Source organism: Sorex fumeus, unplaced genomic scaffold (assembly GCF_029834395.1).
Source record: "Sorex fumeus unplaced genomic scaffold, SorFum_2.1 ptg000029l, whole genome shotgun sequence".
NCBI classification, from domain to species: Eukaryota; Metazoa; Chordata; class Mammalia; order Eulipotyphla; family Soricidae; genus Sorex; species Sorex fumeus.
Window position 1 is genome coordinate 4,622,445 of NW_026606086.1, and position 68,916 is coordinate 4,691,360.

The following is a 68,916-nucleotide window of genomic DNA, read 5'->3' on the forward strand; positions in this document are numbered from 1 at the left end:
AGACCAAAGGAATTAGCCGTGAGGACTGGTCAGCAGGAGCAGCTGCCGGGGTCTGTTTGGCCGTGTCCATGTAGGGGTCGCCACATGTGCCCACTCGAGGAAAGGCTGCCAGGTGATTGTGCAATGTTCCAGGCTTGTGTCAGGAACACGCCAAGGAAGCTTCCCTCCCCTCCTGCCTCAGAGCTGATGGCTCAGGCTAGTTGGATAGTCCTGACCAAAGAATGGGAGTCTGGGACTGGAGCGATATTCCAGCGTGGAGAGCGTTTGTCTTGCACCCGGCCAACTTGGGTTCGATCCTTGGCATCCCATATGGTCCCCCAAGCACTGCCAGGAGTAATTCCTGAGTGCAGAACCAGGAGGATCCCGTGAGATCTCTCCTTATGACCCCCTCCCCCCCAAAAAATCGGAATCTGCTCACGATCACGATCACAACCATCTTGTTGTTCGTCGATTGCCTCGAACAGGCCCCGGTAATGTCTCCTTTGTCCTAGACCTGAGAATTTTTTAAAAAGTGCCATATTCAAGGCTCTTTCAGGGTTAGTAGAATGAGACCCATCATTGTTACTGGTATTTGGCATATTGGGTAAGCCACGGGGAGTTTGCCAGACTCTGCCGTGTGGGCAGGTTACATTCGGTAGCCTGCCAGTTTGTCCAAAGAAAGAATGAGATAATAAGATGCTTCCGGGAGCTGGGTTTTATAGTCTCTGCGTCTTGGCCGTTGATGGGATTACAGGGCACAAGGGGGGCAGTTGGTGGGTGTAACCCCTGCCTACTGGAATATGGAGGATCTGAGTGGAGGATGCTCAGCCCCAATCTGAGCAGGCTTGAAGATCTCAGCCCCAGGACACGCATGCCTTTTTTCCTCTGCCAGTACCTTCATGCCTGTGGAGAGTGGTCTCAGCATGGTGGTGGCTGGTTGTGGAGGTCTTCGGCTGCCGGAGCCCTGGTCGGGGTGGGGAGGGAAACTCAACCTGCTCCCCTCCAAGGGGTCCCGGAGAGGACAGCCAGGCGCGGGGGCAGGAGACTCTGCTCATCCTCCTTAAACCCCTTCACTTTGAATAAACATTTAAAACCAGATTTTCTAAGTATGTGTTAGATTTAGAGCAAGGAACTCTTAAAATCATCTTATGGTGGGATCAGTTACCAAATAAGTTTGTTTTGTTTTGTTTTGGGGACACAGTGCTCTTCAGTCATTCCTGCCTCCAGAGACCATGCAGTGCTGGGGACCAACCCAGCTCTCCTGTCTGTGAAGCGTAGACCCCAGCCCAGCCCCAAACACATGCCATAGGAAAGTCAAGATTCCTGACCCACAGGTTCGCATCAGAGATTTCCTTTCCACTAAAACGCTCTTATTTCCACCTAAACAAGATCCTATTCCCTAGCGAGGTGTTGCTCATGTAATAGCTTAACTGCACAGAAGTCCACCCTTTCCGGTGTATTTCCAGCCCTTGGGTGTTGAATTCAGGAGATCTCTATTAGTCTCAGATTCTTTGCTTTCTATTTAATGATCTGGAGTGTAAGTGTGAGCCAGGCGCTGAGAGAAATACACACTTCTCTTTTCATCTCTGTGAGAATTCCCGTTTGCCATAAACCCATGAGAATTCTGTAATGTGTGTGCGGATATCTTGGGTCTCACTAACCAGACATACATTCTGCCATTTCTAACGTGGGCCTCAGTCTCCGAATCCTCCTGTCAGTTTTGGGAGGCATCTGACACTCGGAACATGCTCTTCGTTCACCCACTCACCCGGGGACCAGAGAGACTCGGCTTGTTGCTGTAAGTTATGCCTCATTCAATGTGTCACCTGCCCGCATCACTGGTGCTATGGCCCAGAGCATGTGATCTAAACATGCATGACCCAGTGCCGCAAGGTGGGTTGGAGGGAATACCCAGTGGCCCTCCCGGCTTCTCCCAGGGGTGCACATTCCCTCCATCCCCAAGGCACACAGATTCGAAACACTGAGTAGGACACGAACATCCACTGCTGTCCTGGACCCCAGACTTTAATGAGATCCCCCACTTCACACGCACCTCTGTCTCTCTCCCAATATGCATCCCAGGAGCCACACTTCTGTCCCCTCTCATGTCCTTTCCAGGCTGTGGCATTGCCCAGTCTTGACTGAACGTCCGTCCCCACCCTGTGCTCCCCCACACACGTCCTTTTGTGTGTGTTTTAATTGTTGTCATTGCTTGGAATAATTTATTCAAGAAATAGCACTTCAACCTGGGATTAGGTGTTTCAAAGAATTCTTTTTTGGGGGGGTGTGGTGGGGATGCAACAAGTCCTTTTTTATTCTTTCTGTTCTCCATCTCCCAAAGTTATTAACTTGTTTCTTTAAATTCAAATGGACACAATGCTGCGGGTTCTGTCATGCACACATAGGCAAACTTTTTCTCCCTCACAGTTAGTAAAATTTCACTAAACTTCTTCAAGCATCAGAGCCTGGGCCCCTCCCCCCGCAATAGTCCTGGGAGCCTTTGAGCATCAGTTCTAGGGCAGTTGTGCACTGGCCTCTCTCAGGGTTGATTTCGGGCACAGGAAGGGAAGTTGAGGTCCCAGGGGCCTTGAGAACCCGCAGGGCCTGCGACCAGCAGTCCATGGCCGGCGGGTCCAAGGAGACTCAGTGGGCTAGGGGTTCCCGGGGATTCTCGCTCAGCCGCAGCAGCAGCAGGGCGCGGTTGGGAGAGGACGGTGCCCCCACCCCCCAGACAAGCCCCCGCGACGTGCAGAGGTCGGCCGCTCTGCCCGGAGAAGGGGATGCAGGAGAGACCCCCGACCACGGGGTCAGAAGAAGCCGAGCCCGTCCACGCCTCACTGGGTACCTTTGAGCCTCAGTTTCCCCACCTGGAGTGGAGGGCGCCCCTGAGCAGGCGTGAGGGTGCGTGGTGAGTCTCGGGCGGGGCGTTGCAGCGGGGACAGCCGGCTGCCGGCTCCTGTGGGCCGCTGCTGACCCCCAGTCTCCTAGACCGCGCTGAGCTGGGCGCCCCTGAAGAGGGAGATGCTGAGCCTGAAGCCTGAGCCCGACGCCGCGCCTGCCTGACCGGACCCTGCTCTGCTCGCCAGGGGCCCCCGCCCACCCTGCCCCACCTGAGGGGCCAGACGCCGAGGCCGCCGTCCAGTCCTGCCGCCGCCGCCGCCCGGTCCCCCGGACAGACGCCTCTGGACTGAGACCCCCACGGGGGGGGGGAGGAGGGGGGGGCCGCGCCCGCGCCCCAGGACTCGCGCGCTATGCGCTCCCCCGGCCCGCCTGCCACTGCCCCCAGGAAAGACGGTCAGTGGCCTCGGGGTGAGCCTCGCTGGGCGCCGGGGGCAGGGGTCCGCCCCGTGTCGGGGACACGGGCGCCGGGGGTCGCCCGCCGGGAGTCGCGGACCCTGCTCCGGCCCCCGCCAACCAACCTGGCGCTACGGATCTCGGGCATCCGGCCGGAGGCCCCCCAGGGACCGCTGCGCGGGCAGCGCCCCCTCCTGCGGCTCCGCAGCCACCGGCCAGCCCCCGAGGGGCGGGCAGGGAACCCCCGGGACGCGGGGACGCGGGCCTGAGCGAGGCGCTGCTCTGTGCGGGTGGGCGGGACCCCCGCGCCAGGCAGGGCCCGGCACCCGTGCAGTTCGCACGGCGGCCAGCAGAGGGCGACGCGAGCCGCTCACCGGCCTGCTGGGGCTGCTGGTTGGTCCCTCACTGGGCAGGACCCAGCGATGGCCAGGGGAACCCGAGGACCCCCTGAGACCGCTCCCAGGAGCCGGGATGGGGCGGGGAGGTGTGGGGAACATGCCCTCGCAAGGCCAGCTGGCAGTGCAGGGGGCATGACGCCAGGGCGCCCTCGTCCCCCGCCCCCAGCTTCCCGGCAGGGTCCCTCGGAGGGAGCAGAGGCAGCGCTGTGCCCCAGCTCTGCTGGGGGTCTGGGGGGGTCTGTACAGCCCCCGGGGAGCGCTGAGTCTCGGCGGCCTGTGCCCTGGCTCGGTGGGGCACCCTTGGCGCCCCTAGCGGGATGGTGAGAGATGAGGGGAATGGGGCCCTGGGGTCAGAGCTGGGGGCTCTTCTGCTTCCGCATGGGGGTCACAGAGACCTTGGTGACCTGGGCCCTCTGGGCTGGGGCCCGCCTGCAGCCCCTGCTGTAGCCTGGGCGGGGGAGTCGCTGGGGCCATCCCAGCTGCAGCAGTGCTTGGGGACCATGTGGCGCAGACCCCTGTGCTGCCTCTCTGCCCCCAAGTTCTTGATTCTTTAAAAGAAGCGTCTGGGAGCCAGAGACACTACAGCAGACAGGGCACTTGCTTGGCGTGCAGAAGACTCGTGGTCGAATTCCGGCACCCCATAAGGTCCCCCTGTATTGTAAACCAAAAGGCGTGTGTCAGAGAGAGGGGGAGAGAGAAAAGAGGGAGAGAGGGAGTGGAGAGAGAGCACTGCAGAAAGGAGGAGGGAGAGAGAGGTGCCTTGCCTGCCTGGGGGCGTAGGGAGACTGGGAACATTGGTGGTGAGCAATGTACACTGGCGAAGGGACAGGTGTTGGAACATGATATGACTGAAATCCAACCATGATCAACTCTGTATTTCATTAGGATTTAAAATTTTCACTAAGAAAATAACATTTTTAAAAAGAAAAAACAAATTTAAGTCAATCTTGAAATTTTGAGCGAGCAGCAGTGCAGTGGGCTGGTGAGCGATGCTAGCAGAGCCTCACCGGGCAGCTGTGGTGGGAGTCAGCTCCCACGCTCCAGAAGCTTCCGAAGCTTGGCGCCTCTCCCTGGTCCAAACGGAGCCTTAATCATCAGCGTTCTTTGGGGGGCTGCAGGGGCTGAAGCGTATGAAGCATATCCCTCCTGCAGGAAAATGCCTTAATCCCTGTACTATCTCCAGCCCCTGAAGGTGAGACTGTTAAGCGGACGAAGACCAATTTTATCTTTAGTCATTTTGTTTCTTTTATTTATTTATTTTGCTTTTTGGGTCACATCGAGAAATGCTCAGGGCTTACTCCTGGCTCTGCACTCAGGAATTAAGCCTGGCGTTGCTTGGGGGACCCTATGGCATGCTGGGGATCAAACCCGGGTGGGCCGTGTGCAAGGCAAACGTCCTAACCGCTGTGCGGTCGCTCTGGTCCCTTCTCTTTATTTTATTTCAACCAAAGAAACAAAACCAATGTTCTGCGCCCCACCGGCGGTGTCCAGGGGCTGCCCGGGCAGGGGTCGCCCCGACATCTTAGCACCAGCGCTGCTGTCTCTGACGCCAGTTCTCGGCTCCCGGGGGCTCGCGGGCCGCGGCGAGGACCTTGCGGGAGCCTCGGGCCCAGGGTGGGATGGTCCCGGGCAGGGTGGAACCAAGAGGTGGAGGGCAAGACCAGAAAGAGGCCCGGGGACTCCAGTGGCTTCTAGCTTCAGACGGCGGTGTGATGTCACTCTTTTCACGTGACCGCGGCGTCACGTGGGGGCGGGGCTGGACGGTGCCAAGGCCATGCACCTGACCTTAGAGCAGGTGACCTGAACTTGCTGTGCAAGTTCCTGGACAAGTGCGGGGGCAGCAAGCTGAGGGCCCGGGTGGGCAGCGGCCTCTGGGGCCGGGGGCACCCACAGTGCCAGATGCCCAGAGAGAGGGGGCGTTGTGCTCCCCGCCCCTGCGGCTCGGCTCTGGGAAGGAAAACGGTGCCGACTCGAGTCGCTCTCCACAGGAAGAGCGCAACAACACGTCCAGGCACACCCCGCTGTCCCCGTGTGCGGGGTGTCGCGGCATGCTACCCTGGGAACCACTTTTCCAGATGCCTGTTCCTCCACAGTTTCCTTGGCAGTTCACCCATGGGGTTCATGACCCCAGTCTGACCCCAGGACACTGCATACACACTCTTTGTGGATGACAGTGAATGTGCTTCCGTGGCCAGTAGCACCCCTTGCCCTGACGCTGTTTTTCTTCAGGCCACGGAATATGAGTGTGGCCAGCTATTGCTAACTACAAGTTTTGTTTGTCCAGAGTTTGCAAATGACTGTTGTTTGCTGTTGGCCGTTACTGAAATTGCTTTTACTAGAAGAACGGGATGCTTCTCCCTCCCGCAGGCAATAGTTTGGGATGAGTATCTCACAGGACTGTTTGGGTTGATTGCACAGTACTCACTTCTAAAGGTAAAAAGGTTTTGGTTATTATTACTTTTTTTGAAACTGTCATTCTGGACTCTAGCAAGAGTAATATGATGTTCCACTTCTGGAGTAACTGGTGTGCAGAGCTGTCTGGTTTTTAGAATCACTGATGCTGTTATGAGTGGTAAATGTTTTATCTTCTGTGGACCTTTGGTTTATTTATTTGAAGTAAAAAACAAAAACATTTTATTTGGTGACCTTTAGGAAGAGGATGAGCGTAGAGAGAGTAACATTTCAGGAGAGACAGTGGGCTTCTCCAAAGACAGAGAGAGCCCCTACACACATCCCAACATTAGAAAGGAAAGCACAAAAGTCCCCATCTGAAGGAGAGCTGCGGGCACCGCATTTGTTCAGCTACATGGGCACAAGCAACTCAGGGGCTCGGGCAGCATAGGAGCCTTCAGTGGACCTTTCAAGGGTGGGTGTGCACCCCCCTCTTCTCCTTGACGGAGCGGCATGTCTTCTGATTGTTACTTCATGTGGCTCCAAGTTTTTCAGACACAGGATTGGTTACTTCAGCCTGAATTTATACACCTGGCTTTGGGGAATCTAAATTTTTATCCTAAAGTGGTTTTGAATTTTATTTGGGGGCTCGTGCCAGGCAGTGCTCAGGACTTACTCCTGGCTTTGCACTCAGGATGACTCCTGGCAGTGCTCAGTGGACAGTATGGGGTGCTGGGGATAGAACCTCGGGTCAGCTGAATGCAAAGCAAGCACCTTAACCACTCTACTTTCTCCCTAGCCCCAGATCTCCTGAGCACTGCCCCAGGGCACCTCCTGGTGGTGATTCTTAGCACTTCGATGAGGCTTGGCGCTGTGGTGGCAGGGATATCCCAGGCCACTCCAGTGGCCTCTCTTGGGATGCACATGGCAATGCTTGAGACCCTTGTGGTGCCAGGGGGCGAAGTTGGCAGTCATGTGTCAGGCATGTACCATAACCCCTGCATTCTCTGACTCAACACTAAAGTCTACTGTGCTTTGGAGTGGGAGTGTTGGAACACCTGAGTTTTTGTTGTTGGTCTGTTTTGTTTGGGCCACCCCAGGCAGTGCTCAGACTTACCCCTAGCTCTGCACTCAGGAATGACTCTTGGTGGTGTTTGGGGACGGAGTGGGAGGCCGGCAATCCAACCCGGGTTGGCTGCCTGCAGTGATGTCCAAGTTTGGGTCGGCTGCTAAGCTTTAGGGGTTCTGTTCACCATTTGTATGTGTGCTTTCCTAGGAACATGAGGTGGAGAAAATGTTCACACTCAAAGGAAGCCTGTGCAAGCAGCGGATGTCAAGAATATCATTTTTTTGTCAGACGCCCACTAGAACTGATGGATATAATTGCTGAAAATGTACTTAGGTATCTCAGAGCTGATGCTTGATCCATACGGAATCATTCCTCTGGTGGTTTTAGTGCTCATCAGGACACCTTTGCTTGCCAGCGCTTTAGGAAGTGGATCTTTGGACAGATGTGAGAGTGTGTCAGAGGAGAATGGGGGGTCAGGAGTAGGATACTCTGCAGTCAGCCAAGGATAGATCCTCGGAACCCAGTGTGGTCCCCAAGTCTTCCGGGAGTGACTTCTGTGTGCATAGCCAGGAGTTATCCCTGAGCACCTGCAGGTGTGGCCCCAAAACTATAAATAGAGAATGGGAAACTTTGTAGATTTGGGCTTGGGGAGGCAGGGCAAACCACAGAAACCCACTCTCTCAGGACAGTAGAAAGCTCCAGCCTGTCGCAGTAGAAGGACCCAAATTTCTTTATAAAAAGAAAAGCAGCTAATGGTTCTTCTTCAAGTACTGAATACCATATGCCAAAATTTCATAAGCAAAGTCAGGAGAAGCTGATTAAAATTTAATGCTGCAACATCTATGGAGGAAGTGCACCAGCCCAGTCTGCATTACGTTTGATCGACATGGCCCCTAAGGACTTAAAAGCATGCGGGGTATTTGCGCAAGATCGGGCACGGTGTGGAGCAACCTTTTATTTTCCTAGCGACACCGCTTGATTAAATAGAAACTTTTTTTTTTTCTGCAAGAAACAGATGTCCATTGCAATAACCCTGAGAGGTTTTTGGGTTTTTTTCCCTCTTTTTGGGTGACACCCGGCAATGCACAGGGATTACTCCTGGCTCTGTACTCAGGAATTACCCCCGGTGGTGCTCAGGGGACCATACAGGATGCTGGGAACTGGGAATCGAATCCGAGTCGGCCGCGTGCAAGGCAAACGCCCTACCCGCTGCGCTGTTGCTCCAGCCCCAACCCTGAGAGTTTTCATGTCCCATCAATGGCCCAAGAGAAAGCAGCACTTCCCCTTGGCAGAGCACAGGTCAGCGGTTTCCAGAAAAAGCATCACATCAAGAGAGCAGGAAAACTTGAAACTGGGGCCGAGTCGGTAGTGGGGGGTTAGCTCATAAGCGTCTCTTTAGAGCCCACTGTGTGTCAGGCACAGGTGGGGCCCTGGGGAGCAGTCCTCGCATCGGGGCCTCGGGCCAAGGCACGGTCCTTCTCTTGCAGTGAAGACAGACGTGGCCCCACAAGAGATTTCCACATTTTGTTTGTGCCCCGGCGTAGCCTGCTGTGTGACCAGCGGCTGAAGGACCTGGGCGTCCTGGGCTCCTTCATCCGTAGGGAGGAGTACAGCCTGGACCTCATTCCCTTCGACGGGGACCTTCTCTCCATGGAGTCGGAGGGCGCCTTCAGAGTAAGTTCAGTGTTTGCCCTTTGAACTTGACACTCGTTTCTGCCTCTTTTGTGATGGTGACACTCACGCTGGCATTTTAGTGATTCCTGGAAGCGTCCAGTTTCTTCCTTTTGGGGAGAGATGGGAGTTGGGCCACACCCAGCAGTGCTCAAGGTTTACTCCTGGTTCTGTGCTCAAGGATCACTCCTGCGCATGCTCGGGGACCATATGTGGTACTGGGGCTAAAACCCAGATTGGCTGCGTGCAAGACCAGCGCCTTCCCCTGTGCTGTCTCTCCGGCCGCTGCTCCTCTTGCTTATGGAGAACCTCCTGTTCCAACAAATTGGCTTAAAATTGTTGTTGCCCTTACTGAATTCTCAAAAATCAATTGGCCTTAAATGTGTTGATTTCTGGTGTTTCTCTGCTGCTGTTCGATATTTGTCCTTGTGCCCGTCACACCCTGAATTCACCGTGGCTGTGGAGGAAGCTTTGAGAGTGGAAGGCAGGGCTGCTCCAGCCAGAAAGAGTCAAGTCTGTCACTGCGTTTTTCCAGTTAGCCCTTTGTGAGTGATTTTGTTTCCATGACTCGCCTTTCCCCTTGATTGAGTCTTCGCAGGATCTGAAGACTTTTATCTTACATTTTCATTTTCTAGAAATAAAATTGCTTACATTTTTCATTCAAACTCGAGGTTCTGCAGTGTGACCTCAGGGCTGGGTGCAGGGTGTGCGGGAAATTCTGTTTCTCCCACATGCCCGTCCCAGCCCGTTTCCTACTGGTTATTTTCAGCACATATTTATTTGTTTGCTTTGCTTTGGTTTTTCCTTGGGGCCTCACCTGGTGATGCTCAGGGGTTACTCTTGGGGGTCCTCAGGGGTCCATATTTGACTCTTTGATGCCAGGGAAGCACCTTCCCACTATACTATCTATTTGGGCCCCCGGAGTTTTTCTTTTTTAAATATTGTCTTTTTCTGAAATCTGGATTTTTGTTTGCAAATATGATTTTATATGTTTTGTTTACTATCTTTATGACAGGGAGCACTTCTGAAAAATTTCTCTTTCAAAGTGTCAGCTTGGCTCTTAGGGGCACCTGGGCCAGAACTCTGGCTCTTTCTTCTGTGGGGTGAGGTTTCTCCACGCTTAGGCCCTTAATGGAATCTGTAGACCCTAAGCATTGATTTATGTGAGTTTTCAACCACATGTTTTTCCTATAGCATATTCTTCACTGGAAATAGGGAACATTGGGCATGGCTGGAGTTCTGGCAGGCCGAGTGGGACCCCCCACCCCCCAAGTGGGTAACCACCATCTAGAGTGTACGACCCTCAGCCTCAGCGAGAAAGGGAGGGAAAGGGAAAATAAATACCAGAATGAAGGGGAAGATGCAAGGGGGAAACACATCAGCTTGAAAATGTCTTCTAAAAACGGCGTACCAGGGCCAGAGAGATAGTAATGTTGGTAGGGCACTTGCCTTGTCCCTTGCAGACCCGGGTTCATTCCCTGGCACCCCATATGGTCCCCAAAGCCCCGCCAGGTATGACCCCCAGTGCCAAGCCAGGGAGTCAGCCTGAACCCGTGCATTGCCCCAACGCTCCCAGTGCCTGTCTACGCCCTCTGCGCCCTCTATCATTGAAAGCTTGTGCAGGTGTGTTTGAGATGCGACCGCATTTCCCTGCAATCCTTGGGCGTGTGAGTTAATTTGTGGTACTGCTGCTGCTGGTCTCAAGACACGACCTTTCTAGAATGCAGGTGCATCACCAGATTTCCGCGCACCATTTCCCCTCGGCATGTTGGTCTCAGCAGCACCTTAAGAGAAAGAACCTGGGGCTCGCTTGGGTTCTGGGCTGCTGTCACCCAGCTGCCTGTGGGTTTGCTCACGTCTCTGGGCTTAAGCCTGTGGAATCCAGAACTTTCCTGGGCTCCCCCGATGGTCTCTCCCAACCCCAGTCATGAAGCAGGGAGGGGCTTGCATGCCCTTGTGTGGTGACAGGACACAGGCCTGCATGCCCCTGTGTATTAATAGGATATGGGCCTGCATGCTCCTATGTAGTAATAGGATACGGGCCTGGCTGCCCCTGTGTGGTGACAGGACTAGGGGTTCGCCTTCCATCCGAGCCATTGCAGGTCTGGGAGCGGCCTCTCTGCTCCCTTTCCTAGTCAGCAGTGCGGAAGCGTTGAGGAAGCGGCTTGGTCAGCCCAGCTGAGGATAGGAGCTGTCTCGGTCACACCCATGGTTGGTCCTGGCCCTGCGTGGGCGGGGCAAGGCCATCCGAACAGACAGACCTGAGACAGGTCGGAGGCAAGGGCCCCACTCGCCCCCGTGGATGCTGCAATCACGCCTTCTCTCCCGCCCTGAGCCACGATGGCCCCCGAGCCCGCATCACCTGGGGAGCCCCGAGTTCAGGACAGGAGGGACCCACACACCACCAGTTATGACCCTAGGGGCTTTTAAAGAGGAATTGCAAGGGCTGGAGCTATATACATTCGGAGGGCATTTGCCTTGCACGCAGCTGACCCAGGTTCAATCCCCGGCATCCCATATGGTCCCCGAAGCACCACCAGAATAATTCCTGAGTGCAGAGCCAGGGGTATCCCCTGAGCCTCACTGGGTGGGAGTTGTTAGAGGTGTCTCTGTAGTAATACGCCGTTTTTCAAAATGAATGTTTAGTTTGGGTGCTCGGGGCTGGGCAGGGCCGGGCAGGAGCCGGCTTAGCTGTCCGCAAGCAGACACAGTTCCCGCTCTGAACAGTCACCTGGGCCCCTGAGCAATTTGAAAGAGGCCCCCTAATGCTTTCCTTCCACTGAATCTTCCTCTCTGCTCTGCTCCAATGTGGAGTTTCTGGTCCATTTCTGAGGACTCTTTGGACATCCCGACCAGGATGTTTTGGACTGAAGTGTGAGGCTGCACCCCAGACTTGGCAGAGACATCCTACGGGATCTTTGGAGATGTTATGCTCACTCTGGGCCAGGCTCTCTGGGAGGTCTCCCTCTGCAGCCTGCCCTCAGCCTGCACCCCTCGTCCTCACGCCTTTGGGGTGCACGCCTGTTGGCCGCTGCCTTACAAAGGTTCAAAGATTCCACGATGAGGGGCTGGAGCAATAGCACAGCAGGTAGGGCATTTGCTTTGCATGCGGCCGACGCGGATTTGATTCCCAGCATCCCATATGGTCCCCCGAGCACCACTAGGAGTAGTTCCTGAGTGCATGAGCCAGGAGTAACCCCAGTGCATTGCCGGGTGTGACCCAAAAAGAAAAAAATCAAAAAGAGAGTCCTGCGATGGGCACCAGCAGTGCCGCCCCATCAGGTGGAGTGCAGGTGAAGCGCGTTGCGTGATTTCCCTCCTCTGCTCTCTGCACTTGCTGGATGAAGGGATTGAGGCACAGGAGAGATCTTGAGGCCCCGCTGGGGACCGTGTGTGCTCCGTCAGCCCTGCTGAACCGCCCAGCTGTGGGGCGTGTGTGTGCTCTTTGCTCTTTCTGGGCCAAAGATGTTTCTTTTTGTCTGTGTGTTAAATGGACCTTGTGGCCCTTGTCCGAGACCGTGGCTGCCCTCCTGCTGTCCCCTGTGACACTCGCTGCTGTATGTGGGAGAGGCTGCCTGCCCTTCCACAAGCCCAGAGTGTTCTGCTGTGTGGTCACGCGGGCATGCGGAGGCCAGCCTTTCCTCGCCCGCCCACCAATGCTTGCCCCCAGTCGAGGTGCTGCCTTGGGGCCTCGGCGCTGACTCACAGAGCCTGTGCCCGCCTGGCCCTCTACCACAGGAGTGCTACCTGGACAGCGACCACAGGAGCCTGTACCACGCGGCCAAGGGCCTGATGACGCTGCAGGGCTGTGCGGGACCATCCCCTAGATCTTCTGCAAGGGTGAGTGCGCCAGGGTGAGCCGGGGCTGGGAGGGAGGCCTCTCTCCTGCGGGTGGGGTTTGGGGCTCCACCTCGCAGTGCTCTTGGCTCTGTGCTGGGGCCACCAAACTGAGGCTGTCTGCGTGCAAGGCGTGACCCCTGGCCTCTCTGCTGTCTCCCAGCCCTCTTTCCTTTTCTCTTTTCTGTTCTTTATCTTTTCTTTTCCATCCCTACTCTCCCTCCCTCTCTCGCCCTCTCCCTCCTCCCACCCTCTCTGTACCCAGCAGTGCTCGGGGCTCACTCCTGGCAGGGTTTGAGGGATCGTATGTGGTGCCAGGAATTGAACCTGTGTCAGCCACCTGCAAGGCAAGCATCCTGTCTCGGGTCTGTCTTGTTTTATTTTATTGTTCCATTTTTTTCCGTCTTATTTTTAAATTTTGGATTGCCGGGCTCCTTTTAGCTTCATTTTAAAATCCGCCCATTGCTAAAAAGGCTCTGCCTGATTCTGTACTTTGTTCCCAGCAAGTGGCCAATATGATGATCAGGATGAAGAGAGAGTTTACTGAAAGTCAGAATTCAATATTTCCTGTTTTTGATAACCTCTTGTTGCTTGATTGAAATGTGGATTTATTAACACCCCTTGCGACTCAGCTGACATACGAAGGACTCATCGATGAAATTTATGGCTTCCAGAACAGTAAGTGAAGCGACATCATTTACTAATAGGTTAGCTGAGTAAAATCAATCTCAAAAGTGTCTGTTTTTAAAGGTGTGGCATTTGTGTATAAGTCAGAATACTTGAAAATGTCAGGCACTGACTTTCAGCCCAAGGTTAAAGCGAGCTCGAGCCAGGACACCATCGGGGAAACTGAGGCGAAGGCCTTGTGCAGAGGGCCATGCGGTGTGCAGCCCCGCTGCTTGGGCCGCCCAGGGAGGCGTGAGGAATAGAGCGTTTCTGAGGGGTGCCTGTGTCCGAGGTCAGGGGGCTTTGGCCCCGGATGTTAGATTCTGTAGCATTTCAGATCTGAGTGGGGGCTAGGAAAGCTCACGGGGCTAGTGCCAGGCTCACAGCCAGCACTCGGTTCCATCCGCGCTCCTGCCTCGTCCAGTGAGCACTGAGCCTGGAGTAGCTCCTGCTGGGATACAGTCTGAGAAGTTTCCCACAGTCTGATTCGTGTCTTTTCTTCAGAACAGGGAGCCCCAGGCCGCAAGAGGGGTAACTCCGGCGCCTTCAGGAGTGGCCCTGGCCGGGGGCTGGGGAAACAGCCCTGGGGATAGAGCCCCGGTCTGGAAGGACGGGGATGCAGCTAACTGCATGGGGTCTCTCTGGGGACACAGAGCCCTGCAGCTGCTGAGTGCTGGCCGAGTCCAGACAGTGCTGTCTGTCCAGTGTGCCAAGCTGGTTATCGCAGAGTGGATTGCGATGGCGTGTGTGTGTGTGTGTGTGTGTGTGTGTGTGTGTGTGTTCGTGTGTGTTAGTGTGTATGTCACTGCAGTGGTGAATGCGTGGCTCAGTGACAGCGGCCACGGAAGCAGAACAGGACCACACATGGAGGCATTTCCACACAACAAAGCGTTTTCCTGCTTTTTAGTGATTATGGGGGTGTTTCCGGTTTGTTTTTTACTAGTTCTGAAGGATAACTTCTTTAGTTGCTTCTTTTTGTGGGGACAGTCGTAAGCAGTGCCCAAGGGACTGTGGGGCTGATCTCGGTGATTTTCTGCTCTGTGGGCCCAGTCCGTGGCCCTGGGGCCACCGGGTCTGTGCCTGGCAGCAGCTGGGGGTGATGCCACACACACAGCCCCTCCCCAGACTCCTGCTACGAACTTTCACTGGCACGGGAGCACCCATTGCGAGGGGTCCCCACCTCCTGTTGCTTCTGCAAGTCCCTCGATGGATCTGGCAGAGGTGCTGGGGTTGCTGGTGCGGAGGTGTGAGAGATGGGGCTTGTGGGGTGCCTCCGGGGGGAAGGAGTTTCGGGAGCTCATAGTCTCTTCACATCACACACTTACTTCTGATCAAACATTTAATTAAGGGAGAGGGCTGGAGTGATAGCACAGAGGGTAGGGCGTTTGCCTTGCACGCGGCTCAGCCCAGATTCGATTCCCAGCATCCCATATGGTCCCCTGAGCACCGCCAGGAGTAATTCCTGAGTGCAGAGCCCGGAGTGACTTCTGTGCATTGCTGGGTGTGACCCCCCCAAAAAGAAACAATTAAGAGAAATCTAAAAAACAAGGGGAACTTGGGCTTCCTCATTACCCCCCAGCTCTGCGCCCGTGGCTGTACCGAGGGCGATGGCAGGCCCGTGTAGGAGCTGCGTGCAGGCTGCCTGGGCCAGCGGCTGCCCCTCTGCTTTGAGCTGGAATGCGAGGTCTTGCCGACCTTGTGTATCTCAGCATGTGCTCAGGCCCTGGGTCCCGCGGCCACCGTGGCGTGCTGTCTCCAGACGCTGGCGCCCGGGCTGTTCCGAGGGGCTTAGGATTTGGAAAGCATCCGAGAAGTATTTTTCTTCCGTCGGTCACTTTCTCTCCCCACATTCTCCGATGCAGGAGTTCTTGTTGTTGCTTTATGATTCTCAGCACCCACCCCACAGTGCTCAGGGACCACACGGGGCAGTGCTCAGAGGAACAGACAGCTGGACTTGAGCGTGCGCTGCCCCCGATGACCCGTCTCTCTGGACCCACAGCAGTGGAGCTGATTGTGTGTAGACACGTCGGGATTTGTGTTGAAAGTGGAGGAGATGATTTTTTGAAAGGAACCAACTTGGAGCTAGAGGCAGTGCAGCAGTTAGGGTGAGTTTGGTCCCCAGGACCGCATATGGTTCCCCCAGTCACTGCCAAGAATTAGCCCAGAGCACAGAGCCAGGAATAAGCCTTGAGCACTGACAGGTTTGGCCCCAAAATCAGAGAAAGGAAACAGAAAGGAAAGAAGCCGTTGGAGCTGTCTCCCGCCCTCAAGCACACTTCCATGCTGAGATGATTCCTGGGATCTTGTTTTTTTTTTGTTGTTGTTGTTGTTGTTTTTCTTTTTTTTTTTTTTTTCGGAGAGTATCTTGCCTGCACGATAAAGTCTGGCAAGCTACCCTTGACCTGTTCTATATGGCAAATAAAGTAACAAGTCTCAAAATGGAGACATTACTGGGCCCACTTGAGCAAAATCGAATAACAATGGGAGGACAGTGACAGGGTTCACACTTGGCAATGCACAGGGGTTACTCCTGGCGCTGCACTCAGGAGTTACTCCTGGCTGGTGGGAAGGCGCTGCCCTTGCAGAAGCCAGGACTGAGTGGGGTTTTTGGGGGGATACTCTTTGAAAATGGGGGCTGGGGGGTGGGAAGCGGGGGCCCTTGTCCACTTAGGCCTCAGGGCGGGGGAGGCTGGTCTGGACTCAAGGAAGCCTCTGGTCATGGAAAAGGCCAGCCTCAAGTAAGAGGATTGGGGACCAACACAACTGACTCACTGTGGGCAGTTGGGGCTGCTGGATTCAGAGTCACTGTGAGAGGGGGGGGGTTTCAGACTGGGGGTGACTGTGATGCTGGGGGCTGTCACTCTCACCCTTGGGAGATTTGGGCTTGGCTGTGCCCTGGGGCCTTGCCCCCTGGAAGAATGCCTGAGAGTAGCTTGGCTGGGCTTAGAGCTCTCCACATTCCCTCCCCCCCGTGGGCCAAGTTTCTATAGGAGAAGTTTCTCACCAAATCGATGAAAAGTTTTTCTTCTGTGGGGGTCAGATGGAATCTTTCCGGGGCAGACAATTGAATGTTCAGAGCCAGCGGTGCTGGGGTTTGACCATGCACCTGCCCTCTGCACGTGCTGTCGGGCACTGGCACCTTGCAGCACACAGGGGCACCAAGCAGCTTTCTGAGATTGGTTTGAGACAGAAGGACTCAGGGCCAGGAGAGGTGAGGGCAGAGCCATGCGTCAGCTCTGCACCACCAGGTCTGATCCATAAAGCTGTAGGGGCGGGGGTGGGGGGGAGAGAGAGAGAGAGAGAAGGAGAGAAGAGAGAGATTGGGAAATTGGGTAGAGGGTGGAGATGGCAGGGCTGAGCGGGATAGGCTGGAGCACACTGTGTTCCTCCCCAAAGTCAAATCCAGGATGGCAGCGTGGAGGACATTTGCCTTTAATGCAGCCAACCCAGGTTGTGATCCCTGAGTGCAGCAACAGGAGGGAGCCCTGAGCACCGCAGGGTATGGCCTCCGCCGAAACAAACAAACACAAAAAGATCCCATGGCCCATTGGGCAGAGAAGAGTTGGTTGAATCCAGGTGTCCCTCTCGAATCCTCCGCAGAACCCCACGGACATCTCGGCTATGCCTCCCTCAGCATGCGGCTGGCCCAGCTGCTCTCCTGGCCTGGTTGGCGCAGAATCGAGGAATTTCTGCACATCCTCCCGGGTCCCCACTTCGAGGAGTGGCAGCCGCTGACCACGGGCCTGCAGAAGAAACGTAGGTTTGTGAGTGATTTTGTTTTCGTGACCCGCCTTTCCCCTTGATTGAGTCTTGGCAAGATCTGAAGACTCTTTTCTGACATTCTCATTTTTAGAAATAAAATTGCTTACATTTTTCATTCAAACTCTTGAGGTTCTGCAGTGTGACCTCAGGGCTGGGTGCAGGGTGTGCGGGAAATTCTGTTTCTCCCACACGCCCGTCCCAGCCTGTTTCCTACTGGTTATTTTCAGCACATATTTATTTGTTTGCTTTGCTTTGGTTTTTGCTTGGGGCTTCACCTGGTGATGCTCAGGGATTACTCTTGGGGGTCCTCAGGGGTCCATATTTGACTCTTTGATGCCTGGGAAGCACCTTCGCACTGAACTATCTGTCGGGCCCCCCGGAAATTTTCTTTTTTAAATGTTGTCTTTTTCTGAAAGGTGGATTTTTGTTTACAAATATGATTTTATATGTTTTGTTTACTATCTTTATGACAGGGAGCACTTCTGAAAAATTTCTCTTTCAAAGTGTCAGCTTGGGTCTTAGGGGTGCCCGGGCCAGAACTCTGGCTCTTTCTTCTGGGCGGTGAGGTTTCTCCATGATTAGTCCCTTAAGAGTATCTGTAGACCCAAAAGCATTGATTTATGTGAGTTTTCAACCAGATGTTTTTCCTATGGCATATTCTTCACTGGAAATAGGGAAAATTGGGCATGGCTGGAGTTCTGGCAGGCCGAGTGAGACCCCCCACCCCCCAAGTGGGTAACCACCATCTAGAGTGTGCGACCCTCAGCCTCAGCGAGAAAGGGAGGGAAAGGGAAAATAAATACCAGAATGAAGGGGAAGATGCAAGGGGGAAACACATCAGCTTGAAAATGTCTTCTAAAACCGGCATACCAGGGCCAGAGAGATAGTAATGTTGGTAGGGCACTTGCCTTGTCCCTTGCAGACCCGGGTTCGTTCCCAAGCACCCCATACGGTCCCCCAAGCCCCGCCAAGTGTCACCCCCAGTGCCAAGCCAGGGAGTCAGCCGGAACCCGTGCACGGCCCCAACGCTCCCAGTGCCTGTCAACGCCCTCTGCGCCCTCTATCATTGGAACCTTGTGCAGGTGTGTTTGAGACGCGACCATGTTTCCCTGCTTTCTTGGGCGTGTGAGTTGATTTGTGGTACTGCTGCTGCTGGTCTCAAGACACGACCTTTCTAGAAAGCAGGTGCATCACCAGGTTTCCGGGCACCCTTTCCCCTCAGCATGTTGTTCTCAGCAGCACCTTAAGAGAAAGAACCCGGGCCTCGCTGTGCCATCGGCCCATGTGGTTAACGTAAACAAATTTTTTTTAAATACGGAATTATGGCTGGAGCGATATTACAGCGGCAGGGCGTTTGCGTTGCACGCAGCCAACATGGCCGACCCGAGGTCGATTCCTCCACCCCTCTCGGAGAGCCCGGCAAGCTACCGAGAGTATTCGATATGCCAGACACAGTAACAACAAAGTCTCCAATGGAGACGTTACTGGGCCCGCTCGAGCAAATCGACGATCAACGGGAGGGCCTTTACCTTTACCTTTACAGAATTCTGGGTGGTGTGGAGATAGCTTAGAGGGCTAGAGCCCCAGCATCACCTGGAGAGCCCCGGGTTCAGGACAGGAGGGTCCCACACACCACCAGATATGACCCTAGGGGCTTTTAAAGAGGAATTGCAAGGGCTGGAGCTATATACATTCGGAGGGCATTTGCCTAGCATGCAGCTGACCCAGGTTCAATCCCCAGCATCCCATATGGTCCCCGAAGCACCACCAGAATAATTCCTGAGTGCAGAGCCAGGGGTATCCCCTGAGCCTCGCCGGGTGGGAGTTTTTTGAGGTGTCTCTGTACTAATACGCTGTTTTTCAAAATGAATGTTTAGTTTGGGTGCTCGGGGCTGGGCAGGGCCGGGCAGGATCCGGCTTAGCTGTCTGCAGGCAGACACAGTTCCCGCTCTGAACAGTCACCTGGGCCCTTGAGCAGTTCGAAAGATGCCCCCTAATGCTTTCCTTCCCCTGAATCATCCTCTCTACTCTGCTCCAATGCAGAGTTTCTGGTCCTTTTCTGAGGACTCTTTGGACATCCTGACCAGGGTGGCTTAGACTCAAGTGTGAGGCTGCACCTCAGACCTGGAGGACCCATCCTACAGAATCTTTGGGGATGTTATGCTCACTCTGGGCCACTCTTTGGGAGGTCTCCCTCTGCACCCCGCCCCCAGTCTGCACATCTCCACGGTGTTATATTTTTATTGTTAATTTTTTCACCCGGTGATGCACAGGGGTTACTCCTGGCTCTGCACTCAGGATTTACTCCTGGCGGTGCTCAGGGGACCATGTGGGGTGCTGGGATTCGAACCCACGTTGGCTGCATGCAAGGCAAATGCCCTCACTGCTGTCCTATCGTTCCAGCCCCAATACTAGAAGCTTCGACCTGGGATTCTTGTTCCTTCGGGTCTTTTGCATGGAAGGGCGGGTGTGAGTCAGAACTGAGCGACTGTGGGCGTTGGGGGGATTCTATAGCATGTGGGGTGCCCGTGAGTCTTCCGAGGCATGTGAGGTCACCCCTGGCAGGTTCTGCAGGGCAGCTGGGGCTAGGACCTTGGTTAGGCCAGAGACCTGCCTCACCTCCGGTCACCTTCTCTCAGTCCTGTTTGCCGGCTTGCTCTTCTCTTCGAGCTCTTGCTAACTCTGATTTTTCCCCCGTACATGTGACAATTTCCTCGATCTGGATATTTTGAAGTTGAATGCCAGCGTGAGGTGGGTGACTGGGCTGGCTGATGACATTGAATAGATGCCGTTTGCATATGTCCTGTGCCTTCAGGGTATATATAGTCTTGAACTGTGTCTGCAGCTCCTGACATTTTGTTTGGAACGAAAGACTGATTTTTATGTACTTCCTCATAGAACGGTGTGTGGTGCTGCCTCTCACGCCACAGCTCCCAGGGCTGGTGTTTCCCTATCCAGAAAATGCTGGACAGACGTGAGCCAAAGCTCTATCTGGGAGGAAGCATTTGTACCGTGGGATGAAATAGAACTGCCTTTGAGTCAAGCTGACATTTTCAAGAAATACAAAACAGACTTCCCCCCTCCACAACCCCCCCCCCCTTTTTTTAGTACCAGAGCAGATAATCCCCTAAGGTTATTTGCTTCCCTGAAAGATATTTAGCTTGCCCTTTCAAAGTTCATTTAGAGCAGATCTTGGCGTTCAATCAGAGTTGGGTGCTAACCGAGGTCAGAGTGTTTGCTTATTTGTGGCCTTCTTTGTCTCTTAAGAGGAACCGTAGTTAGAGGCCACCAGAGAAAACAAAACACAAGCACCCGCTTCCTCCCAACTTGGTTCCTCTGTTCTCAACCCCCGGCCATTTGTGTATGCATCTTCCCCAGAACAGGCGGGGGACAGAGGTAGAGGGAAGGTCTGAGAAGCCCCTGCATGGTGCTCCCTGAGCAGTGCTCCCCATCTTTGTGGTTTCTGTTGAGGTTCTGAAATGAGTCATCAGGTGCTAGTGACAAATGTGTCATGTACGGCGTGACACAAAGATGGAGTTTGTGCCATCAGTTCCCAAGGTGGGAGGAGGGAACGTCGAGTTTTGGGGTCAGTGGCAGGAGGATGTGACCCATAGCGTGTCGGCTTTATCTCGGGTGGGGGAAAACGGATCGATTGGGGAGAGGTGTGCTTGGGGTACAGATTTGCCGCATTTTTCTGGATTTCTCTCTCTCTCTCTCTCTCTTTTGTTATTTTTTTTTTAATGTAGGAGTACTGCTATTTAACCAGCCACTGATTAGCTGATTGAATTGTGCATGAACTCCACCTTACTCTTTTTTCACTTTTTATGATTTTATTTATTGAATCACCGTGAGAGCAGTTACAAAGCTTTCAGGTCTAAGTCTCCGTCATACAATGAAACACCCGTACCTTCACCAGTGCCCATTCTCCACCCCTAACAACCCCAGTATATCCCCATCCCACACCCTCCCCCTACCAGTGGGGCAGATGATTTCCACATTACTCTCTCTCTACTTTGATCACATTCAATATTTTGACACCAGACCCACCATTATTATTTGAGATTTTGCCCCAACACTCAGATCTGCTGAAAAGGCAACAGTAGACAATTTGTTTTCTATTGCTGGTTATGAATAACATATGATGTTTCGTGGCTGCAGTACTGGCTGCACGATTTTGAAATTCTGACATTTGAACACTTAAATCTGGAGGGATTTCTGTCAAAACCTGTTGGGTTCCCGAGAATTGCTCCTAAGTCTCTGGGATCATGGTCGTTAAGCAGCTTGATCAGGAGCCAGAAAGGCCGTTCGTGGGCAATGACTTGGGGTCTCTTGGGGACGGGGAGGACAGGACTGGCTCCAACCCCATCCTGTGAGGCCCAACAAGTTTTGTCACTGAGGTCCCAAGCCTGACTGTCCAGTGGCCTCTGGAGGATGGCGGCCACCGGGCCACCAGAGGGAACAGGCCAAGGCACGAAACCGTGGGCCCAGCACTGCAGGGACCAGACGCATTTCTGCCAAAAGCCACTGGGTTTCGAGATTTGTTTCTGAGTCTCTGGGATCATGGCCATTAAGCAGTTCAATCAGGACCCAGAGAGGCCATGCCTCCAATGATCTAGCTGAGCCGGAGGTGATTTGTGGGTGTGTCTCCCACATACCTAACTTTTGGCCATTTACTTTCTTGGTAAACTTTGCCCCAAGTATTTGGGGTCTGGCCAAAGGCACAACAGCAATTTTGGGGTATCTGGAAGTGTGGAGGCGCCATCAGGCTGCTGATGCACTCGCCTCACAGGTACAGTGATTTTTGTTTGATGGTTTGTGTTTTTATGTAGGAGTACTGCTATTTATTCAGCCACTGATTAGCTGATTGAATTGGGCATGAACTCCACCTTACTTTTTTTTCCATAATTTTCTTTCTTTCTTTCTTTCTTTCTTTCTTTCTTTCTTCTTCTTATATTTATTTATTGAATCACTGTGGGAAAAGTTACAAAGCTTTCAGATTTAAGTCTCGGTCATACAATGATCAAACACCGTCTTCTTCACCCTTCACCAGTACTCATTTTTCACCACCAAGAACCCCAATATACCCCACCTCCCACCCACCCAATGCCTATGAGGCAAATGATTTCTAACTAACTCTTCTCTACATTGATTACATTCATTATTTCGACAAAAGATGCACCATGATTGCTTAGAATTTACCCCCCAACAATCAGAATGGCTGAAATGGCATTGTGAAATACATTGTTTTCTATATAAGGTTCGGAGTTCCGGGGCTGGAGAGATAGCACAGCGGGTAGGGCGTTTGCCTTTCACGTGGGCAACCCGGGTTCGAGTCCCAACATCCATAAGTTCCCCTGAGCAATGCCAGGAGTAACTCCTGAGTGCAGAGCAGGGAGTAACCCCTGTGAGTGCAGAGCCAGGAATAACCCTTGTGCATCGCCAGGTGTGACCCAAAAAGCAAAAAAAAAAAAAAAAAGTTTGGAGTTCCTCCCCTCCAAGTTTCGCTCAGCAAGCAGAAGGAAAGCAAAGAGCTTGGGACCGGGGCTTGATGCAGATTGCTGGGCCGGGCCGTCGATCAAGGGAGATTTGGGGATCTCTGGGACCCATCCTCGGGCCCAGTGCTCTCCGGGGCCCCTAGCTTGGTCGTGTCCTACGAGTTGGGGGCGAGCCTGGCCTTTGGGCTCGCGTTGTGTTTGGACGGGCAGGTGGGGTGTTCAGGGCCCAGCTGCTGACACCTGATCCCGCCCTGGCCAGGTGGGAGGACGGAGATTGGCGGCTGGCCCCTGAGATGCCCAAGATAACCAGTCAAGGAGATAACCAGAGTCAATCCCAGTCGAGCTGGGTGATAGGCTGAGATAACGCACCGAGCTGCTGAGGCAGATCCTGTCTGGAGACACTCGGGCACCTTGATCGCAGGCAGGCCTGGCCTGGCGGGGGGCGGGGGCGAGTGGGCACCAACCTCGGCGTTTCCGTGGCTTGGAGCTTCCATGCCCTTCGGCTTGCTCTGCTGTTATTTTGTTTCTGGGTCACACCTGGACGTGCTCCAGGGTCACTCCTGGCTCTGCACTCAGGACTTACTCCTGGAGGTGCTCGGGGGTCCCTATGGGATGCCGGGATTGAACCCGGGTCAGTTGTGTGCAAGGCAAATGCCCTCCCCGCTGTACTAGACTTCTGGCCCCAAGGCCCAAAACTTAAAGAAAAATCCTTGCTGGGTTTTCCCCGTCCCTGGTGCCCTGTCAGCCTCCTGGGTCTGCACACGGCTTGTGCGACTGACTCGAGTGGCCAGTGACAAGGGCGCCTGCGTGTCCTCCTGCTCCCCAGGGCTGCTCTCTGCCTGGTGCTCCCGGCCCTGCAGCCCTCAACTCCTGCCCTGTGTTCACTCCTTTCTGTGGTGTCCCCCTCCTCTCTCGGTGGCCCTCCCCCTGGGGTCACCCCCCTTCCTGCGTGGTGCTGGGACAGCAGAGCTGACGGGTTTGTGCCGGCTTTGTGCCAGGTGCACGGTTGACCCCGGGGGCTTGGATTCAGGACCTCCTGCTTGTGAGTCAGTGCTCAAAACCCCCTCTCGTACATTCCTCCCCTCCAAGCTGAAGGAACGGACTTGACCCACGTTCAGGCTCACACTTCTGCTTCCTGCCGAATCACTGCCGGCCGCTAGCAGGCCAGGACCCGTGTGCCACGCCTGTGTGAAGCAGGGACGTTCCAGGGCGTGAGCCTGCTAGCGTATTTTTCATGGACACACGTGGTCCCATCACAGGATTTAGGGTCAGGGTCCAAACACAGGAGCATGGGGGTGGGGAGGTGGGGGCTTGTTCAGGCCGGAGACTCTACTAGGCTCACACACAGCATTGAGTGCTCAAGTCTCAGGGAGACAGTGAGGCTCAAACACATTTTCTTTTGCGCTGTTTTTTTCTCTCTCTTTTTTTTTTTTTTGGCTTTTTGGGTCACACTCAGTGATGCTCAATGTTGCCTACTGACCAAGTAAAAGAATGCTTGATTTTTCATTCCCCCTTTGTCCTGCTCAAAGCTGGGCAACTTCCCAGTACAGGAGGTTTCAGTTTGGGGAAAATGCACCCTCGTAAATGATTTGTAAATGATGTATGAGGAACAGCACAATCTTTGCAGATATGTCAAAGCTATATCAAAGCAGGTCGTTCTGACCAATAGCATTATGCCGAAAGGGTCACCAGGTGGCTGACCAACAGTGCATGGCTCTGCTCATTGTCCCATCCACTTTCCCACGTCCCATCCCCTTTCCTTCTTTTGGGTGGGCTGTGGAAACATACTTAAGTCTGTACTTATGCTCTGAATAAACGCATGCATTCATGCCATCTCCTGAGTGACGAAACCTGTGTGACTCGAGTGCTGATTTCACCCTGACGGCCCTCCCCTGGCTCTGCCCCGCAGCGCCGGACGTGGCACTCAGGAATTCCTCCTGGCAGTGCTCAGGACTGGTGATCGAATCTTGGTCAGCCGTGAGCAAGGCAAACCCCTCCCCACTGTGCTCTCACTCCAGCCCCTCCTTTTGCATCTTTTTGTGTTTTTTCAGAATTGATTGATTTCCAAGTAGCGTTTGCTGGCCCTGGCGTTCTCTGCAGAGTCCCTTTGTTGCACACTGTGTTTCGTGGGCACCTTGACATGAAGACTTGGCGCTTGCCTGGTGCATGGCTGACCCCATAGGTCCCCTGAGCACCGCCAGGAGTGATTCCCGAGTGCAGACCCAGGAGTAACCCTGAGCACTGCCGAGTGTCCCAAAAAACAAAAGGAAAGAAAGAAAATAGGTATCCTTGCCTGGAAGGGTAGCCCAGGGCCAAGGAGCCTGCCTTGCCTGTGGCTGACCCCACCCCACCCTGTACGTCCCTCCCCACCCAGGTCCTGCCAGGATGAGCTCCCTTGACTGGATCAGAGTCAGCCCTGAGCACCGTCAGATGTCCCGTCCTCAGCCCCCAGGTTAGGTCACTCCGCCCTCCCCACCTCCCCCCCACTCCCCAGTTCCCGCTCACTTATCCTCGAGGGGACCCGCACTTATTCAGCTTGTGCTCCCATCCGGAGCAGGCCAGGCCATACTCCTCTGTACAGCTCTCAGGCCTTAGTGGGCTGGGCCACTCCCTGGCCATGGTGCGGCCGGTGTTGCTCACAGCACTGGGGACACAGAGAGCAGGGCTGTCAGGGTCGAGCTCAGGGCCTCTGCCCTGTCGCTCTGCCCCCCCGCCAGCACCCCCCCCCCCGGCTCACAGATTTCCTGGCCCGGCTCCTGAGGAGTGCCTTGGGCAGGGTCACTGGGTCCAGGTCCCACTCGGGGGATGCTGAATGACCTCAGTTGGAGATCTGTAACTGACAAACATTTGTCAAAAGTTTTCTGAAACCACTTTCACAGGGCCCGGGGATCCAGAACTGGGCCCCGCAGGGACCAGAGGCTCATTGACCATGTAGTGCTGACGTCTGCAAGGGCAGCCCTCCGGAGCCTCAGCCAGACACTGACATCACGAAGGGTGGCGCCTGCCCCTTTAAGAATGGCCCATGATGCCCTCCTCCTTGCTGAATTCTACTTCTACCTCAGAACATTCTAGACTCCAACTGCCATTTTCAGTCTCTCCACGAGACTGGCACGAGCCTGTTTGGCAGAGCTCAGTACTGAAGCTGCGAGTGCAGTGTGACACAGGTGAATCTGAGTCTCTGGGCTTTCTGCCCGCGTGGGGGCGGCTTTTTTCTCTAACAGTTCTTTAGTGTATGATAGTTTTTAATGTTTAGTTAGTTTAAGTTTTTTTACTAGTTATATATATATATTTTTGGGTGGGGTGGGGGCGGGGTGGGGTGGGGTGGCCATACCTGGCTGTGCCCAGGGGTGACCCTGGCCGGCTAACGTCCCTGTGCTGACGGAGATCGAGCCCAGGACAACTGGATATAAGGCAAGTGCCCTCCCCACTGTCCTGCCTCTCTGCCCCTTGCGGACTTCTCTATTGAAATATGGAATGACTCTGAAGTCAGTGGGCCCTCATGGGGGGCTGATGAGAAGTAGAGGAGAATATATCACTCCCCCGAGACTGGCTGGAGCGCTGGCACTGCTGAGTGCGATGAGCCCCGCCAGCCCCACGACGCCCACTAGGCCTTCCCGGGGTCTTGGGCCGGAGTGAGGGGTTGCCCTTTTCAGGGAAAGGGAGTCGATCCTCGACCTCCTCATGCCCCCGGGTCTTTGTCCTCCTCGCAGAAAAGCATTTCAGGAGATGAGCATGAAGCAGAAACATTTTATTTGGAGGCCTTTAGGAAGGGGAAGGAGGGAGGGAGTAACACGCTCGAGAGAGAGTGCGGCTTCTCCAGAGGTGCGGAAAGCCACTGAACATGTTATGTTGCTAGGTTGCATTCGGTCTGAAAGTCCACACCTCAGGAGGGGAGAAGCCCGTGACATGATGGACCTCATAGGCAAGAGCAGTACCTGGGCTCGGGCACACATGAGCGCCCTCCCTTGGTTCAAGGTGGCTTATCTAGGGATTTCCCCAGGCTGCCCCTGGTGGGAGTTTCTAGCTACCTAGAGTCCGTTGCTAGGGTGGTTGCCAACGGGGTAGAGTTGAGTGGTCCATGGTCCTCTTAGAAATTCCTTTCCTGCCCTTTGTTCCTATTCCCTCAGGGGGTCCAGCCTGCTCTGGGCCTCATAATGTGGGTTAATTTTGACAAGATCTTGGGTCCCGTGCACTCAGGTAGTCTTTTGGTGGCCATGAAGCTTTTGTTGACTTTCTCGGCGTTCCATCGCCATGGGGACGCTTTCCCCATCTACCTGTCTGCCTCAGTTCTGTGGGTTAAGAAATGGAGTTAATACTGGCTTGTGGTTATCCAACCTGGGCAGCGTCACAAGGAATGAAGGAAATGCCGAAAACTCCTTCGTTCCCCTTTGGCACAATTTTTTTTTTCTTTTTGGTTCACACCTGGTGATGCACAGTGTTTACTCCTGGGTCTGGATTCCGGAATCAGTCCTGGCAGTGCTTAGAGGACCATATGGGATGCTGGGAATCGAACCTGGGTCGGTCGCGTGCACGGCAAATGCCCTTCCCACTGTGCTATCGCTCTCCAGCCCCCCATGGCGCAGTCTTGCTGGGCCCTTTTCCCTTGCAGTTCTCAGCCCATAGAAAAAAGTGTGCCTGTTGCTTGCCTTAGCTTCTACGTGTAACCCCGGGCCTCTCACACATGTACATACGCACACACGCACACACAAGACCAGCCATCACTGCTGCGTCGCCTGCCGGCTCGTCAGTGTCTGGACGGGGAGGTGGTCAGTGACAGTCGCGGTGCTCAGGGATGATTTCTGGCTCCTGAATGTGTTTGGTGGTGGGAGTGATGGCAGGGAGGGCGCAAGGGTCAGCTGCCCGCAGGGCTAGTACCTGTCCCCTCTGCTCTCTGGCCCCGAATCGGCAGTTGTTTGTTTGTCTGTTTTGGATTGAGTTTTTGCGCAGGAATGACACTTGGTGGGCTCAGGGGGCTGTGCAGGAGACTGGGGGTCGCACTCGGGGTGGCGAGTGCCAGACTGGCAGCTCTCTGGGCTCCGGAAGCTGCTGTGGTCGCTCGCCTGAGACAGACTCTCTCCTCTGCTCTTCAGAGATTTAGTCCTGAGAACGAGTGTGCCTCAGAAGGCCCCACAGTGGGCTCGATGGTCGGGGCCTGGTAGTGGCCGCGGCAGCGTCTGACCGCCTGACCATGAGTCTGCTGAGGCCCAGCGGGCTGAAGGCCCCCACCAAGATCCTCAAGCATGGGAGCTGGGCCCTGAAGGCACCCTCGGCCGGTAAGTGCGCTCAGCCCAGGCCAACGGAGACTCATTCCCACCCGGGAACCCCATCCCGAGTCCTCGCCAGGGAAGGGCTCCCTGAGCTGTAGACACGTCCGTGGCTCTGGGGACAGCTCTCACACACGAGTGTCACGTTCTGTGAGTTTACTGTCACGGCAACCGGTGACAGCTGAGGCGACCAACCCGCTCCCTTCTAACTGCTAGCTCCCTTGCCCGGGCTTGGGGACAGGCTTAGGGAGGTGGACTCACCTGGACTAGAGGGCCTCATTGCCGGCCAAAGCCACAGTACAGTGGGGAGGGCAACTGGCACCCCATGTGACTCTCCACCCTCAACCTCACCATGAGTAACCCTGAACGGAGAACCAGAAATAGGCCCTGAGCATTGGCTGTGTTGCTCCCCGCCCAAAAGAAAAAGAAGATGGGCCAGTGGACACAGCAGAAATAAGACACTGGGTTCGAGCTTTCACCTGGCTTGGTCCGTAGTATCACGGGGTGTATCCAAAGATTTCCCCTGAGCTGCCCAAAGTATGACTGCGGCCTGGGATGCTGCGGTAGGTGAGCACGTCCGCTTCACGGCTGGCCCGGCCAGGCTTCGCCACAAGCAGCCCCCGTCATTGGCTGGGAGTAGCCACGAGCACTGCTGGGTGTCCCTCTCCCCCAACCACACTTTAACTGGACCTGCACAGGCCCTTCCTGTCCCTTCTGACCCTTTTGACCGTTTCTGCTGTTCCAGCGGCTGCTCCCGTTGAGAAGACCGTGCCTGGGGAGAAAACCCCCAGCGCCCCCTCCTCGGAGATGCAGGAGGAGTTTGTGGGCGACTTCCAGGTGGGGGAACGAGTCTGGGTGAACGGGAACAAGCCTGGATTCATCCAGTTCCTCGGGGAGACCCAGTTTGCCCCTGGTCAGTGGGCCGGGATCGTCTTGGACGAGCCCATCGGCAAGAACGACGGCTCGGTGGCGGGTGTGCGCTACTTCCAGTGCGAGCCGCTGAAGGGCATCTTCACCCGGCCGTCCAAGCTGAGTAGGAGCTTGCAGGCCGACGATGAGACCAACTGCCAGCAGCCAGCGCCTGCCGCCTGTGCCACACCGCCCCTGTCGGCCTCCCCTGCCCTTGCCGGCACCGCGAAGGTGCCCCAGTCCCCCGCGAAGGAGGCACCGGCCACCCCTCACATCAGCAGCCTGACCAGGACGACCAGCGAGTCCATCTCCAACCTCTCTGAGGCTGGCTCCCTCAAGAAAGGGGAGCGGGAGCTGAAGCTCGGGGACCAGGTGTTGGTGAGTGCCGAGGGCATTGGTCGCGGGTGGCTGTCCATTCGCCTGTCTGGTTCATCAGCTCCTCCAGACTCGCGGTTTGGGTGGAAGCACGAGCAGCCGGGACGCCTGGTCCTGCAGTTTCCAGCGTGATGGATGCGTGCGGGGATGCTGCCAGTTTTACCAGTTTAGCCAAAACAGGGTGGAGGGGTCATGCCGTGGGGAGGGGTCATGCTTTGCACGCCTCTGACCCGGGGTTTAAGTCTTGGTCCCATGTACAGTCCCCCAAGCACATCCCGGAGTGATCCGTGAGCACCAAACCAAGAGTAAGCCCTGAGCACTCTGACTGTGACTCAAAAACAAACCAATGAACAAAGTTGGAAATCGGTTCTATTTCTCTGGTTTTCGATGTTTTTGCTTGGGGCGTCACAGGGTGGTCGCACACAAAGCACCCTTCCCCCGGTGCTCCAGCCCTGTTTGTCAGCATTCCTGTCAGTGTCCAGCGCTGTGATTCTGTTTTGCTCTGTGTCCCGGGAGCCAAGCGTCAAGCCAAGGCATAGTGAAGGAGAACTGGAAGATCGAACTCTGCTAAGATACGAGAACAGTCATTTTCCTTTAGCTGGTTTCTGGCTTAATTGTTCTCCAGCGGTGGGGTTGCCAGTGCTCCGCTCCCACACCCACGGGGCAGCGATCCCCTCGCCACACCAGGTGGCTGGCCTGGGTCAGAGATTCCCGGGGGTGTGGTCAGCCAGGCCACCGGTGACAGCGAGTGGGTGTGAATGCCGCTGCCTTGCATGGACACTGAGCAGCAGCGTCTGCTCACCCTGTAGGGGTTGCGGGGGGAAATGGCACTTTGACCTTTGGGGTTTCTTCAGGAAATCCCGACTCTGAAGCCAGAATGTTCATCTGCGGGGGTGGGGGCGCTGTGCGCAGTCCAGGGTGCCTGACCCACGTCCCTCCATCCCTCCTGCAGGTGGGAGGCATGGAGGCCGGTGTGGTGCGCTTCCTCGGGGAGACGGACTTCGCCAAGGGGGATTGGTGCGGCGTAGAGCTGGACAAGCCACTGGGCAAGAACGATGGTGCCGTGGCCGGAAGGAGGTGGGTCCCCCTGCCCCCCAGACAGCCTGGGTCCATGCACGGTGCCCGGGAGGCGCTGAGAGGACTGCAGGCCACTTCACTTGGTTCTTAGGCGGGGCCACTTCCGGTGGCACTCGGGGACCCTGCAGGGATGTGGGTACAGCCTGGGGCCCCCATATGCAGCTGTGCTCGGGCCGCAGGAACCCCCCGGGTCTGCTGTCACCCTTCAGATGCCGGGGAGGCTGCTTGGAATCGCCCTTGGTTTGCGTGGTGGGGGTGGGCGGCATGCGAGCGAGTGTGGGTGTGAATGTATGAGGGAGTGTGTATGTGAGCGTGTGAGTGTGGGGCTGTGAGAGTGTTGGTGGGGACATGGGCATGAGAGTGTTGGTGGGGGCGTGGGCATGAGAGTGTTGGTGGGGGTGTGAGCGTGTTTGTGGGGGAATGAGAGCGTGTCAGTGTTGGTTTGAGAGCGTGCAAGTGTTGGTTGGGGTGTGCGTGTGTGTTACTGTGGGGCTGTGGGTGTGTGGAAGTGTTGGTTGGGGTGTGAGTGTGTGTGGGTGTGGGAGTGTCGGTGGGGTGCGAGTGTGAGTGTGTGTTGGTTTGGGTGTGAGTATGTGTGTTTCTGGGGAGTGAGTGTGTGTGAGTGTGGGGCTGTGGACATGTGGGAGTGTCTGTTGGGGTGTGAGTGTGTGTGTTTGACGGGGTGGGAGTGTGAGAGTATGGGAGTGTTGGTTGGGGTGTGAGTGTGTTTGTTGGGCTGTGAGAGTGTGGAAGTGTGGGAGTGTTGGTTGGGGTGTGAGTGTAAGTGTGTGTTGGTTGTGGTGTTTATGTGTGGCAGTGTTGGTTGGGGTGTGTGTGTGTTTGTTAGGTTGTGAGTGTGTGTGAGTGTGGGCTGGTGGAGGGTATGATGTTTGTTGGGGAGTGAGTGTGAGTGTGGCGCTGTGGAAATGTGGGAGTGTTGGTTGGGGTGTGAGTGTGAGTGTGTTTGTTGGGGTGGGAGTGTGAGAGTGTGGGAGTGTTGTTTGGGGTGCGTGTGTGTGTGTGTTTGTTGGGGTGTGAGTGCGTGGGCATGTGGGGCTGTGGGAGCGTGTTCGTTTGTGGGGGTGTGAGACTGTGGGACTCAGTGGACTTCTGGGTCGGCGCTTGTGTCTCTGGCCGAAGGTGTTTTTGTCCCCCCCCTCCTCGTTGTCCGCAGGTACTTCCAGTGTCAGCCCAAGTATGGCTTGTTTGCTCCCATTCACAAAGTCACCAAGATCGGCTTCCCGTCCACGACGCCGGCCCAGGGCAAGGTGGCCGCCGTGAGGCATGTGATGGCCACCACCCCCGCCAGCCTGAAGCGCAGCCCTTCGGCCTCCTCGTTCAGCTCCGTCAGCTCCGGGGCCTCATTCGAGTGCAGCAGATCCGGCCGCACGCGACTAGTAAGCAGCCCCCTACCACTGCGGGGTGCTCGGGCCCCCACAGACTCCCACAGCCCCAGGGGCGAGAGGCGGAGCAGGAGCACGTGGGCTGAGCAGCTCCGGGTGGCAGGCGAGTGGCTTCCCAGCCACCACCAGTGACAGGAGCAGGGATGGGCCTTTCCTGGGGTGCTCAGGGCTACTCTCTGGCCTCAGGCCACCTTAGGGATGAAGTGGGGTAGCTGAAGGGGGCGCCTGAGGGTCAGAGCAGGGCCCAGAGACTCTGGGGAACGCTTGGCCCTTCATCTTGCTTCTTTGCTCTCTCCGTCTCTCCCTGCTCCCTCCTGTCCCTCTGTACCGCTGTCCACATGCAGAGTGGCCTCGACTTCTGTCCATTGCGGTGCCGCAATTCAAAGCTGGGGCCTCGTGGCTTCTCCTCTCATGTCGATCTGAGTCATAAACACTAAAGTGTGTCTGAATATGCAAGGGTGCCCTGAGATATTGTCCACAGGGAAACGGGCCCACGATGGAGAGGGTGTCCCGGGGGGCTGGCTTTGCTGGGGGCTGCGCTTCCTGCCGCCGCCTCTGCTCCGTGCATTGACCCTCGATGCGGAAGAGGAGGGAGTGAGTGTGTGTGCAACGGAAGATACAAAACAGATGACACGGGAACGGGAGCCAGGAGGCCACGCGCCGTGGGCACAGGCCTGGGGCCAGTCCTGTCTTGCTCGACCACCACCAGGTTTCCCTGCCCCACCTGTATCCTCACGTCCGACTCCTCCTTCCCTTCGCCTCACCATTTAGGAGGAGAGCAGACTCAGAAGCCCCTCTCCTTCCCTCGCGAACCAGCCCATTTGTGGAATTTGGTTTTGTTTTTCTGCTTGACTGTGGGCCATACCCTACAGTGCTTCAAGGGGCCGTTTGCAGTGCTGGGGTTTTGCCGGTGCCTCCCACCTCCAAGCAAGAGCCCTACGCCTGAGACGTATCTCCAGCCTCCCCCCGCTATCTTGTTTGGTTCTGTTTTGGGGTCACACTTGGCAGAGCTCAGGGCTTTCTCCCACCTCTGTGCTCGGGATTATTCCTGGCGGGCCTCCGGGATTGAGCCTGGGCAGCGCTGGGGCTTCGCTCTCCAGCTCTTTGGCCCCTGCCTTGCATATCTTTATGCAGGGTGGAGCTCACTCCTAAACTGAACATCACCGTTAGCGTCTATGACAGGAATATAGAAAGATTCTGTGTGACTTCACGGAAGTATACCTCAACAACATAATTCCATAAGTGCACACACAAGCGTTCATACACACAGTCACTCATACATGTACACGTAGTGCATACCGTATATACACAGGCTTATGGGTATACACACACAGGCACATACATGCATAAACACAACGCGCGCATGCACACAGGTGCGTGCAGATATGCCCACCGGAACATACATGCACGCATACATACATGCACACGGGTCCGTGCGTGCCCTGTGGAGGCCTCCCTGTTCGTCTGTTGGCTGAGTTGCTCTTCTGAGGTACCAGGCTCCCACAGAAGGCCTGGCCTTGCTGGGATGGAGCCTGGGGCCTCACAAACCACGCGCAGGGCAGAGGCTTTGGCATCAGCATCCTGAGTTCAGCTCGTGGCCCCGACCTTGCCCAGCCCCTCAGCACGCGCCTCCCCCCATGCTAGGGGTGCTGCTTTCTCCCTGCTCCAGCGCCTGAACCTCACAGTCTCGTCTCCATAGTTGGCTGAAAGAAGCCCATCGCTCCTGTGCTGGTTTCCTCAGGGAGCTGTCTCGGGCCCAGGAAGCACGTGCGTCTGGCCTGCCCCACCCGCTCAGGCCAGGAGGCTCAGGGAACACCGCCGCCCGCCTTTCTTAGTTTTTATTTTTGCTCTTTGGTGTTCACCTGGCAGTGCTCAGGGACTCCAGGCGTGGTGCTTGGGGGCTGCTCCCGGTGGAGGGGGGTTGAGCCCGGGTCTTGGTGTTAGACCCCCAAGGCTGGCAAGCTCTTCCCAGCCACCCCTTGAAATCCGAGTTGACTGCAGTTCCCGGGAGCACTGCACATGGCTGGCCCGAGAGCTCGTGTGCTCCTAGAAATTTTAGTTATTATTTGGTTTTGGGGCCACACCCAGGGGTGCTCAGGGCTTATTCCTGGCTCTCTGCTTGGGGGGTGGGGTCACTCCTGATGGTGCTGGATCTTGAACCTCTGCAAGCACCTTCCCCCACCCCCCCAACAGACTCTTTGGCCCTGGGGAGGGCATTTAATCGGACGAGATATACTTTAAGTGTATCGGGAAATCACGGCCAGGTCCTTACGCACAGGCAAGGATGATCCCGCTCTCCGGACAGAACCAGGTGGCTAGAGAGCTCCCAGCAGGCAAAGCAGCAGTGGACAGCCTGGGCCCTGCTGGGCCCGTCGGTCAGGAGGCGTTTGGCAGCAGCTCAGATGATGCGGGGAAGCGGCAAGAGAACCTGCGGCTGGACTGCAGCAGGGCGATGGAACAGGGATGGCCGGGCAGAAGGAGCGGAAGTCCTGGCCATCACCGCTGCAGCCCCCGCCACCATGTGCCCGAAGAATGAAGATCAGGTCCCGCCATGTCCCCTCCTGCAGGGGCCGTTGTGCAGAGAGGGATCTGGGTCTGCAGAGCGACCATGAGCGACCACGAGCCCAGGATAGAACGGACAGGACCCCCGGTCCCCGCAGCCCTTCAGCCCACTCCCCTCCCCTCCTCACTGTCTTTGCCTCTTCTCTCCTTCCCTTTGTGCTTGGTCTTTCCCTGAGCTGCCCTTGCTGTCCTGCTCGCTGGGCGTGAGCCCTCACACATTCGAACCCACCACTTTTTCCTTTTTTTTCCCCTGGACTTTGGCCATGCCCCAGCAATACTCAGGACTTACTCTGGACTCTGCACTCAGGAGTCACTCCTGGTGGGCTCGGGACCCTATGGGGTGGGTACCTGTAATCCAGCTCAGGTCAGCGGCGTGCAAGGCCAGCGCCTTTCCCGCAAGTTTATCATTCTAGCCTCTCATCTCCCATTTTCGAAGGCAGATGGCAAAGGGGTCTTTTATAGGGTCACACCCAGTGACCCCTGGGGGCACGGGGCCATTCCCAGAGACAAGAGTCTCTGGTTACTGCTATTCAGGCATGGGGCGGGTGCCCGGGAGAGCGAGGTGAGCTGGAAGGAAGAGGAAGAGAGAAGGGACAGGCTGCCCAGGGAGACCCTGACGGACCTGCAAGGCTGAAGATGCTGGAGCCGGCCTCAAGCTCAAGCCAAGGGCTCAGCCTTAAGGAAGCTCAGGCCAGAGCGGGCTGTGGAGGGGGCTGCCTCCGGCTCTGCAGAAGAGTCTCTGGATTCCCACGAGGCCCGAGATCAGTGGAGCCCAGGTCCCGTCCAAGGATCTTCGGGAAGGTTTCATGACGTTTCTGCTGAGAGTCGCTGGCCCATATGCAAGGATGCAGCACTGCTCCATGTGCTTTGCCGAGGATCACCGCGAGCATGCCCGTGTCGGCCGGCCCCATCCCCTTCACGTCTCTTTTTCCTTTGCAGTTGCCGGAAACCTCCTCCCGCTACGCCCACAAGATCTCTGGCACCACCGCCCTCCAGGAGGCGCTGAAGGAGAAGCAGCAGCACATTGAGAAGCTGCTGGCCGAGCGGGACCTAGAGCGGGCGGAGGTGGCCAAGGCCACGAGCCACATGGGGGAGATAGAGCAGGAGCTGGCCCTGGCCGGAACGGGCACGACCAGGTGACGTCTGTGCAGACGGCAGTGCCGGGGCCGAGAGACGCCTGCGGTAGAGGCTGGGCGCGAGCTTGGTGCAGGCGGTGCAGGCAGAGGCCGTGGGTCCCCGTCTGCCGTCGTTGCGGTGGCGTCCGGCGCGTGGCTTGATCGCATGCGCCTTCTGCTCGCCCTGTGGGGGTTTAGGGAGTGCCGAGTTGTCCGCGCCAGTGCTTTCGTGGTGTGGTTCCCCTCTGGCCTTCCAGAAATGCCGTAGCTTAGGTGGGAGATCCATTCAGCTTGCCGTGGTGACAGGTGGCGATGCCAGCCCACAGAGGGCTGTTGGGGGCGGGCGAGGCCACTCACGCGCCATTGCCTCTACAGCACGTTCTGGAGCTGGAGGCCAAGAACAATGAGCTGCGGGCCATGCTGGAAGCGACCGACTGGGAGAAGGTGGAGCTGCTGAACCAGCTGGAGGAGGAGAAGAGGTGAGGCCGTGCCCGGAGCTGGGGGCTCCCTCGGCTGGGGCACTCCTGGCCTTCCAGGGCTGTGAGAACCAGAAACCAACGGGTGCCCAGTCCTGAGCGCGGCCTCACCGGGAGGGCTGGGGGGGGAGCTCAGTGGAGCCAAGCCACCCCCGGCCCTCCCTGCTGTGTCCACCTGGCCTGGTATTCAGGAGGCCTGTGCTGGGTGGCAAGGAACTGTCCTAACCCAGTGGGCCCTGTGGGAGTCCCTGTGGTTAAGTCCCAGGCGGGAGGAAACCCACAGTACTCATGGGGCACGACAGCAGACAGACAGGGCTCAGGGTAGGCTGCAGACAGACGGACGTGGTGCTCAGGCCGGGGTGCAGACAGACGGACGCGGGGCTGAGGCCTGGCCGCAGACAGATGGACACGGGGTGCTGGCCGAGACCGCCTTTTCAGATGGGCTCCCGGCAGTGTGGTGCCCAGGGGCACTGCCAGTGCCTGGCTCAGCCCCTCAGCTCCACGTGCCGACTCGACAGTCACTGGGAGCCCCTCCTCTCCCCGCCCCCGAGTCGTTGGCTGCTTCTCCCCCAGGGGCTCAGTTGTTGTCCCAATGTGGAGACAGGCGCTGGCTGGGAGGGACTGACAGGCGCCGCGGGTCAGTTTTTAACCACCTCTGTTAGCTGCGAGGCAGAAAGGGTTGATATGATACTGCACCTGGCGTTGGCTCGGCCTAGCTTCCTCCTGTAGCCTGCGGGTCCCACCCAGTGCTCGAAGCTGAGGGGACTCGCTGACTTTCTTTTTTTTCTTTTTGGGTCAACCCAGCGATGCTCAGGGGTTACTCCTGCCTCGGCACTCAGGAATTACTCCAGGTATTGCTCCGGGGTCCATAGTGGTATGCTGGGAATTGAACCCGGGTCGGCCACGTGCAAGACAAACGCCCTGCCTGCTGTCCTCTCGCTCTGGCCCTCCCCGACTCTCTCAGCCCTCCTGTGTGTGGAGCCGGGGGCTGGGTCAGGCGCATCTACAAGATGGTGGCCCTCATGGGGGGCAGCAGTGACGCCCCTCACAACGTCTCCCTCTCCCCCACAGGAAAGTGGAAGACCTCCAGTTCCGAGTCGAGGAGGAGTCCATCACCAAAGGCGACCTGGAGGTAAAGCCCGGGCAGGTCCCGGAGGCTTGCAGGGTGCAGGCAAGGATGCGGGGCGGCCTGGCCGACCCCGCCGGGACCACTTCTGCTGGAGACTCCGAATCAGACAGGGATACCTGGGGTCATGCACCTGGCAGGGCCCGGCTGACACATCTCTGCTCCTTGGGGCTGGAGGCTGCTCTTGATGAGCGTTTTTCTCTCGTTCTGACAGTCAGGTCTATGCCTTTGCCTCAGCTTTGATTTTCAGTCGAGCAGCACAAATCAAATCCTTTAGAACCCCATTTTTTGGAAGCTTTTCCTTAAAACAAGAAGAAGCAAACAGTCAGTTTGATAAAGACAAATTTCTATTTCTGCTTCTTTTCCTTCCTGTTTTAAGTTCATGGAAATTTTGTTTTCCCACCAGAAGGAGGTGAAGACCCTGCAGGTGGCCTCTGAGAAGCTCGCCAAGGAGAACGAGTGCCTGAGGGCCAAGCTGGACCATGCCAACAAGGAGAACGCGGACGTGATCGCCCTGAGGAAGTCCAAGCTGGAGACGGCCATCGCCCCGCACCAACAGGCCATGGGCGAGCCGAAGGCATGCGTGAGCCAGGGCGTGGGCACCGAGGCGGCCGAGCTGGCCGAGCTCAAGATGCAGATCGAGAGGCTACAGTTCGAGTACCAGCAGGAGGTGGAGAGCCTGAAGGCCCAGCAGGCGGCTGAGCGTGCAGCACAAGCCTCCGAGCTACAGACGCTCAGGTCGCGGCTGTTCAGGACGGCCCAGGAGCAGAAGAACAGCCTGGAGGCCGCACGGGCCAAGCTTGAGCAGATTGAGGACCAGCACCTGGTGGAGATGGAGGACGCCCTGAACAAGCTGCAGGAGGCAGAGACGAAGGTAAAGCACCTGGACGGGTTGCGGGCCGTGTGTAGTCAGCAAGCCCAGGCCCTGGCCAATGCCACGGCACAGCTGGAGGCCACCCAGCAGAAGCTCTTGCAGCTCGATGGGCTCTGGAAGGCCAGTTCCGAAGGTCAATTGGGAATGGAGAAGCTCAGGCAGCAGCTCCAGGTGGCTGAGCAGCAGATTCAGGAGTTAGAGAATGCAAAGCGGGCCGAGAGCTGCAGGTTGGTACTCGGGCGCCCTCGCCCACTTCCACGCTCGCTCCCTGCATGCTGTGTGTCAGTCTGCTCGCCGCCGTGTTCCGGCTTGGTGCTGACAGGTCTCCCGGTCACGTCCCGTGCGGTTCCCTCTGAGGGGACTGAGAAGGAGTCGGCATGATTCGGGGGTTGTCATTGGTCCCCAGCACCTGGATGCCGTGCTAGCCTTGGCCCCGGCTAATCGGGCCCGTCTGGGGTCTTTCTGAAACAGAGAATTCTTCACCAGGCCAGTGAGAAAACAAGATAGGAGCCCCCAGAGCAAACCTCTGCCCCCCACCTCTTGGGCTCGCTGCATACTCGCCGAGTTCGCCCAGACACTTGGGCTCGAGTCAGGCCGCGAGGGTCTTCCCCTGACCTTGCTGACCACCTGCTCGTGTGACGGGCTTTGCCCTCCTCTCCCCGAGGCGCCTCAGTTCCCAGCTGGTGCTCGATGCCTCTGAGCCTCTGAGCTCCCTCAAGGCTGGTGACGTGGCCCATCTTGGTATTTCTCATTGCCAGCCCCTCCGTCCCTGCAGCACAAGCCCCCGGCCAGCCCTGCAGAGATTTCATCCCTTTCAGCCTCTAACAGGTGCTTGGGCCAAGTCCGCCTTCCAGCATGGCCCCCTGCTGGCCACAGGCATGGACTCTCATGGTAGCCCTGACCCTGGGGAAGGACGAGACAGTGAGATCTGGGCCAAGCCGAGGAAGCTGCAGTTCTCACCAAGGAGCCCCGAGAGATGCCCTTTTCCTCCTATAGGATTGTGGTGGTAGGGACGTGCCCTCACCCCCCCCCCGCTCCCCCCCGCGCTGGGCACTTTGTTGGAGAAACTTCTCTGTTGGCCAAGATGGAAGGGCTGTGGGTTTTGTAGACAGGACTGACAGACATAACAGAAGGGCCCCGAGATCCCTGGGAGTTCCCTTCAGGACTCAGGACTCCTTGGCTGGCATTCCAGAAACACCGGCTGAAACAAATGGAATCAATTCCTAGGACAGAGCAGGGGATAGCTGACCCTCTTGTTCGCATCAATATGTAACAAACGTCAAGTTCGGGTGACTGCTGTCTAGGGGATTAGAGGTCCCTCATTTTAAATTTCATATTGAAACCCCTCAAACTTTTAAAGTCACAGAAAAGAAACTACAAGAAAGTAAATCTTGGGGGCCGGAGTGATAGTACAGTGGGAAGGGCATTTGCCTTGCACGCGGCCCACGTGGGTTCCATCTCCATCATCCCATAGGGTCACTGTCATTGTCTCTACCCTCCCGTTGTTTATCGATTAGCTCGAGCGGACCCAGTAACGTCTCCATTGTGACACTTGTTACTGTGTTTGTCATATCGAATACATCACGGGGAGCTTGGCAGGCTTGCTGTGCAGGCGAGATACTCTCGGTGAGCTGGCCGGGTTACTGCCAAGGAGAAATTTCTGAGCATTTAGGGTGACCGAAAAAGCCAAAAGGAAAAAGAAAGATAACCTTTAATTCCCTCCCTCCCCTCCCTTTCCCTTTCTTCCCTGTTTCCTCCCTCCCTCCTTCCTATCCTTAGCTTCCCTCCTCCCTTGCTTACTTCCTTCTTCCTCGCCAAGCCATGCTCTGGGCTCTGGGGTCCTCCCGCCCAGCAGTAGTGGGGCTTTTCAGCTTGGGGACCGATCTCAGTCTCGCCCAGTGGTGCTGCAGTTCCAACTCGGGCCTGGTGTGTACTCCAGCCCTTTGTGCCGTCTCCCCGGCCCTGGAAAGTCAGTCTTTCTCATAGGCTTTCTTATTTTCTGGTCACGCCAAAGTTAGGTCTAGAAAACGCCTCTGTTTGGGCCGTTTTCAATAACCACTAGACAGTCATCACCAGAACTGCCGGCGCCAAGGCCTTGGCTTCATGAGCTTCAGGCAATCACGCTTACCTCACGCCTCTGTTCTTCGGGGTTGTGTTGGGTCATGGGCTTCTCATACGTGTTTTCTGTTTTGTTTTCCCCTTCCCGTTCCTGTTTGTCTCCTTGGTCCATTCACTCCATCCTTGTGACTCTGGTAGGCCGATAGCCTGGCCGAAGAGCTGCAGGGGAAGGGGCTAGCGCTTCGTAGTCTTCAGGAGAACTTGAACGAAAGCGGCCGAGCTGAGGGGCCATGTGTGCGCGCGTGTGTGTGCATGTGTGTTTCTGTGTGCATGCTGGTGAGCAGAGCAGAGGGGTCGTGTGTGTGCGTGTGTGTATGTTTGTGTGTTTGCGTTGTGTGTGTGTGTTCGTGTTTGTTCGTGTGTGTGCGTGTGTGCTGGGAGCGGGCAGGGGGCCGGCGGCTGACGGTGGCCCCCGGCTCCCCACAGGAGGAGAAGGCGGACGTGAGCCGCAGCCAGTGCCAGGCTCTACAGGCCGAGCACGCCAAGGCCAGCGTGGAGATCCAGGGGCAGCACGAGGAGGCGCCGCAGGCCCTTCAGCAGCTGCTGCTGCAGGCGAAGGAGAAGCTGCAGGCGGTGCAGGCGGAGAACGGGAGCCTGCTGCGGGAGGTGGCCGAGCTGAAGACGCAAGCCGACAAGGCCAAGGTGGGTGGGCGCAGGGCAGCGCCGCGGCTGATGGCGGCCGTGGCCCGTGTGTGTGTTGGTACCCGGCCGCTTTCCACCGCGCACCGCAGCCAGGGCTACGTCTCCTCTCTGGACCACCTGCTGGCCCAGTTCTGTGGCCAGCAGCCTCGTGTGCATGCTCAGGTCAGTCCCATTCCGGTAACATGGCCGTCAGCGGTCAGCTGCCCAGCACACACCAGTAGCCTGCTGCGGCTCATGGCTGCTGAGCTGGACAGAGAAGATAGCCCTTGCTGCAGAAAGTTCTGGAAAGTACATGGCGGTTCAACTGTGGTGTGCATTGAGACTCAGAAATGAAAACGCACAACCCGTTGCTGACGGGCAGGGAGAGCAGGTGAGGGAGACCCTGACCCATGTGCGGCCAGTCCTCCTGGAGCCCCTGGGCCCCTCCCAAATGACTGCAAACACTGCCCTCCCATTGCTCATCGATTGGCTCGAGCGGGCCCACTAATGTCTCCATTTTGAGACTTGTTACTGTGTTTGGCAAGCAAAAACTGTTGGCTTCAGTCTCCAAAGCTTGGTGGATTCGTCTGGATTTTCTATAAAGTGTATAACTTTTGGGACTAAGTCCATTTCCTGCCTCTGTTTGTCCCTGTGAAAATCGTTTGACAAGCAGTGGTTGCTTTTCCCTTCCCCTCCTGCACAAAGTTCCAAAACAAAATACTTTTTGTAGTTCTTTGAATTGTATTGAAAACTAGTTTTTGAATGCATCCCTTCTAGGACAGAGTGATGGATTTTATAATAGAAGAATTGAAGTGGGGGGAAAAATCTTATGCCCCAATGTCAAGATCCAACTGTACTTACACCTTCCGGGAAGCTGTCAGGAATCATTTCAGACGGCATTTCAAAAATCAAATCGGTTGATAGTAGAATGGGTAGGGTTTTGCCTTGTACTCGCCAACCCGGGGTTGATCCCCAGCATCCCGTATGGTCCTCCGGCCCTGCCAGCAGTGATCCCTGAACACAGAACCCTGAGCGAGACCCGAACACCAGCAGGTGTGGGGCCCCCATCCACAAAATAGGCAGGTAGTTATGTTGACGCTAAGAAGCTAACTGTGTTTGAGCCTCTCCATCCTGAGTCTGTGTGTGCGTGTGTGTGTGAGTGTGTGCGCGTGTGCGTATACACGCGTGTGCAGGTAAGACTACTCTGCCATTTTCATTTCTGGTATTTAGGCCACATGAAGTGCTTGGCTTGCGTGTGCCTGCTTGATCTCATTCTTGTTTCCATTCTTCCCCGCTTTTTGTTTCTGCAGTCCTTAACTTGCTTATTAAGCTCGGCCAAAGAAGAGATGGAGCTGATGTCAGAGGATCGCAGGGCCCTGAGGTCAGAGAATGAATTGCTGGCGAAGGAGAAGAGCTGTCTGAAGTCCGAGAGAGGGTGGTTTCAATTGAAACACAGAGAAGCGGAGGCCAAAAACTCTTCGCTGCGGGAAGAGCAGAGGAAGCTCTGGCTGTTGAACCAAGCGATTCGCTTGGATAAGGAGAAGGTCATCGAGGCCAGGTGGGCCACGGAGAAGCTCTGCCAGCAGGAGCGGCTGGACCGAGAAGCCCTCGAGGCGGAGAAAGAGAAAGTGCTGGAAGAGGGCAGGGCGGTGCAGGAGGAGCTCCAGAGGGTGGGCGCGGAGAAGGATGCACTGCAGGTCGCCAAGCTGGGGCTGCAGGCCCTGGTGGAGGAGCTGCAGATGAGCAAGAGCAGCCTGGTGGCCGAGTGCAAGAAGGGCCTGGAGGAGAGGGGCCAGCTGGAGGAGCATGTCAAGAAGCTGGTTCTGGAGAACCTATCCCTGGCCAAGGACAAGGACAACATCATCCAGAAGCTGCAGTGCTCCTACGAGGAGCTGGCTCGGGATCAGAAGTTGCTGGTGCAAGAGATCGAGGAGCTCACGGCTGAGAAGGAGGAGGCCGCCCGCGTGGAGTCGGCCCTGCGTGAGCAGCTGAACAGCCTTGGCTCTGAGAAGGAGCTGCTGGGCCAGAAGGCCACGAAGCTCCAGCGGCAGCTGCACTGGCTGCTGAAAGACCAGGCGCTGCTGGAGGCGCAGCAGACCGAGCTACTGGCCGAGCGGGAGGCGTCCCTGCAGGCCCTGGCCTCCCTGGAGGACACCAGGAACACCAATGCGATGATGCAGAGTAAGGTGGGTGATGGTAGTGACCAGGGCTGTGTAGGCCCAGCCTCAACCCTGAGAGAAACCATATCCTGGGCCATAGTGATAGCACAGCGGGGAGGGCGTTTGACTTACACACCGAATTCCCAGGTTCAATCCCCGGCATCCCATATGGTCCCCTGAGCACCGCCAGGAGTAATTCCTGAGTGCAGTTGTAGGTGAGCCAGTGCCCTCTGAACTCACAGCCCCACTTTCCCGGGCTCGAGTGACTGCTGACAGCCTGAGCTGTTCCACCCTAGCCAGGAGTGATCCCTGAGCACAGAGCCAGGGTTTAGTCCCTACCCCACTGGGTGTGGCCCCCAAACAAACCAAACTGACTACCCACAAAGGTTCTAGATAAGCATGTATACATACACAGACATGTATATATGTATATATGCGTGTATGCTTCAAAAGAGTCGGGGAATATCTACCATTTAAAATATCCGAGAATGATGCCGGAGCAATAGCATAGCAGGTAGGGTGTTGGCCTTGCACATGGCCAACCCAGGTTCCATCCCCGGCATCCCATATGGTCCCCGAAGCACCACCAGGAGAACTTCCTGGGTGCAGAGCCTGGAGTCACTCCTGAGCAACGCCGAATTGTGACCCAAAAACCCCCTCCTAAAATTAATTGATTCATTAAAATAACAGAAGCCAAAAAGAGGGAAGCTGAGGAAGAAGGGTCTGTGCTCCCCTGGCGCCCGTGAGAACCAGGGGCCGCGCACATGCTGCTGGAACCCCACCCCCACACGCTCCCAGCACAAGAGGTGATGCTTAAGGAGTGAGAGGCCCCATGGACAAGGACACATCCCTTCAGTCAAGGGGTCATGTCCTTGCCAGAGCCCTCCAATGCCCTTCCTCTTGCTGCTCTCCCAGAACCTGGGCTTCGGGCTCCCATCACATTGGCAAATCTTCACGTTGCCAGAGTCGAACACCACTTTGGAGGGCTTCTTCCCTGCCAGGAAGGTTCAGTCGCAAACGGAAACGCCCACCAGCATGTGGCTTTTCCAGCCTCTTTGCGCATGCTCTAGGCCCAGAGCTGGGGGAGTCTGGTCCTCTGGGCTGCCTTCCTGCTTCTTGCTCCTGTCAAGGGAGAGAGCTGGGTGGGGTCCTCCGGGGTTTGCACACTTGGCTGCATTCCGGTGCCCGCACCTACCATCAACAGGCTCAGGTCTGGCCTGCAGCAGGAGTCAGCCTTGGGGCCTCCTTGATGTCTCTCCTTCCCCAACCCCCCTTCCATCCCACCCGGGTCTGCAGCGCTTTATCGTTTGAATCCTCTCCAAGGAAGGGGACCATCTGGGTTCCAGTGCCCTGAGGAGTTCCCGCACACCCTCACTTCCTGCACTTCTGTACTTAACAGCAGGTGGCCCTGGAGGGCACTTGTGCGCTGAAGTGAACTTTGCATGTGGGCTGTGCAGGTGGACCCTGTGTGGGCTTGTTGGGAACTGAACATTTCCATGTTTTGTTTTGTTTTGTTTTGTTTTGTTTTGCTTTGTTTTGTTTTCAGCTGGAGGAAGAGAGATCTGCGTTTCTTGGCTCTAGTGTGGGATGGCCTGGGCACTCTCAGAGACTGGCCATCAGAACTTGCCCTGAGGGAGAAAAAGAATCAGTCTGTTTTTCTGGTTTTATTTACACTTTCTTTGGGGGCCACACCTGGCGATACTCCAGGCTTCCTCCTGGCTCTGCACTCATGAATCACTCCTGGCTGCTCTCCGGTGGCCCCTATAGGATGCCAGGGATCAAACCTGGGTTGGCTGCGTGCGAGGCAAGCACCTTTTCCGCTGTGCTATCACTCAGAACCAACGCGCCTGCCAGTTTTCAAGTGAAACATGAATGTTTGTGCCTACAGTCATGCTTGCTTTTGTAAAGTGGGATTTCCCCCCGCCCCATTCATTTGAAAGAAGTGAGTTTGTCTTTGTAGGAGAGGGAAGACCCCTCTTGACTCCCTGCTCTGAGAAGAACCGAGGGGTACCAGCATCTCCTCCTGGGGTCTTCCCTGGGCACCCGAGAGCTTGCGCTCAGGAAGGGAAAGGGGAGCTCTGGCTGCCTCCAACCCTGGGGCGGGGACTGGAAGCGGGGCCCAGCCTCCTCTGTGGCGGGCTCCCATGGCTCCCGCAGATGGCTCACCGTCTCACGCTCTCCTTGAACACAGATTGATTTCCTGAATTCCGTGATTCTGGACCTCCAAAGAAAGAATCAGGACCTCAACATGAAAGTGGAGATGATGTCCGAGGCGGCTCTCAAAGGGAACGGGGACGACCTCAACAATTACGACAACAACAACTTCGGCCCGGCCACCTCATTCTCTGCACTCTGCAGAAATCTCCAGCAGTTCCTGGATTAGATAGCAAGCTACTTGTGAAACACCTACAATAACCAATTTACTGTCTTTACAAAGTTTATTTTTTTCCACTGTGGTTTTAGATGAATGTATGATGAGAAATTCAACATTAATAATTTTGGATTTTCTTATCAGAAAAAATTAAATGAAGGACCTGAACCATCAGAAGGTGATCATCCAGTCTGAATCTATTTATGTTCATTTGAATGTTTTCTAGTTCTGTAAAACGTGATAAATAATGTACCATCAGGGCTACATGGATTATAAGAACTTCTATAATTGTATATATGCTTTTGATGTATTTTCCTCTGGAGATTATCAAGTGTCTCACCAGTGAAAGATCGTAATCCATTGACATTTTGAGTAATAAACACGATTGAAATTGTTTCACAAACTATGTAAAGCAGTATTAAAATTTGAGCAAACAATGTTCTTTATCTACTTGAATAAAATTATTTCCTTTTTGCCAGTGATAACTGATTATTCTCCGGTTTATTTATAAAAGATTTTTGGCTAGCAATCAAGAACTATAGAGTCAAAGAAGTCAAAGAGTTTCTACAATGGAATTCTGATACACCAATTTCTTTTTGTTTCTTTATGTTTGTGCCACACCTGGTGATGTCTTAGGGCTTATTCATGGCTCTGCACTCAGGAATCACTCCTGACAGTGCTTGGGCAGACTATACGGAACGTCAGGGATTGAAGCCAGATTGGCCAAAGCACATGCCCTACCAGCTGAACTATTGCGCTGTGCCTGTATACCATTTTCTTAAAAGTGTTTATATCTTGGGATAAAGAGGTAGTACAGTGAGTAGGTTTCTTATCTTGCATGTGGCTGATGTGGGTTCAATCGCAGGAATCCCATCCAGTCATCTGTGCCCCGGCAGGAGCAATCGCTAAGTGCAGAGGCAGGAGTAAACCGTAAGAAGCACTGGGTTGGGGGTATGGTGCCACCAGCAGGTCTCTCTGTACCTGTGAGGTGAGTGCATCAGCAGTCTGATGGCGCCTTCAGACTTCCAGGTACCCCCTATTTGCTGCTGTGCCTTGGGCCAGACCCCAAAAACGTGGGGCAGAGTTTACCAAGAAAGTAAACAGGCAAAAGTTAGGTATGTGGGAGACACAGACACAAACCACCTCCAATCCAGCTATATAATTGGAGGCATGGCCTCTCTGGTTCCTGATTGAACTGCTTAACGGCCATGATCCCAGAGACTCAGAAACAAATCTCGAAACCCAACAGCTTTTGGCAGAAATGTGTCCAGTCCCTGAAGTAAGTTACAGGCACTGGGCCACCCCAGGTGGGAATAGATTTCGTGCCTTGGCCCGTTCCCCCTGGCAGCCCGCTAGCCGCCATCCTCCAGAGGCCACTGGACAGTCAGGTTTGGGCTCACAGTGACGAGACACGTAGGGCCTCACGGGATGTGGGTGGAGCTGGCCCTTTCCTCCCCAACGAGACCCCAAGTCGTCACCCACAAATGGCCTCTCTGGCTGCTGATTTCATCTTGGAACCCAGCAGGTTTTGGCAAGAAATTCCTCCAGATTTAATGGTTAAAATTGTGGAATTTCAAAATCGCGCAGTCACTACTGCAGCCACGCGATGTCATATGTTATTCATAACCAGGAGTAGAAAACAAATTGTCTACTGTTGCCTTTACAGCAGATCTGAGCACCAAATAATAATGGTGGGTCCGGTGTCAAAATATTGAATGTAATCAAAGCAGAGAGAGTAATATGGAAATTATCTCCTCTACAGGTAGGGGGAGGGTGTGGGATGGGTCTATACTGGGGTTTTTGGTGGTGGAGAATGGGCCCTGATGAAAGTACGGGTGTTTCATTTTATGACCAAGACTTAAACGCGAAAGCTTTGTAACTGCTCTCATGGTGATTCAATCAATAAAATTATAAAAAATGAAAAGAAAAACACTGGGTGAGGTTTAAAAGCAAAAAAAAAAACCACAAAACAAACAAAACCTTTCTTGCATTATTGCAAAGCTTCCTAGTCAATGTACCTTAAAATGAATGCCTTCAGTGATTCTTCACAAGACAAAAATGAAGGGACACCAAGCAGTACAAACACCATCAATCCATAAAGTCTGGGAAAGAACTGGACATTGCTATATTATTAACCCAAAATGAACAGAACCAAATATGTTTATAAGCACCAACTCCTGTACGTTTGAAGCACATGTCCTCACGTTGAGATTTCTGGAAAAAGAACTTGAGTAGGACCGTTACTTTCAGCCTTCATAATACCCAATAGCAGTCCTTGACCTTAGAATCTATGGTAGGGAATTCAAACGGTCTATACATGAATCATGGTTACTTTGCAGGATATCCAAATATTATTACATCGTACTGTGAGTATTCTGTAATACTACGTTGTAAGTAAGTAAACTGTAGATTGGAGAGAGAGCCCTGGGGCAAGGCTGATGCCTAGCAAGCAGCAAACCCAGATTCTTTTCCCTGGCATTTCATAGGGTCCCCAGTATCCCCTCCAGGAGTGATGCCTGAGCAGAGCCCGGAGGAGCCTCAGCACTGCTGGATATGATTCCCAAGTCCCTTCACAAATATAAGTAAGCACCCATTTTGTGGAATATGATATATATGGTCACAGTCCTCCCGTTGTTCATTGATTTGCTTGAGCGGGCCCAGTAACGTCTCCATCGTGAGACTTGTTGTTACTGTATTTGGCATATTGAATATGTCAAGGGTAGCTTGCCAGGCTTTGCCTTGCGGGCGAGATACTCTCGGTAGCTTGCCAGGCTCTCCGAGAGGGGCGGAGGAATCGAACTCGGGTCGGCCATGTTGGCTGCGTGCAAGGCAAACGCCCTACCCGCTGTGCTATGGCTCCAGCCCATAATACACACACACACAGACACACACACACACACACACACGAGATTGATATCCAAGGCTAGAAAAATGGAGGCCAGGAGGCCTTGTCAATGATTGGAAAAAACCACACGTGTAGGGGACAGAGGATGCTTAGGATAGAGTAGGGACCAGTATGGCAATAATGGTTGTGATGTAGGCAGGTAGATGGGGAAAGGCCCTTTGCAATGAAACAAAGTTTCATGGAAGAAGAATTCTAGGAATGAGCCACCTTGTGGATACAGAAAGCAAAGGCCCGATAAGACCATCCGCAGACCCTGAGGATAAAGGCCTCCTCCCCATGAAATTCCTCTTTTTGGACCTCCCTGGTAACCTCCTCAGCAACGGACTTTAACCTGGGAAGAAGCCCTTCGTGGGGGCAGGTTGGAGAAACCCTATAAAAGCCACCTTGAACAAAGGAGCCCATGTGCTGCTTAATTCCTGCACTCTGTATGGTCCCCCGAGCACCGCCAGGAGTGTTCTCTGAGCACAGAGCCAGGGGTAAGCCCCGAACACCGCCAAATGTGCCACGAAAAAGAACTATCTTGTCACAGATTCGTTTTCTGCATGTACTGTTATGACTAAGGAGAACAAAAACTTCAACCAGAGTATCAGGAGAAAAAGGCATACTTCAACAGGATGGAAAAAATCTTGAACTGAGGTGGGGCAGATAGGCCCAGAATTTGAACTTCCTGCAGAAATACAAACGAAAGTCAGAATGAAAAGGACAAATAGGGGAAGTGCAGGATAGCACAGCGGGCAGGGAACTTGCCTTGTTTGAGGCCAACCCAGGGTCGATCCCTGATCCCCAGCATCCCAGGTGGACCCTCCCCCACCAGGAGTGATCCTTGAGCGCATCGCCAGGAGGAAGCCCCTCACATCACCAGGTGTGACCCCAAAACAAAAGAAAAGAAAAAGGCAGATGGACCTAAGCATATCTGAGCTTTGCTCTGAAGTCTGGGGCCACAGGGAGCACAGGCTTTGCAGGAGGCAGAGTTCCCTCCCTCCACCCATCCCCCAGCAAGGAGCCAGGAGTATCCCCAAGGCCAGCCCACTGCCAGGCTGCCGAAGATGGAGGACACAAGGAAGTGAAATGCGTTTCTCATGAAATCTACTGTGCTGTAATTCCCTGGGACACAGCGCACCCCCGCCCCACCCCCACCATCTGTTCTGGTTGCGGGGAGACCCCCTCCTCTGTACTCTTGAGTGGCGATTGTCGGGGTCTGCTGCGTGTCCACGGTTGCCACCCATCTCAGGTCCTTCCATCTGCTCATCCTCCCAGCCCCCCACAGCTGGTCCCAAATGGTCGGTTCATCCCTGGTGCTATTTGCAGGAGACAACTCCCAAGTTGGGGGCACACAGACACCAGAGTCCCATCCTCCCCCGCGCTCCCCACAACGCACAGCCTCCCAGAATCAAGGCTGGCGCCCCTGGCTTGAGGAGGAACCATCCGTCAGAACGGGAAGCAGTTTTTTGTTTCATTTTGATTTTCTTTTTTTAAGACACTCGTCTTGGCATGCAACTTAGTGCTGGAGCGGTAGCACAGCAGGGTAGGGCCTTGCACGCGGCTGATCCGGGTTCGATTCCCAGCATCCCATATGGTCTCCTGAGCAACACCAGGAGTAATTCCTGAGTGCAGAGCCAGGAGTAACCCTGTGCATCGCCGGGCGTGACCCCCGGCAAAAATAAATACATAAATAAATTTTAAAAAATAAATGACCCATTTAACCACTTGTCCATTTCCCTCTGCTGTCTCATCACCTCTGTTCCCCTTCTCCTCCTATGTCCCAGGAATGTTCATGCAGCCATCCATGGAAAGTCATTCATTCAGGGGCCGGGGAAGTCGTAGAACTGGTACTATCTTGTCTTGTACACAGCTGAGCTGGGTTCAATCCCTGGCACCCCATGTGGTACCCTGAGCCCAGAGCCATGGTAAACCCTGAGCATGGCCAGGTGTGCACCCATCCACTCCGAAGGAAAAAAACTTTCAGTGCATCTAAGGAACAAATGATGACTTTATTTTTTTTTTTGGGAATAAAAAATTTTAAAACTATTAAAAAATTTTAAAACAAATATTGAACTGTTTCTTCTCGTTAATCATGGCAAGCTGTGTCTGATTCGGAAATCTGAAGACATCTCAATTGTAGCTAATCCCAGGATCTTCATAGGCAGGTAGAGATTGTAAAGGATTCAGATGTAGGTCTGAGTGTGATGGTACATAAAGTGCTAAAAGGAATTTGCTCTGCTCTCAGGTTGAAAGCCTAGAAGGGTTTAGGTCCAGTTTCCCTGGGTTCATGCAGAAACCGCTGCCTGCACCCAAGGGCCTTGTTGGCGTGCAGTCCTGATGGCGGAGGCTCTCTCCATCCTGGGCTCCCACATGGAGGCGCAGAACTGCTGCCTCTGAGCGAGGATGTCGGCTACACTCACCCAGCCCTGGGTTTGCTGCGGGTTTTCCCCAGACTGTAGTTATCTCCAGCTTAGCTGCACGAGATGTGTGCCAAAGGTGTGTCTCTGCACTTTGTGAAAGTCAGCGTTTCTTCGGGAGCTTGTCTCCAAGTTAGGTTTTCAGACAGGTTGAAAACAGGTCCAGATCTGTCGGGATGGGAGATTTGTGATGAAAGTAGATAATGGACCGAACATGATGACCTCTCAGTGTCTGTATTGCAAACCATAATGTCCAAAAGTAGAGAGAGAGTATGGGGAATATTGTCTGCCATGGAGGCAGGGGGAGGGTGTAGAAGGGGGGCGGTATACCTGGGAGATTGGTGGTGGGGAATGTGCACTGGTGGAAGGATGGGTGTTTGATCATTGTGTGATTGTAGCCCAAACATGAAAGATTGTAAGTTTCTCATGGTGATTTAATAAAAATAAATAAATAAATAAATAAATAAATAAAAGAAAACAGGTCCAGCTGTGGAAGGCAGGGCCAGTCCTGCTCTGCTCCGACCACTGCTAAAGCCCAGAGCAGACGGGGGCGGGGTGGTCCTGTTCGGCGTACCCCACTTCCCTGACGGCCAAGGACAGATACCAGAACCAGAATGTCAGGTGCGGGCTTTGGTCAGGAACTCTGCGGGGCCGGGAGGCAGCCTCCGCGGTCCTGAGGTCACTGTGTGTGCTGATGTCTGGCTGTCTGGCTGTCTCTGCGCTCACGTGCCACCGTGCTCACCTCACCCTCTCTTTTTCCTCCCACTCCTGCTTCATTTGCTCTATCTGTGTGTCTTTGATGGAAAGACTAAAGAAACTCTATCCACGTTATAATGAATTTCATATATTTTTTTAGTTTCTAATATTTGGTTCTTGTTTTTTGCATTTTGAAAGGCTGCCCAGTAACACTTTAAGGCATTTGCATCATGACTGAGATTTATTCCTTATGAAAGTCGTAAGGAAAGAATCTGGATAGTGTGATCCCTTGGGAAAGGTTTCTGGCCCTGGAGACCTCCCTTCCGGCTCTCCTCCCTCTGCTGTTCCTCATGACACCAAATCTAAAGCGTGTGGCTTTAAAGGGGCCCACGTATTTGTGACTCGGGCATCGGTAAAGAGGCCCGATGTCCTCCAGCCACCTGTGGATTGCACGGTAGAAGTCAGAGCTGAGAAGAGACCAATGGAATTAGCCGTGAGGACTGGTCAACAGGAGCAGCTGCCGGGGTCTGTTTGGCCGTGTCCATGTAGGGGTTGCCACACGTGCCCACTAGAGGAAAGGCTGCCAGGTGATTGTGCAATGTTCCAGGCTTGTGTCAGGAACGCGCCAAGGAAGCTTCCCTCCCCTCCTGCCTTAGAGCTGATGGCTCAGGCTAGTTGGATAGTCCTGACCAAAGAATGGGAATGTGGGACTGGAGCGACATTCCAGCGTGGAGAGCATTTGCCTTGCACACGGCCAACTTGGGTTCGATCCTTGGCATCCCATATGGTCCCCCAAGCACTGCCAGGAGTAATTCCTGAGTGCACAACCAGGAGGATCCCCTGAGATCTCTCAGTATGACCCCCTCCCCCCCCCCCAAAAAAAATCGGAATCTGCTCACACTCACGATCACAACCATTCTGTTGTTCGTCGATTGCCTCGAACAGGCCCCAGTAATATCTCCTTTGTCCTAGCCCTGAGAATTTTTTAAAAAGGGCCATATTCAAGCCTCTTTTAGGGTTAGCAGAATGAGCCTCATCATCGATACTGGTATTTGGCATATTGCGTAAGCCACGGGGAGTTTGCCAGACTCTGCCGTGTGGGCAGGTTACATTCGGTAGCCTGCCAGTTTGTCCAAAGAAAGAATGAGATAATAAGATGCTTCCGGGAGCTGGGTTTTATAGTCTCTGGGTCTTGGCCATTGATGGGATTACAGGGCACAAGGGGGGCAGTTGGTGGGTGTAACCCCTGCCTACTGGAATATGGAGGATCTGAGTGGAGGATGCTCAGCCCCAATCTGAGCAGGCTTGGAGATCTCAGCCCCAGGACACGCATGCCTTTGTTCCTCTGCCAGTACCTTCATGCCTGTGGAGAGTGGTCTCAGCATTGTGATGGCTGGTTGTAGAGACCCAGACCCAAAGCCGCACGCCAGGGGCCCCCGCCCGCCCCGCCCTAGGGGCCGGGATCCCAGGCCGCCCTCCAGTCCTGCCGTCCCCGCCCCCGCCGCCAGAGCCCCGCGGACAGATGCCTCAGGACTGAGACCCCCGCGCCGGGGGTCCGCGCCCGCGGCCCAGGACTCGCGCGCCCTGCGCTCCCCGCCGCCCGCCCGCCGCGGCCCCCAGGAAAGACAGTCACATGGCCTCGGTGTGCGCCTTGATGGGCGCCTGGGACTGGGGTCCGCCCCGCGCGGGGAGACGGGCGCCGGGGGTCGCCCGCCGGGAGTCGCGGGCCGTGCTCCGGCCCCGCCAACTCACCTGGCTCCACGGAGCTCGGGCATCCGGCCGGAGGTCCCCCAGGGACCGCTGCGCGGGCAGCGCCACCTCCTGCGGCTCCGCAGCCACGGGCCGGCCCCTGAGGGGCGGGCAGGGAACCCTCAGGATGGGGGGACAAGGCCTGAGCGAGGCGCTGTTGGGTGCCGGTGGGCGGGACACCCCGCACCAGGCAGGGCACGCACCTGTGCAGTTCGCAAGACGACCAGCAGAGGGCGCAGCGAGCCGCTCACCGGCCTGCTGGGGCTGCTGGTCGGTCCCTCACTGGGCAGGACCCGGAGATGGCCAGGGGAACCCGAGGACCACCTGAGACCGCTCCCAGGAGCCGTGGTGGGGCGGGGGGGGGGAACATGCCCTCGCAAGGCCAGCTGGCAGTGCAGGGGAGATGACGCCAGGGCACCCTCGTTCCCCCGTCCCCAGCTTCCCGGGAGGGTCCCTCCGAGGGAGCAGAGGCAGCGCTGTGCCCCGTCTCTGCTGGGGGTCTGGGGGGTCTGTACAGCACCCGGGAAGCGCTGAGTCTCGGAAGCCTGTGCCCTGGCTCCGTGGGGCACCCCCGGCGCCCCTAGCGGTATGGAGGGAGATGAGGGGGTGTGATGTCACTATTTTCACGTGACCGCGGCGTCACGTGGCGGCAGGGCCCAGTGGAGCCAAGGCCACGCACATGTGGTCAGGCGGGTGAACCTGAACGTGCTGCGCGAGTTCCTGGACCTGTGCGCGGGCAGCAAGCTGACAGCCGGGGCAGGTGGCGGCCTCTGTGTCTGGGGGCGCCACCCAGAGTCGGCAGCCCCGAGAGAGGGGACGTTGCGCTCCCCGCCCCTGTGGCCTGGCTCTGGGAAGGAAAATGGGAGTGACCTGAGTCCTTCTCAGCAGGACGATTACAGCCTCGCGTCCAGGCACTCCCCTCTGTCCCCGTGTGCGGGGTGGCGCTGCATGCTACCCTGGGTACCACTTCTCCCAGCTGCCTGTTCCTCCACGGTTCGTCCAATCAGTTACGCCAAATGGGGAAAAAGGACCCTGGTGTCGCACAGGCGAAATGCTCACAGGCCGCTTGGCATTCATCCTGGCCCCCAGTGACACCATTCTTGCCTAGGTAGAGGCGAAGGTCAGCTGGAGGCCTGACTCTCTCAGGGGCACCTGACACTGTCCCAGCTTTCCAAATACTCTCTCAGAATTAAGATACCTATGGGATACCTACAAGAGAGGTTTTCATTTGATTGATGCTGGATTATATGACGCCTGTTACATGCTGGGTTGAACGGTTTCCTTGGCAGTTCACCCACGGGGTTCATGACCCCAGTCTGACCCCAGGACACTGCATACACACTCTTTGTGGATGACAGTGAATGTGCTTCCGTGGCCAGTAGCGCCCCTTGCCCTGACGCTGTTTTTCTTCAGGCCACAAAATAGGAGTGTGGTTAGCTATTGCTAACGGCAAGTTTTGTTTGTCCAGAGTTTGCAAATGACTGTTGTTTGCTGTTGGCCGTTATTGAAATCCCTTTTACTAAAAGAACGGGATGCTTCTCTCTCCCGCAGGCAATAGTTTGAGATGAGTATCTCACAGGACCATTTGGCTTGATTGCACAGTACTCACTTCTAAAGGTAAAAAGGTTTTGGTTATTATTATTTTTTTGAAACTGTCATTCTGGACTCTAGCAAGAGTAATATGAGGTTCCACTTCTGGAGTAAGTGGTGTGCAGAGCTGTCTGGTTTTTAGAATCACTGACGCTGTTATGAGTGGTAAATGTTTTATCTTCTGTGGACCTTTTGTTTATTTATTTGAAATAAAAAAAAACCATTTTATTTGGTGACCTTTAGGAAGAGGACGAGCGGAGAGAGAGTAACATTTCAGGAGAGACCATGGGCTTCTCCAAAGACAGAGAGAGCCCCTACACACATCCCAACATTAGAAAGGAAAGCACAAAAGTCCCCATCTCAAGGAGAGCTGCGGGCACCGCATTTGCTCGGCTACATGGGCACAAGCAACTCAGGGGCTCGGGCAGCATAGGAGCCTTCAGTGGACCTTTCAAGGGTGGGTGTGCACCCCCCTCTTCTCCTTGACGGAGAGGCATGTCTTCTGATTGTTACTTCATGTGGCTCCAAGTTTTTCAGACACAGGATTGGTTACTTCAGCCTGAATTTATACACCTGCCTTTGGGGAATCTAAATTTTTATACTAAAGTGGTTTTGAATTTTATTTGGGGGCTTGTGACAGGCAGTGCTCAGGACTTACTCCTGGCTTTGCACTTAGAATCACTCCTGGCAGTGCTCAGTGGACAGTATGGGGTGCTGGGGATAGAACCCCGGGTCAGCTGAATGCAAAGCAAGCACCTTCACCACTCTACTTTCTCCCTAGCCCCAGGTCTCCTGAGCACTGCCCGTGGGCACCTCCTGGTGGTGAGTCTTAGCAGTTCGATGAGGCTTGGCGCTGTGGTGGCAGGGATATCCCAGGCCACTCCAGTGGCCTCTCTTGGGATGCACATGGCAATGCTTGAGACCCTTGTGGTGCCAGGGGGCGAAGTTGGCAGTCATGTGTCAGGCATGTACCGTGACCCCTGCATTCTCTGACTCAACACTAAAGTCTACTGTGCTTTGGAGTGGGAGTGTTAGAACACCTGAGTTTTTGTTGTTGGTCTGTTTTGTTTGGGCCACCCCTGGCAGTGCTCAGACTTACCCCTAGCTCTGCACTCAGGAATGACTCTTGGTGGTGTTTGGGGACGGTGTGGGAGGCCAGCAATCCAACCCGGGTTGGCTGCCTGCAGTGATGTCCGCGTTTGAGTCGGCTGCTAAGCTTTAGGATTTCTGTTCACCATTTGTATGTGTGCTTTCCTAGGAACATGAGGTGGAGAAAATGTTCACACTCAAAGGAAGTCGCTTGCAAGCAGCAGATGTCAAGAATATCATTTTTTTCGTCGGACCCCGGCTAGAACTGATGGATATAATTGCTGAAAATGTGCTTAGGTATCTCAGAACTGATGATTGGTCCATACAGAATCATTCCTCTAGTGGTTTTAGTGCTCATCAGGACACCTTTGCTTGCCAGCGCTTTAGGAAGTGGATCTTTGGACAGATGTGAGAGTGTGTCAGAGGAGAATGGGGGATCAGGAGTAGGATACTCTGCAGCCAGACAAGGATAGATCCTCGGAACCCAGTGTGGTCCCCAAGTTTTCCAGGAGTGACTTCTGAGTGCATAGCCAGGAGTTATCCCTGAGCACCTGCAGGTGTGGCCCAAAAACTATAAATAGAGAATGGGAAACTTTGTGCATTGGGGCTTGGGGAGGCAGGGCAAACCACAGAAACCCACTCTCTCAGGACAGTAGGAAGCTCCGGCTTGTCTCAGTAGAAGGACCCAGAATTTTTTATAAAAAGAAAAACAGCTAGTGGTTCTTTTTCAAGTACTGAATACCATATGCTCAAATTTCATAAGCAACGTCAGGAGAAGCTGATTAAAATTTAAAGCTGCAGCATTTATGGAGGAAGTGCACCAGCCCAGTCTGCATTACGTTTGATCGACATGGCCCCTACGAACGGACTTAAAAGCATGCAGGGTATTTGCGCAAGATCGGGCACGGTGTGAAGCAACCATTTATTTTCCTAGAGACATCGCTTGATTAAATAGAAACATTTTTTTTTTCGGCAAGAAACAGATGTCCATTGCAATAACCCTGAGAGGTTTTTGGGTTTTTTTTTTTCTCTTTTTGGGTGACACCCGGCAATGCACAGGGGTTACTCCTGGCTCTGTACTCAGGAATTACCTGCGGTGGTGCTCAGGGGACCATATAGGATGCTGGGAACTGGGAATCGAATCCGAGTCAGCCGCGTGCAAGGCAAACGCCCTACCCGCTGCGCTGTTGCTCCAGCCCCAACCCTGAGAGTTTTCATGTCCCATCAATGGCCCAAGAGAAGCAGCACTGCCCCTTGGCAGAGCACAGGTCAGCGGTTTCCAGAAAAAGCATCACATCAAGAGAGCACGAAAACCCAAAACTTGGGCCAAGTCAGTAGTGGGGGGTTAGCTCATAAGCGTCTCTTTAGAGCCCACTGTGTGTCAGGCACAGGTGGGGCTCTAGGGAGCAGTCCTCGCATCGGGGCCTCGGGCCAAGGCACGGTCCTTCTCTTGCAGTGAAGACAGACGTGGCCCCACAAGAGATTTCCACATTTTGTTTGTGCCCCGGTGTAGCCTGCTGTGTGAGCAGCGGCTTAAGGACCTGGGCGTCCTGGGCTCCTTCATCCGTAGGGAGGAGTACAGCCTGGACCTCATTCCCTTCGACGGGGACTTTCTCTCCATGGAGTCGGAGGGCGCCGTCAGAGTAAGTTCAATGTTTGCCCTTTGAACTTGACACTCGTTTCTGCCTCGTTTGTGATGGTGACACTCACACTGGCATTTTAGTGATTCCTGGAAGTGTCCAGTTTCTTCCTTTTGGGGAGAGATGGGAGTTGGTCCACACCCAGCAGTGCTCAAGGTTTACTCCTGGTTCTGTGCTCAAGGATCACTCCTGTGCATGCTCGGGGACCATATGTGGTGCTGGGGCTAGAACCCAGATTGGCTGCGTGCAAGACCAGCGCCTTCCCCTGTGCTGTCTCTCCGGCCGCTGCTCCTCTTGCTTATGGAGAACCTCCTGTTCCAACAAATTGGCTTAAAATTGTTGCTGCCCTTACTGAATTCTCAAAAATCAATTGGCCTTAAATGTGTTGATTTCTGGTGTTTCTCTGCTGCTGTTCGATGTTTGTCCTTGTGCCCGTCCCACCCTGACTTGACTGTGGCTGTGGAGGAAACTTTGAGAGTGGAAGGCAGGGCCGCTCCAGCCAGAAAGAGTCAAGTCTGTCACTGCGTTTTTCCAGTTAGCCCTTTGTGAGTGATTTTGTTTCCATGACTTGCCTTTCCCCTTGATTGAGTCTTGGCAAGACCTGAAGACTTTTATCTTACATTTTCATTTTCTAGAAATAAAATTGCTTACATTTTTCATTCAAACTCTTGAGGTTCTGCAGTGTGACCTCAGGGCTGGGTGCAGGGTGTGTGGGAAATTCTGTTTCTCCCACACGCCCGTCCCAGCCCGTTTCCTACTGGTTATTTTCAGCACATATTTATTTGTGATTTATTTGAGATCTCCAAGCCTGCACGGTTTGGGACTGGACCTGTCAGTAGCTAGACAGTTACACCCTCCAACTGCCGTGTAACCCCAACAACGGCCAGGATCCAGAGATTATCACAACAAGCTCCCGGGAGCGCGCGGCCGCGAACATTATTTACTTTTCTCTAAGTTTTCAGGGTACCTTAAATATCCAACCCACACGGCAGAGCCTGGCAAGCTATCCGTGGTCTATGCCTAATAGACCAAATTGATATGCCAAATCCAGTAATAAATGGATCTCATTTCCCTAACCCTGAATATGCAGAGTCGAGAAGGATATGGAAGGAGAGGCTGATAAAACACCAAGGCAGACATAGGCTGCCAAAACGCAGAAAAACAAAAATGATTGTCTGTACTTTTAATGCTCGTACGCTGGCATCTATTGCATCCATTGAAGACCTTATGGTACAAGCGCGAAAGATCAAGTACGACATCATTGGTCTGACCGAAACGAGAAGACATCAATCCCATCATGCTGTTTTCGACACTGGAGAAGAACTGTTCCTTGGAACATGTGATAAAAGAGGCGTCGGTGGTGTTGGTATCCTTGTCAATACAAACTTAGTCATGAGCATTGATTCATTCGAATGCCTAACAACCAGAATCAGACGATTACACTTGAATAAATGTGGCTCACTACCGGAAGTTTCTATCTTTGTTGTCTATGCACCAACATCCAGTTATGGTGAAAGAGAAACTGAGAAATTCTACATGGAGCTGGAGAACTTCTATAAAGAAGATCACACCTTCTACAAGATCATTGTCGGTGATTTTAATGCCAAGATAGGACCAAGAAGATCAGTCGATGCACTCCACATCGGAACCCATGGCCTGGAATGGAACGAACAGGGTGACAGACTGTCTGAGTTCATCATGTCAACCAAAACCTTCCATGGTAACTCACAATTCCAAAAGGCTGAATCTAAACGTTGGACATGGGAGTCTCCTGATGGACGGTTCCACAATGAAATAGACCACATCATATTCAATCGGCGGTTTTGCCTAACCGATGTTGCTGTTGTCCCAAAATTCCAAACGGGATCAGACCACCGTCTTCTTCATGCAAAATTCTACCTTACAGAACGAGGAGAAAAGAATGCAAGGTTTAAGAAGAGGACTCCCAGAACAACCACCAACTGGGAGCTCTTTGGCTCTATTGCGGCAACATGGGAAGATGCCGTCATTGACAACATTGATGAGGAATAACATCGAATGATTCAGCACCTCCATGATTGTGCAAGGAATGCCAAGAGATAGATAACCACAAAAAACCGTCTTTCTTCAAACACTCTTGAACTTATTTGCCAACGTGGCTTGGCACATGCCTCAGGCAACCACAAGCGAACATCCGAACTGGCAAAACAGTGCAGAGAAGCCATCAAGGATGACCTCAAAAACAGGAGAGCTGCAGTACTGGTAGATGCAGCAGAAGCTGGGAAAAACATTCGTAATGCCCGCCTGTCCTTCACCAACTACAAAACCAAGATGACTGCCCTCCGACATCATGATGGATCTATCACATCTTCCAGAAGGGCAATGGAGAAGATTATTCATGACTTCTACTCAGATCTCTTTAATAGCCACATCCACTTGCCCACATACCACATACCACATGATGGATATGTCGTTCCCAATGTTCTCCCTTCCGAATTCCAACATGCCATCTCGTCGGTAAAGAAACAAAGAGCACCTGGCCCAGACAAGATCAGACCTGAACAACTGAAGAACTTACCATCAGTACTCATCAATACATTGGCTCAACTCTTCACACGCTACCTGTCTGAATGCAAGGTTCCATCCCAATGGAAAACCAGCAGGACTGTACTACTATACAAGAAAGGAGACACCCAGGACATTGGCAACTATCGCCCAATCTGCCTATTGTCTGTCATCTACAAACTATTCACTCGAGTCATCCTGAATAGGATTAGCAGAACGCTAGATGAAGGACAACCATGTGAACAAGCTGGATTCCGAAAAGGATTCAGTACCATCGACCATATCCACACAATAACCAAGCTCATTGAGGTATCTCGGGAGTTCAAGATGCCGCTCTGTCTAACGTTCATTGATTTAAAGAAGGCCTTTGATTCTGTTGAGACGGAAGCGGTCATGGAAGCCCTAGCCAATCAGGGCGTACAAACTCAATACATCAGGATCCTTCGTGAGCTCTATTGCGGATTCACTACCAAAATCTCACCATTCTACAAAGAAGCAATCATCCATATCAAGAGAGGGGTTCGGCAGGGTGATACCATTTCACCAAAACTCTTCAGTGCCACCCTCGAGAACATCATGCGACGATGGAATGGGAAAACATGGGAGTGAAGATAGATGGTCGGCAACTACACCACCTCTGCTTTGCTGATGACATCGTTCTAATAACACCAAACATCAGCCAAGCGGCACAAATGCTGAACGAATTTGACCGTGAATGTGGAAAGGTCGGACTACAGCTGAATCTTACGAAGACAATGTTTATGAGAAACAGCCTTGTTCCTGGCACTCCATTCGCTCTCAACGGAACCACCATCTCCGAATGAAATGGTTATATATACCTAGGTCAAGAAATCAACATGATGAATGACCTGGCACCTGAGTTGCGCAGGAGGAAGAGAGAGGCTTGGAATGCCTTCCAGAGCATTGAAGAAATAACTAAAAGGACAAAGAACCTCCAGCTACGAACACACCTCTTTGATTCCACTATTCTTCCTGCATTAACATATGCCTCAGAGACCTGGACCCTACGAAAACAGGATGAGAACGCTATTCGGGTCTCTCAAAGAGGAATCGAAAGAACTATGCTTGGAATATCACGATTCACTCAAATGAGAGATAGAATCCGGAGTTCTGATCTTCGTCAACGCTCAAGAATCAGGGACGCTGTCTCATTTGCCAAGACATCAAAAATCAGATGGGCTGGACACGTAATGAGGTTTACAGACAACCGCTGGACTAGAGCCATTACTGATTGGATTCCACGAGACATCAAAATATTACGTGGACGCCCACCTATAAGATGGTCAGACTTCTTCGTCAAGACCCTAAATGATCGGTTTAAGGCTCTGCATGTTCCTAGAACGAACAGATACCATTGGGCTACGCTAGCACGCAACCGGGATGAATGGAGACATTACTGGCACCCGCTCGAATAAATCGATGAATAACGGGGATTAAGTGATTAAGTGATAAGTGATTTATTTGTTTGCTTTGCTTTGGTTTTTGCTTGGGGCCTCACCTGATGATGCTCAGGGGTTACTCTTGGGGGTCCTCAGGGGTCCATATTTGACTCTTTGATGCCAGGGAAGCACCTTCCCACTATACTATCTATTTGGGCCCCCGGAGTTTTTCTTTTTTAAATATTGTCTTTTTCTGAAATCTGGATTTTTGTTTGCAAATATGATTTTATATGTTTTGTTTACTATCTTTATGACAGGGAGCACTTCTGAAAAATTTCTCTTTCAAAGTGTCAGGTTGGCTCTTAGGGGTGCCCGGGCCAGAACTCTGGCTCTTTCTTCTGTGGGGTGAGGTTTCTCCATGCTGAGGCCCTTAAGAGAATCTGTAGACCCAAAAGCATTGATTTATTTGAGTTTTCACCCAGATGTTTTTCCTATGGCACATTCTTCATTGGAAATAGGGAAAATTGGGCATGGCTGGAGTTCTGGCAGGCCGAGTGGGGACCGGGGGGGTAACCCCCAAGTGTGTAACCACCACCTAGAGTGTGCGACCCTCAGCCTCAGCAAGAAAGGGAGGGAAAGGGAAAATAAATACCGGAATGAAGGGGAAGATGCAAGGGGGAAACACATCAACTTGATAATGTCTTCTAAAAATGGCGTACTGGACCAGAGAGATAGTAATGTGGGTAGGGCACTTGCCTTGTCCCTTGCAGACCCGGGTTTGTTCCCTGGCACCCCATACGGTTCCCCAAGCCCCGCCAGGTGTGACCCCCAGTGCCAAGCCAGGGAGTCAGCCGGAACCCGTGCACGGCCCCAAAGCTCCCAGTGCCTGTCTGCGCCCTCTGCGCCCTCTCTCATTGGAAGCTTGTGCAGGTGTGTTTGAGACGCGACCACGTTTCCCTGCATTCCGTGGGCATGTGAGTTGATTTGTGGTACTGCTGCTGCTGGTCTCAAGACACGACCTTTCGAGAACGCAGGTGCATCACCAGATTTCTGGGCACCATTTCCCCTCGGCGTGTTGGTCTCAGCAGCACAAGAGAAAGAACCTGGGGCTCGCTTTGGTTCTGGGCTGCTGTCACCCAGCTCCCTGTGGGTTTGCTCACGTCTCTGGGCTTCATCCTGTGGAATCCAGAACTTTCCTGGGCTCCCCGATGGTCTCTCCCCACCCCAGTCATGAAGCAGGGTGGGGCTTGCATGGCCTTGTTTGGTGACAGGACACAGGCCTGCCCGGCCCTGTGTGGTGACAGGACTAGGGGTTCGCCTTCCATCTGAGCCATTGCAGGTCTGGGAGCAGCCTCTCTGCTCCCTTTCCCAGTCAGCAGTGCGGAAGCGTTGTGGAAGCGGCTTGGTCACCCCAGCTGAGGATAGGAGCTGTCTCAGTCACACCCAGGGTTGCTCCTGGCCCTGTGTGGGCGGGGCAAGGCCATCCCAACAGACAGACCCCAGACAGTTCGTTGCCACGGGCCCCACATCCGCCCGTGGATGCTGCATTCACGCCTTCTCTCTCGCCCTGAGCCACGACGGCCCCCGAGCCCGCATCACCTGGGGAGCCCCGAGTTCAGGACAGGAGGGACCCACACACCACCAGTTATGACCCTAGTGGCTGTTAAAGAGGAATTCCAAGGGCTGGAGCTATAAACATTCGGAGGGCATTTGCCTTGCACGCAGCTGACCCAGGTTCAATCCCCGGCATCCCATATGGTCCCCGAAGCACCACCAGAATAATTCCTGAGTGCAGAGCCAGGGGTATCCCCTGAGCCTCACCAGGTGGGAGTTGTTAGAGGTGTCTCTGTAGTAATACGCCGTTTTTCAAAATGAATGTTTTGTTGGGTGCTCGGGGCTGGGCAGGGCCAGGCAGGAGCCGGCTTAGCTGTCCGCAGGCAGACACAGTTCCCGCTCTGAACAGTCACCTGGGCCCCTGAGCAGTTTGAAAGAGGCCCCCTAATGCTTTCCTTCCACTGAATCTTCCTCTCTGCTCTGCTCCAATGCGGAGTTTCTGGTCCTTTTCTGAGGACTCTTTGGACATCCCGACCAAGATATTTTGGACTGAAGTGTGAGGCTGCACCCCAGACTTGGCAGAGACATCCTACGTAATCTTTGGGGATGTTATGCTCAATCTGGGCCAGGCTCTCTGGGAGGTCTCCCTCTCTACCCCGCCCTCAGTCTGCACCCCTCGTCCTCACGCCTCTGCGGTGCACGCCTGTTGGCTGCTGCCTTAGACAGGGTCAAAGATTCCATGATGAGGGGCTGGAGCAATAGCACAGCAGGTACGGCGTTTGCCTTGCATGCGGCCGACACGGGTTCGATTCCCAGCATCCCATATGGTCCCCCGAGCACCACTAGGAGTAGTTCCTGAGTGCATGAGCCAGGAGTAACCCCAGTGCATTGCCGGGTGTGACCCAAAAAGAAAAAAAAAAGGTTGTCCCGCGATGGATACAGCAGTGCCGCCCCATCAGGTGGAGTGCAGGTGAAGCGCGTTGCGTGATTTCCCTCCTCTGCTCTCCGCACTTGCTGGATGAAGGGATTGAGGCACAGGAGAGATCTTGAGGCCCCGCTGGGGACCATGTGTGCTCTGTCAGCCCTGCTGAACCACCCGGCTGGGCGGCGCGTGCGTGCTCTTTGCTCTTTCTGGGCCAAAGATGTTTCTTTTTGTCTGTGTGTTAAATGGACCTTGTGGCCCTTGTCCGAGACCGTGGCTGCCCTCCTGCTGTCCCCTGTGACACTCGCTGCTGTATGTGGGAGAGGCTGCCTGCCCTTCTACAAGCCCAGAGTGTTCTGCTCTGTGGTCACGGGGGCAGGCGGAGGCCAGCCTTTCCTCGCCCGCCCAGCAATGCTTGCCCCCAGTAGAGATGCTGCCTTGAGGTCTCGGTGCTGACTCACAGAGCCTGTGCCCACGCGCCTGGGCCTCTCCCACAGGAGTGCTACCTGGACAGCGACCAGACGGGCCTGTACCACGCGACCAAGGGCCTGATGAACCTGCTGGCCTGTACGGGACCATCCCCTAGATCTTCGGCAAGGGCGAGTGTGCCAGGGTGAGCCGGGGCGGGGAGGGAGGCCTCTCTCCTGCGGGTGGGGTTTGGGGCTCCACCTCGCAGCGCTCTTGGATCTGTGCTCGGGCCACCAAAATGAGTCTGTCTGCGTGCAAGGCGTGACCCCTGGCCCCTCTGCTGTCTCCCAGCCCTCTTTCCTTTTCTCTTTTCTGTTCTTTATCTTTTCTTTTCCATCCCTACTCCCCCTCCCTCTCTCGCCCTCTCCCTCCTCCCGCCCTCTCCATACCCTGCAGTGCTCGGGGCTCACTCCTGGCAGGGTTTGAGGTATCGTACGTGGTGCCAGGAATTGAACCTGTGTCAGCCACCTGCAAGGCAAGCATCCTACCCACCATACTGTCTCGGGCCTGTCTTGTTTTATTTTATTGTTCCATTTTTTCCGCCTTATTTTTAAATTTTGGATTGCCGGGGTCTTTTTAGCTTCATTTTAAAATCCGCCCATTGCTAAAAAGGCTCTCCCTGATTCTGTACTTTGTTCCCAGCAAGTGGCCAATATGATGATGAGGATGAAGAGAGAGTTTACAGAAAGTCAGAATTCAATATTTCCTGTTTTTGATAACCTCTTGTTGCTTGATTGAAATGTGGACTCATTAACGCCCCTTGTGACTCAGCTGACATACGAAGGACTCGTCGATGAAATTTATGGCTTCCAGAACAGTAAGTGAAGCGACATCATTTACTAATAGATTAGCTGAGTAAAATCAATCTCAAAAGTGTCTGTTTTTAAAGGTGTGGCATTTGTGTATAAGTCAGAATACTTGAAAATGTCAGGCACTGACTTTCAGCCCAAGGTTAAAGCGAGCTCGAACCAGGACACCATCAGGGAAACTGAGGCGAAGGCCTTGTGCAGAGGGCCATGCGGTGTGCAGCTCCGCTGCTCAGGCCGCCCAGGGAGGCGTGAGGAATAGAGCGTTTCTGAGGGGTGCCTGGGTCTGAGGACAGGGGGCTTTGGCCCCGGGTGTTAGATTCTGTAGCATTTCAGATCTGAGTGGGGGCTAGGAAAGCTCACGGGGCTAGTGCCAGGCGCACAGCCAGCGCTCGGTTTCATCCGCGCTCCTGCCTCCTCCAGTGAGCACTGAGCCGGGAGTATCTCCTGCTGGGATACAGTCTGAGAAGTTTCCCACAGTCTGATTCGTGTCTTTTCTTCATAATACGGAGCCCCAGGCCGCAAGAGGGGTAACTCCGGCGACTTCAGGTGTGGCCCTGGCCGGGGGCTGGGGAAACAGCCCTGGGGATAGAGCCCCGGTCTGGAAGGACGGGGATGCAGCTAACTGCATGGGGTCTCTCTGGGGACACAGAGCCCTGCAGCTGCTGAGTGCTGGCCGAGTCCAGACAGTGCTGTCTGTCCAGTGTGCCAAGCTGGTTATCGCATAGTGGATTGCGATGGCGTGTGTGTGTGTGTGTTCGTGTGTGTGTGTGTGTGTGTGTATGTCACTGCAGTGGTGAATGCGTGGCTCAGTGACAGCGGCCACGGAAGCAGAACAGGACCACACATGGAGGCATTTCCACACAACAAAGCGTTTTCCTGCTCTTTCATGATTATGGGGGTGTTTCCGGTTTGTTTTTTACCAATTGTTCCAAAGGATAACTTCTTAAGTTGCTTCCTTTTGTGGGGACAGTCGTAAGCAGTGCCCAAGTCACTGTGGGGCTGATCTCGGTGATTTTCTGCTCTGTGGGGCCAGTCCGTGGCCCTGGGGCCACCAGGGCTGTGCCTGGCAGCAGCTGGGGGTGATGCCACACACACAGTCCCTCCCCAGACTCCTGCTCCAAGCTTTCACTGGCACAGGAGCACCCCGTGCGAGGGGTCCCCACCTCCTGGTGCTTCTGCAAGTCCCTCGAGGGATCTGGCAGAGGTGCTGGGGTGGCTGGTGCGGAGGTGTGAGAGATGGGGCTTGTGGGGTGCCTCCGGGGGGAAGGCGTTTTGGGAGCTCACAGTCTCTTCACATCACACACTTACTTCTGATGAAACATTTAATTAAGGGAGAGGGCTGGAGTGATAGTACAGTGGGTAGGGCATTTTCCTTGCACGCGGCTCAGCCCGGGTTCGATTCCCAGCATCCCATAGTGTCCCCTGAGCACCACCAGGAGTAATTCCTGAGTGCAGAGCCACTAGTGACTCCTGTGCATTGCTGGGTGTGACCCCCCCAAAAAAGAAAAAATTAAGAGAAATCTGAAAAACAAGGAGAAATTGGGCTTCCCCATAACCCCCCAGCTCTGCGCCCGTGGCTGGACCGAGGGCGATGGCAGGTCCGTGCAGGAGCTGCGTGCAGGCTGCCTGGGCCAGCGGCTGCCCCTCTGCTTTGAGCTGGAATGCAAGGTCTGGCCGACCTCGTGTATCTCAGCATGTGCTCAGGCCCCGGGTCCCGCGGCCACCGTGGCGTGCTGTCTCCAGACGCTGGTGCCCGGGCTGTTCCGAGGGGCTTAGGATTTGGAAAGCACCCGAGAAGTATTTTTCTTCCGTCGGTCACTTTCTCTCCCCACATTCTCCGATGCAGGAGTTCTTCTTGTTGCTTTATGATTCTCAGCACCCACCCCACAGTGCTCAGGGCCCACACGGGGCAGTGCTCAGAGGAACAGACTGCTGGACTTGAGCGTGCGCTGCCCCCGATGACCCATCTCTCTGGACCCACAGCAGTGGAGCTGATTTTGTGTAGACACGTCGGGATTTGTGTTGAAAGTGGAGGAGATGATTTTTTGAAAGGAACCAACTTGGAGCTAGAGGCAGTGCAGCAGTTAGGGTGAGTTTGGTCCCCAGGACCGCATATGGTTCCCCCAGTCACTGCCAAGAATTAGCCCAGAGCACAGAGCCAGGATTAAGCCTTGAGCACTGACAGGTTTGGCCCCAAAATCAGAGAAAGGAAACAGAAAGGAAAGAAGCCCTCAGAGCTGTCTCCCGCCCTCAAGCAAACTTCCATGCTGAACTGATTCCTGGGATCTTGTTTTTGTTTTTGTTTTTCTTTTTCTTTTGACTATTCTTTTTCTTTTTCGGAGAGTATCTTGCCTGCATGGCAAAGTCTGGCAAGCTACCCGTGACGTGTTCTATATGGCAAACACAGTAACAAGTCTCAAAATGGAGACGTTACTGGGCCCGCTTGAGCAAAATCGATGAACAATGGGAGGACAGTGACAGGGGTCACACTTGGCAATGCACAGGGGTTACTCCTGGTGCTGCACTCAGGAGTTACTCCTGGCGGTGCTCAGGAGGCCATATGGGATGCTGGGACTCGAACCTGGGTCTGCCCCGTGCAAGGCAATCACCTTCCCTGCTGTGATATCACTCCAGCCCCATCCTGGGCTCCTCTTGGCTTGTTGAAATGGCGGTATAGACGGCATGCACTTGCACGCGCCAGCAGGACAGACCTGCAGTTAGGCCGCCCTGGGGCATGTTTCCTCGGGTGGCCCCATCCTGAGTTCAGTTCGGGCTGGCAGTGGCAGGAGGCGTCCCGCGGGCCAGGCCAGGGAAGCCGTGAGTGAAAAGCGTGAGCATCCTACGCTCGTGCACATCTAGTGACTCAAAGCCCAGTGCTCTCCCCTGACAGGAAGTCTCTGGAGTCTCACTTGGGTGTCCCCTCCCGTGCAGGTCATGTAAAGCTGCCACCCGAGAAATTCGCCCTGAAGAGGCAGGGTGACGGGCAGGACCTGCCCACAGAGTCCAAGAAGCTGCCGCTGAACTCAGCCGAGGACCTCTACGCTGAGATCCAAGACCGCAACTTCAACGCCGTGGGCGCCGTGCTCAGCAAGAAGGCCAAGGTGATCTTGGCCGCCTTTGAGGTGACTGGGGCCTGGCGCCAGGCGGCAGGCGGGCTGTGGGCGCCCGGGGAAAGGTGGTGCCAGGCCCTCTCCTGGTGTCAGATCCTTTGCCAGTCATCATCTGCACTCCCTGTCCCTCCCACCTTCCTCCCAGCTGCTGGCGGTGGCGGCATCTCCACTAGCTCCTGCATCTAGGGAATCCGGGTTCAGCCGGAGCAGGCTGGGAAGGCGTGTGATAATGAGAGCACAGTCCCCGGCCCCCAGCTTCGTTAGCACCTCGCGCCCTCCTGCTGCTCATTTATTTTGGGTTCAGCTCACTTTTGAAACCTGAATCAGTAAAATGATAGAAGCTGAATTTTTTAACTCTGGGGGAAGTTTTTAAAAATCACTTTTTCCCTTGAAGGGTGATTTCCTGATTTCATCTTTTTTAGGAGTTATCTCCACAATATCAGTATTTGTATTTCTTTGGGTTTTTTTTGTTTGTTTGTTTTTTGAGGGGAGGCACACCCAGAGGTGCTCAGGGCTAACTCCTGGCTCTGCGCTCAGGGATCACTTCTGGTCGGCTGAGGCAACCACATGGGATGCTGGGGATCGAACCCAGGCTGGCCGCATGCAAGGCAAGGACCTCGCCACTGTTCTGTCACTCTGACCCCATGGTTGTTGTATTTCTGAAGTTGCTTTTGTCTCACTTTGGTTTTGTTCCTCAATTTTTTATTTCCTCACCGTGACTTATAAAGCTATGGATAAGAAGTGTCAAGCATTCACTGTTCCAGCTCCGAGCTCGCCATGGTGTCCAGTTCCCTCCCTTCCCGCTGCCAGTGCTCAGGGCTGGCTCCTGGCAGGCCTCGGGGTTCTGTGGGGAGGCCGGGCACTGAGCAAGCGCCTCCCACACTGTATAGCTTGGACCCAGTAAACGTTTTACACTTGATTTGCTATTGTTGAGGTCTCAGGCTATACGATCGTTAGCTTTTGTGGCTTCAAGGCACAGTTTGCTGAGCTCCACATCCCTGGCAGGGACCATGCAGTGTCAGGTGTGGC

The 68,916-nt window shown here is 54.6% G+C and overlaps 1 protein-coding gene across 1 annotated transcript; it reads left to right on the forward strand.

Annotated features, from left to right (window-relative positions):
• Positions 1 to 27,750: 27,750 nt before the first annotated feature.
• On the forward strand, positions 27,751 to 37,938 carry LOC130024609 (CAP-Gly domain-containing linker protein 1-like; the record flags this gene model as incomplete). Its single annotated transcript, XM_056115313.1, is given in 8 exon segments — positions 27,751 to 27,835; positions 28,572 to 29,113; positions 30,063 to 30,187; positions 31,362 to 31,584; positions 35,092 to 35,266; positions 35,269 to 35,288; positions 35,643 to 35,738; positions 37,279 to 37,938. Coding segments are annotated over 8 exon segments (1,926 nt in total), but the record flags the coding sequence as incomplete, so codon positions are not given.
• Between the last annotated feature and the right edge of the window lie 30,978 nt (positions 37,939 to 68,916).